General features: G+C 55.4%; 2 protein-coding genes and 1 non-coding gene across 6 annotated transcripts; 2 read left to right on the plus strand and 1 right to left on the minus strand.

The window, feature by feature from the left end:
• Positions 1–15,853: 15,853 nt before the first annotated feature.
• On the plus strand, positions 15,854–32,237 carry TAC4 (tachykinin precursor 4). The gene is made up of 4 exons (XM_075559638.1): positions 15,854–15,955; positions 19,043–19,136; positions 21,160–21,189; positions 32,158–32,237. The coding sequence occupies exons 1-4, from the start codon at positions 15,854–15,856 to the stop codon at positions 32,235–32,237; spliced, it is 306 nt and encodes a 101-aa protein (XP_075415753.1).
• A 100-nt stretch (positions 32,238–32,337) lies between these two features.
• On the minus strand, positions 32,338–58,470 carry KAT7 (lysine acetyltransferase 7). Of its 4 annotated transcripts, none has more exons than XM_075561646.1 (15): positions 58,285–58,469; positions 55,079–55,226; positions 53,596–53,772; positions 52,774–53,013; positions 50,123–50,205; positions 46,993–47,082; positions 45,583–45,681; positions 42,337–42,447; positions 40,591–40,782; positions 38,218–38,307; positions 37,822–37,962; positions 36,789–36,882; positions 34,925–35,071; positions 34,380–34,486; positions 32,338–33,851 (listed from the first exon to the last, which is right to left on the minus strand). In XM_075561646.1, exons 1-15 carry the CDS (start codon positions 58,297–58,299, stop codon positions 33,750–33,752), a joined length of 1,836 nt encoding a protein of 611 aa, XP_075417761.1. In that variant the 5' UTR covers positions 58,300–58,469; the 3' UTR covers positions 32,338–33,749. The 4 variants fall into 4 exon arrangements, with proteins under 4 accessions (XP_075417761.1, XP_075417760.1, XP_075417763.1 ...); XM_075561645.1 differs by having other exon boundaries at positions 55,079–55,286; positions 58,285–58,468; XM_075561648.1 differs by lacking the exon at positions 46,993–47,082 and having other exon boundaries at positions 58,285–58,470.
• A 1,216-nt stretch (positions 58,471–59,686) lies between these two features.
• On the plus strand, positions 59,687–59,794 carry LOC142460390 (U6 spliceosomal RNA). Its single transcript, XR_012786602.1, has one exon. It is a non-coding gene; the product is annotated as a U6 spliceosomal RNA (small nuclear RNA).
• Positions 59,795–60,948: the final 1,154 nt, after the last annotated feature.

Here is a 60,948-nt window from a genome sequence, read left to right on the forward strand (position 1 = left end):
CCCCAGGACAGCCCACTCGCTGGCCCTGTCCAGAGGCCTGAAATAGGAAGGAAGAGGGTCCTAAAAATAGCCCTAATTACAGAGGGGCCCAAGGGGGTTGGGGGCGGCGGCTCCTCTCTGGCTCCTGGGCATTGCCACAGGCCTGCTCAGGATGCTGCTCAGGCCTTGGGGAAAGGGACCCCACCCTGGCCCTCCTGGCCCCAGCCCACGGTGGTGGGACAGGCCCAGGAGAGGGTAGGATGAGGAGATAGTGGGGGTGCTTAGCCCTAGCTAGGGCTCCTGTGGTTCAGTCCTCTCCCCTGAACCCCCATCCTCTGCTGGCACCCACAGGCTCACTGAGTACCATCCTGCCTCCCCAGAGAACTGGAGTCCCCCTTTGCCTTGCTCAGACTCAAATTCAGAGGGCTTGACCTAGCCTCTTGTTCAGTTGGCTCTCTGGATGGGGTTGTGTTTTCCCAGCTGCTTGGGGGTGCTCAGAGGGCAAGGGCAGCCTCCCCCACATTTCCACCGCATTCAAAGAGTCAGAGCATGGGAATGCATTTACAAACAAACAAACAAACAAACAAAACCCTCAGTGCCATTAGGTCGACCCTATAGGACAAGGTAGAACTGCCTCTGGGTTTCCAAGACTTCTTAAGAGACTAGCAAGCTTCATCTTTGTCCCTCGGATGGGCTAGTGGTTTTGAACTGCTGACCTTGCAGTTAGCAGCCCAATGTGTAACCACTACACCTTGAGGGCTTCAAGGGAGACCCAGGAGGTCCAGGAAGTTTTGGACACCTCCTTAGGTAACGGACTTTTAAAATCAGGTTCAGATGAAACTAAGAGACAGCAGGCAGAGAACAGCAGAAAGCTTTCTTTTCTCCAGGAGAGTGTCCAAACAGCCCATCCTGGGCCCTAGCGAGCCCCGCACCATCTCCCTCCTGCCACGCTCAGAACTGGTGTTTGGATTGTCTGTCCTGGGCAGGGGATTTCACTTGGGGGGGGGGGGGGCACACTGTGGTGGTGGATCCCATGCTTAGAGCCAGGCCCTTGCTGATGAGAGTGGCAGGGGTGACGGGTTGCCCTTCTAAGCCAGGCTGGGGGTGCCTGGCCCTGCCCTGATCCTGCAGCTTCTGCTGCCATCCTGGCTGAAAGTCCCAGGAAGGCATGGGGTGATGAGCCATCCTCACCCCGGGTTGGGTCAGGGGAAGGGGAGCCGCCCAGGAGAGGCCACCCGGGACACATGGTGCGCTAGTGCCATCTTGTGGCTACCAGTAGCAGCGACAGTTATCTGAGCCAGCAGAAAGGGAAGACCCAGGGGGAGAGTGGGAGAGGAGGGGGCAGAGGGGAGGCAGAAGGAGTGGGGTGAATAGGGAAGGGGAGAACAAGGAGCCAGAGACAGGAGGAGTGAGGCTGCAGGGAAGGGCAGGGCAGAAGTCGTCCCCGGAGTGTTTTCCTGCATCTCAGCAGCTCCCAGAGGCATCAGGCGTAGGGCCTTTATGTCCCAGCCAGGAGGCCCGTGGACCTGGCAGCTGGCACCAAAGTTAAACCAGGGACCCTTATCCTCAGGCCTAGCTCCGTTCACCTCAGAGTGTTGGGCCCCGACACCAGATTGGGGTAACGTCCTGTGCTGCCCCCCCCCCAACCGCTGGCTTGGCCCCTGCATCAGGTTGGAGTGATGTCCACTGCCTGTACACACACACACAACCCCCCTTGTGACACGTGTGTGAAGCACAGGACTCTGCTGAGCGTGTCATCCCCAAAGTCCAGAGGCCAGCACCTCCCTCCAGCCCCCTCGCCCGCTGACAGGAGTGGAGAGAATTTGTGTTTTGTAGCTGCTTGTGTGCCCTCTGCCCTCAGCCCCCCTCAGAGGTAGGTGGGAGGTCTGGAGTGAGCGTGTTTCCCTCTTCTGCTCCGGGCAGTGGGGAGGAGCAGCCTGGCCCAGTGCCCTCCTCGGGCAAGGCCGGGTCTGAGTCATGGGGGTCAGATGACAGCGGAAGCTCAGTGGCTCCCACCCTGAAGCCTCTCCCCCGGGAGCTGCCCTTCCAAAACAATCAGGCAAACTGGGGGAGGGGAAGCCCCAGGGGTTCATGCCACCATGGGCTCCTCCTTGGGCGGATCCCCACTCCCCAAGCCCCTACCGTACACCACTCACCACCCGGGTGGGGAATCCGGGTCCAGACAGCACCCTCCGGCCGGGCCCCAAACACAGCTGGGGAGAGTGCAACTTGGAGGGCTTATGTAACAACACCCCCTGGCTCTAGGGGCACAGCCCAACTGACCTTTGACCTTGGCCGGCCATGAGGCTACAGCCAAGAGAGCAAGAGAAGGCCTGAGCCTGCACTGCTGATCAAGGTCAGCGCCCGAGTCAGGGCCTCATGTGTGCTTCTCTTTCAAAGCCTCTCCTATGGGTTTCCACAGAATATACACTCCTGCCTCCCCACTGTGTAGGCCTGTGGGGTCCCCCCTCCCCGCTACCCCCAGGCCCGGCTCCATGGCTGCCCAGCACATGCCCCCATGGTACGCCCCTGGCATTCCACGGCCGGTGGGGTCTGGGTCGGTGGGTCTCATTTCCCCCAAGGGACTGCTGACTTTCTGTAGTCAAGACCGGGGGTCCTTTGCTCTTGTGTCCTCTCACCTGGCGCTCCCCTCCCCAGCCCTCACCCACGGGTGCTGGCACAGACCTGGAGGTATGTGGGAGGTGTAGGCAGGCGGTCCTGTCTGGACTCATTGAGTGCCTTTGGAGGGACACCCCCAGGCAGTGGTGCCCGGTCTGAACCAAAGAGGATTAGACACAACGGCCCAGAAGACCTTTGGAGGAGCCCCGAAACTCCAGGTCATTACAACTCCCCAACAGCGGCTGCGGTGGGGGTCACCCCCTGAGAGATTGGCCCCAGGCCCCCTGCCCCAGGCTGGCATTGGCTCTACCCGCTGCTCCCAGTCAACACCCCCCACCCCCGCCCCCCCACCACTTCGCTGAGCCCACTCACTCCACCCCACTGCCACCCTGCCCCCGGCAGCCTCCACATCAAGCCCGACACTCCCCAGCCCTCCCCCCTCCGTTCCTCTGATCTCCAGCCCTGGCAGTACCCTGGCCCAGCTTGGCACTGCATCTTTCAGCCCCAAGTCAGCCAAGTCTGGGCATCCCCCGCTCACCCTGCCTGGGCACCGGGGTTGGCTTTTGCTTCCCCGGAGTTTCAAGCCTCAACACTGCCCTCGCCCACCCGCCCCTGGGTGCCAGAGACTCGCTGACGCCTGCCAAAGTCAGTGCGGACAGACCCCTGCCTCGGGGCCTAGCTCAGCCTCCAGGTGCAGCCTCTCAGGGTCACCCCTTCATGTCCTCCTGCAGGCCTCTCCCAGGCTGGTGGCCCCACTGACATATGCCGCACTCTGTCTTCGTCAGCAATATCAAAGTGGTGCCCAGAGTAGCAACGATACAAAGTCCATGCAGGGGCCAGCGCTGGCCCGTCAGTGCCCAGTGCTTAGGAAACAACACAGACCCGGTATCCAAGGGCCCAAGACACCGACAAGCGCACCTCCCTGCCCCGGGGAAGCCCAGCTCCTGCTTCCCGCACACCGGTCCACACTGCCAGCCTCCCAGCCTCCTCGGACAAGTGGCCCCTTCTCCCTCTTCCTCCTCCGTGGGTCCCTGTTCTCCTCCACGTGTTTCTTTCAGGGAGAAACCAGTGGGCCGCAAAAGGCAAGCAGCACACCGCGGTGGAATAAGCAGGACATCCAGGGCTCGAGAGCAAAGGCTCTTTGTGGCTACCTGGTGGTGGCGCAGGTGGTTAAGCGACAGAAGGAAGGTTGGTGACTTGAACCCACCCAGAGGTACCTTAGACCAGTGAGTGTTTCCCAGACCGGTGATGCCTCCAGAATGGTCCCGGGGGAGCTGCATTAGCAGACACGTACACATAGCCTGGACTGGGCTCCAGGACAAACATTTGTCATCGCCAGGTGGGTGCTGAGTAATTTTTTTTTTCTGAAAAGTGGGCATTAGCTCTATTCTACATGCTTGGGGGCACCGGAATTAACTCAAGGACAATAGAGGCAGGAGGGCGGGGATAGAGGTAGTCACTGCCTAGCAGGGACCACGTATCCATTCAGGATGAAGAAAACTTCTGGAAATGGAGAGTGGAGATGGTCTCATAGAAGGAAGAACGTAAGACGGTCCCTGAATTCCATGTGTCAAAATGTGAAAATAGCAACGAAAACAAACACACATAAAAGATTCGATAAAGTAACGATAACAACAGTCGAATCAACTAATACTAAGAAAAGCCGCGTGAATGATCTCAACCCACTGCCGTCAAATCGATTCTGACTCCTGGTGACCCTGCAGGACAGAGTAGAACTATCCCCTGGGGTTTCCGAGGCTCCAAGTCGTTACAGGAGCGGACAACCTCATTGTTTTCCCTCCGAACATCCGGTGGGTTCGAACTGCTGACCTTGTGGCTGAGTGCAACCATGCACCACCCAGGCTCCTTGTGCAAACAGTGCACCGCTGTGGCCTAACTGAAGAGGAGGTGGAGCCCCAGGTGGCCCTCCCGAGGCCCTGTCCCTTCTTCCTGTTCCCCTTCTCCTGGTGACTCCACCAGGAGTTCTCTGTGTCCCCAGCTGTGTGCGCCTCCGGACGCAGGACGCACCACGCATGGTGGTTTTCATGGGGCTCAAAGCCACAGAGATGGCATCACCGCACACCAGCCTGCCGCGACTTGCTTTTATGCTTCGTGTTTTATGCGTCTTAGTCACGTTGTCAGCTGCTGTCTGGTGACCTCATGCAGAGAAGAACTATGGCCTGGTCCTGCGCCTGGGGAGGCTGGATCCATTCCTGCAGTCGTCACGGCAACCCAGCTCATCAGGGGAGGGGCCTTCCCGCATTTTTGGTGGCGCTCCACTTGGCCAAACATGATGTCCTTCTCTAGTGACCCATTCCTCCTGATGACGTGTCTACAGCTAGAGCAGTTCTCAACCTGTGGGTCACGACCCCTTTGGGGATGACCGACCCTTTCACAGGGGTCGCCCAATTCATCACAGCAGCAGAACGACAGTGATGAAGGAACAACGAAAATCATGTTAGGGTTGGGGGGCCACCACCCCGTGAAAGGGTCTCGGCATGGGGAAAGTGGAGAACTGAGCTAGTGGGAGTCGTGCCTGGTATTCTGGGCCCTGTGGGGTTCTTGTGGGCTGCTTTCTGGAAATAGCTCCCAGGCCTTTCTTCCTGGTCTGTGTTAGGCTGCAAGCCCCAGCGAAACTTGTCCACCCCGAATGACCCTGCTGATACTTGAGTGACCGGTGGCACGGCTTCCGGCATCACAGCCACGCAGAGGCCACCACTCCAGCCTGGCCACCGAATAGACGGGCGAGTCCCCGTTAATCCAGGCAGCTAATCTCTTCACGGTCCCTTCTGTGTGATATTCCATAGTCCAAACGCCGTCTCCACGGGCGCTGATATTGTAATCTAGACAGGTTTCGTTTTAGTGGAAAATATTCAAATAACACAGACGTGTGAATGGTGACTGGCTGCTTCACTCACCGCTAATCTCGGAAGGAATCCCCGCGGAACCCCGTGTGCACCCTTCCAGTCTTTTATCTAGGGGCGGCATAAACATGACTATTTCTGTGGATAGAAGCATCCCTTGCTTTGGCCTCTGCCCCTCTCCCCGTGATGCTCTGCCCTCCTGGTTGCCCTTGCTCACTCTACCCCCTGCCCCTTCACTTGCCTTGTGTTCGTCTGGGTTGACTAGAGAAACAAATTCATAGACACCATATGTATGTAAGAGAGAACTTTATATCAAAGAGCAATTGTACATTAAGAAGACATCCCAGCCCAGTCCAGGTCAAGTCCATATATCTGATATTAGCCCCTATGTCCGTCACCAATCTATAAATTCTTCTTCAGACTCACCCAGCACATGGAATGACGCCGAAAGCAGGAAGAAAGATCACAGGCCAGTGGGTGGAAAGTCTTGTGGATCCAGTGGTGGTGGAAGCATCTCAGCGCTGGCGTGGGTCTCCACGTGGCTCCTCCAGCTCCAGGGCTCTGGTTCCATCAGGGGTTCCCATGCATCTTGTCGGCAGGAAGACAAGCAGAGTGTCTGTCTGTATCTGGCCTCCAGTGAACTATTTATCTCCTTCACGTCTCCAAATGTGGTCATCAAGCTGCTACCTGATTGACAAGCTAAACTTCACCCCTTCGCAAGTTGACAGGAGATTATGTAACTGCCACATGCCTCTTAATCCTGCTCTCCGGGTCTCTAGCGACAGCCCTCTCATTCCCTAGGAGTCTCCTGGACCCTCTTAGCACCCTGTCCGCTGGTCCCCTGAGCTCTGGGCACCTCCTCACACCTCATGTTGGACAGTCCACAGGCATCTTGAATTTGCTCCTGGCACTCTCCAGCCTCCCCCACTTCCAAGAGCCAGCACACCCTGTTCTTTACTATCCCAGTGCACCCCCTCCCCACACCCCCAGGTCTGCCGATACCCTCTGCAATACCCCCTACCCTCACCACTCTTCTCTCCAGCCCCCAGGGCTGCCCGAAAGGGCTCTGCCTCCAACCCTTCCCACTTCCCGACCCTCCACCTGTCAATGCTTGTAGGAGGGCTTGGGAGCCCAGGAAGAAAAACATCAGTTCCCAGACAATTCATTCCCTTAGGCTGTCATCTCCAAGGGCTGCTCAGCACCCTCACCTCCTGCCTCCCCACCCCAGGGCAGCCTGGCCAGGGTCTCCTGGACCCACCACCCATCGTTGCTCTCAGAGCAGTGCTCCTTCAAGCCTCTGAGCCTTCCCTGCTGCTGTTCTTGCTGCCCAGGACACCCCTCTCCACCCTCCCGACATCCACACAAGGCCTCTTGCTGAGGACCTCGGATGCTCCTCCACGGAGCAGCTCCGGGCGTGGAGCCAGGGCATGTTGGGCGGCTAACGCAAGGTCAGCAGTTCTAACCCACCAGCCTCTCCTCGGGAGAAAGACAAGGCGTTCTGCTCCGGTGAAGATTGACCTTCTCGGACACTCTGAGAGGCAGTTCTACTTGGTCCGATAGGGGGGCGCTATGAGTCAGAATCGACTTGATGGCGATGAGTTTGGTTGGATTCAGAGAAACGGACACCAAGGGCGGTGGTGGTGGTGCGCGGGTTAAGCACTTGGCTGCAAACTGAAAGGTCAACCATTTGAAGCCACCAGTCAGCTTCAGGGCAGAGCAGACTGGGCGATTTGCCCAGGAAGTCATCCACCGGGTGGCCTCCGCCATGCTCTGTACAAAACTGCACCGCCCAAGGGCCAGACAAACCCTGAGGGCCACTGCAGGAGCCCTCTGTGTCCTTGGCCTCTGCGTCCTGACCAGACATGACCAGGTCCCTGTGTCCAAAGCAACAGTGCCTTTGTGTTCCACCGCCTTCGCGTCCAGCAGACACCAGCTGTGCGGGGCTGGGTCTTACACTTCCGGGGTGACACGGCAGTTCAGTCAGGGCTGCTAGGGATGAGCCCCAACGTGTCTAGTCCCTCGCTCGCTTTGGGGTTCTGCTCTTCGGAGCCTCGGGGCAGGCTTTCAGGCCTCTGCTGAGCACCAACGTGGCCCTTTCTCAAGTGGCACCGCCCAGGCCCAAGGACTTGGATTTCAGCCTTTACCTCCGGCACGCTTGGGCAGCATTCACCCTGCACAGAGCATTCCTGCCCACGGATGGCTTCTACAAGCCTCAAACAGCGATCAGTCCGCTCCTCTTCCCCCGCCTCATCCTCACGGATGCCCCCCGCCCCCACTTAGGAACCCACCAGTCTGCCTCACGCCTCATGCAGACCCTGAGAATTGAGGATCTTTCCATTTGAGCAACCCACCTGCAGCCCTGGGAGAGCAGGCCTTGCCCAGGAGCACTCAGAGCTGCGGGAGACACAGGAAGGGGTGGAGGGGACTGAGGGAGGGAGGAGAAGAGAAAACTTGGGACCATGGAGGGGGATTCGGGAGACACGAAGCTTGCACAAGGCGCCCATGAGAGATGTAAGCACCTCCTCGGCCTAGCACAAGGAACCCTGGTGGCACAGTAGTTATGCACTGGGCTGCGACCCACAAGGTCCGCAGTTCAAAAGCACCGGCCGCTCGGGGGTGGGGGGGGGGGTGGGGATAAAAGGGAGACGAAGTCAAGGAGTCCAGGAAGGAAGAGAATGTTTGGAAACCGATTGTGGCAGCGATTGTACAATCCTGACTGACGTGAGTGAACCATGGATTTGTGTACGAACTCCCAATTAATAATAAATAAGTAAGAGTTATCATCTCAGAAACCCACCGGGCAGCTCTCCCCTGCCCTGTAGGATCACTGAGTCAGAATTGACTCAGTGGCAGTGAGTTGGGACACCTCACACAAGTGGGTCCCACACCTCGTTGGCTGTTCTCCCCCAGCAAAGCAGGCAGCGCCTAGGATGGAGGAGCCCAGTCTGAGCACCACCCTCATCTCATCCAAGCCTCCGTGTCTTTGCTTCTGCTGCTCCAGCTGCCTAGGACACCCTCCCCTCCCCCCGCGCCACTTGGCAAACTGACATGCACCGTTCAACTGCTCCTGCTGCTCCTCCAGCTCCCATGGGCTCCGAGGGTGTTTAGCTCGCCCTCCACAGCCATCTCTGTACCCTGCTTGCCAGGCAGGCTGCGCAGGCCAGCCATTAGCCAGAAGGGGCCTGGACCTCCTCCCCACCCCAGCCTGCCCCTCACTCCGTAGCTCCAGGGAGGGCACCGGAGAGCCTGGGCAGCCCCTCACCCTCCACAGCTTGCTGCTCCACCAGCTCAGGCACTCCAGGCGGTGCCCCGGAGAGCAGGACAGGGCTCTAGCCTCAAAGGGCAGATCCATGCACCCTGGTGCCTAGTGCCAGCCAAGTAAGCAACCCAATCCTGGGGCGCTGGCTCCCGTGGCTGGCTCCAGAGTGACCGCGACCAGAAACGAAGTGCTCAGCGGACAGCAGGGCCTGGACTTGGTAAGGGGAGGACAGTGCATTAGAATGAGGTTTTCCATTAGCTCCCCACTCTCCTCCCACACTCGCTAACCAAGATCCTGCAAGAAGAGGTCCATTTGGATCATGGGCTTCTCCCTCCTAATGGGGTCAGACGCTGGGAGCCTGGCTGCACGCAGGCTCCAGGAGACGCCACACTCAGGAGACAGGGTCCTTCAGCGCCACCATCTCCTCCAACAAGGCGCTTCACTCCCGCGGCCTTCGGTTATGAAGCTTCTAGACCTCACCTTTCAGATTTGGCATGCGGACCCCTGGCTATGGGGGGCTCCTAGCCTGATGAGAGGATCCTAGTGTCTGTCTTGAGGAGGCTTCGCTCTGAGGGAATTTTCAATCCCGAGGAAACTTTCCATTGGATGGTAAAATATCACAGAATTCCTCAAGTGACTTTCCTGAATCAGGTCTTCCCTAAGAAACATGGACAAAGGTTATTGTCTAATCACAGTAAACTTATTGCAAATAAGAATGCCCACAAAACCCACTGCCATCGAATCCATTCTGACTCCTCATAAGGTTTCTGAGATGGGAAATCCTTGCAGGAGCACACAGCCTCGTTTTTCTCCCGAGGAGCAGCTAGTGGGCTTGAACTGACAGCCTTGTGGTGAGTAGCTCAATGCCACACCCACAGCACCACCAGGGCTCCGGAGCAACAGCAACTGCCTTTATTAAGTGCCTCCACGGCATGATGTGCTTCTGTTAGGCAGATAGGCAGGGATGGAATGTCCATTGGCGCATGCCCAAGAGAGCCAAGCATGAGAACAAAGGGCGGCGCACTGCTCATGCTCAAAGACCTAGGTTTTCCCCTTGGTGGGCATGGGTGGGTGTTAAACCTGAATCGGCCCACCTGGGCCAGGAGAATTCAATCCAGCCAATGGGGTCGATCTGGGGTTGTCCACCATGCCTCCCCCTGGAATCCTTGAAAAGGCAGGAGCCAGTGGGAGAGAGGAGGAACTGGAGAGAGAACTTGAGAAAGAACTTGGAGCAAAGCTTTGGAGATCTTTGTGTGACGCCGAGCAGTCTCTGCCAGGCTGCATGGTCGGGAGGAGTCCTATGGGTGCCGCGTAAAACCTGGAACTTCTTCTAACTCTCATTAAACTCACTTGGATCACGAGCCAGGCTTCGGCGTGAATTCTTTCTCGTGCAGAGCCAAGGACCAAGGTGTAACTCTAGCCCGGAGAGAGATCTTACACTTCCACACATTATCTCTGATAAATACGTCAGCCAATTTTACCACCTCTGGCGGGTCATAATGCATGACCATCATCTTACAGAAAGGCTAAGCAACCTGCTGAGGTCACACAGCTAGGACGAGACGGGGCTGGATTTTGAATACAGAGCTGGATTCTTCAGCACCGTGCTGGACTTTGCTTCCATTATTCTTGATGTAAATGAATCTGTTGTGTGGACAAGTACCCACAGCTGTACAATGGACTTTCCTTTTAGACCCAAATCCACAATAGAAGCTGTAGTTGAATGAGGAGCCGATAGCAAGGGCTCAAGCTGAAAGCAAATGTTTTGAGAATGATGATGGCAACAAATGCACAAATGTGCTTGACATGATGGATGGATGGATGGATGGATGGATGGATGGATGGATGGATGGATGATGAGTTGTATGAGCCCCCAATAAAAAGATTTTAAAAAGACATAGGAACCTATGCATAGTTCCACCATTACATTCAGTTCCCCAAAGTACCAAGAAAGTTCTATCACTAAGAGATGTTGAAACAACGAGATATTCCAGGTTAATAAATGAATCTCAGCTCCTCCCACATACCATGCATGGACCAAATAAAATAATTAAAGATACATAAAACAAAACGAAGCTGTAGTTGGGCCTGGTGGGGCCAGGCGGTGGAGGAGGGAGATAGGTGAGACCGCTGGGACGGCGCTGGTCAGGAAGCTGCCTGACACTCAGGGAATTTCCAATCATTCTCTGGACTCTGGTCAGCTGGCCACGAGAATGTCTTTCTGAAGTTGGGCTGCACTTTCAGGTCTTTCCAGAGATAACGAGGGGACCAGAAGGAGGTCTGAGGCGATTCTTGGTGATGCCACAGCTAAGGAAGGTTGGCGGTGCACACCTACCCAGTGATTGCCGCAAAGGTGACAGCCTAGGAAAACTGTCCCATGGGTCACTCGCAGTCGGACTGGGGCAGAAGTGAGGGGCGGAGTCACACTGCCCTCCAGACTGGGCAGAGCTGTGCCTGCCGTGACCTTCTTGGGGACAAGGTTTGCTCTGCGTGTAGCAGGCCCACCACTCTCCCTTGTCTGAGTGGGTCTGCCTTACAGATGAGGCACAGGGAGCCCAGAGGCCCCCTTTCTCCCCAGATGCACCAGTGGGGCATTCCCCGGCTCTGTTACTCACCAGCCGCTTCCCGCTCTGGGCATCCCGAATGAATGAATGAGTGAATGAATGATGTGAACTCAAAGACGGGGCCGGGTGCCTTTCTCAAAAACCTCAAACCATCACAGCCGGGGTGGGGTTTCAAGGTACCTACTGCCATCCCCACCCTCCCTTAGCCCCAAGCCCTCGCGGGCAGACTGGAGGTGGGGTCCTGGCTGCCACAGGCGCTCGGGCTAACTGGGCGATCAGTGCCCGCACGGGGGCGCTGGGAGGACGCCCGAGGTTTGGAAGTGGGGTGGGGCGCTCCGTGGGGGAGGGCAGGACCCAGATCTCAGCCCAACCGCGGTCTCCCTGCCCCCCTGGGGTCCCCGAGACTCAGCCGCACTGGCTAGCCGCGCCCTCCCGCCCCCCGGGACGCCCACCTCACTGCGACTGCGACCCTGCCGCTCCCCTCCCGCTCCCCTCCCCGCCCCCGACGCGCCCGCGCCCCGCGCCCTCCCTCCAGCGCCCACCTGCGCTCTCCGGGCAAACCGCCGCCCGGAGCTGTCCTGAGCCCACCCGGCGCCCGCCCGCCCTGCCCGGGGGTCGCGCCCTCGTGCCTCCTTTAGGGGTCACCCTTGTCCCCACGCTGCGTCCCCCAACCGCGAGGTCCCGCGATGCCCACCCGGGGGCCGCCCGGCTCGCCTCCCCCCGGCAGCGGAGCCCGGACCCAGCGGCAGCCAGGGCCGTGCCCGGGTGGCCGAGGGCACCGGGCGGGGCGGCGGGCTCGGGCAGCCGGGGCAGCGACCGCAGCCCGAGGGCAACGCTGCAAATAGCCGCGGTCTGCACCGGGGCCCCGGCTCCCTCTGGACCGTCCGGACCGCGGGAACTCTCTGCCCCCTCTTCCCGCCACCCTCTCCCCCGCCGCAGGGCCCGCCTCGGCGCCCACCGCATCCGGCCCCACGCGGCAGGCGGCCGTCCGAGGTCGACGACAATTGAGCGCGGAGTCCTGCACCCCGGGGCGGCGCCGGGTGCAGCTGGGGACGTGCAGGCTCGGGGAGACCCCTCCCCGCGCTCCCTGAGGGCGCCAGCAGAGCAGGAAGCGAGTTCCCGGACCCGCAGCCCAGAGCGACGCCCCCTGCAGGCCTGCCTCCCCCTGCAGGTGCGGCGCCCCCTGCAGGCCCGGCGCCCATGCAGGCCCGACGCCCCCTGAAAGTGCGGCGCCCCCTGCAGGCCCGGCGCCCATGCAGGCCCGACGCCCCATGCAGGTGCGGCGCCCCCTGCAGCCCGGAGCGGCGCCCCCTGCAGGCCCGGGGCGCAGGTCGTGAGGCTCTGCAGGTCGGGCCCCTAGCCGCAGACCCCGCGTCTGTAGAACGGAGATGGGCACACCTTTGTTGGCTGTGAGGCGAACCCAGCGCAGAATGGGAGAGCGGAAGGGGCAGGCTCTCTCTTGGGAGGGAGTTCATTGGGTGGCTGAGTGCTCTCCCTCTCCCGGGCTGCTGGGATACTTAGCCTAAGGCCGCTGCATTTAGCCACGCAGGTGTGACCTTGACTCGTGGCTCCCTCCCTCCCGTGTGATTCAGAGTCGAACTGTGCTCCACAGGCTTTGATTGCCAATGGCTGGTTTTGGGGGTGGGGGGAACCTGCCTTCTTCCAAGGTGCCTCCAGGTGAATCCAAACCTCCAGCTTTTTGGTTAGCTGCTGGGACCATCCTGGTTTATTTAGGACCCACCAACTGCATTCTGGGAAAGGGGCTCCTCTCCTCTTGCTCCCCAGAGCACTCAGCTCCTAACTGAAAGGTCAGTGGCCGGTTCCTCCACAGGAGAGAGGGGTGGCAACCAGAACCTGATCCCTGATCCAGCAGTTCTACTTTATCCATAGGACTGCTATGAATTGGAATCAGCTGGGCAGCAGTGGACAGCTCGGTGTGAACATACACTGGTTTGCACTGGGCCACTAGCCTCGTGGTTGGTGGTTCGAACCCACCCATTGATACCGGGGAGTGAGTGGGTGCGGTGGGACAGGGGAGGGGGGAGGCCTGGTGATCTTCTTCCATGAAGATGGTGGCCAAGAAAACCCTGTGGGGCAGTCTCCTCTCACACAGGGGTCTCCCTCTGTGAGCAGGAGTCAAGTCAAAGGCAGCCAGATGTGAGGAGGCTCCCTCTGCCTGTGAGAGATCACGGCTATCAAGCACTAGGGAACAAGCCTGTCACCGGGAGTTGACAACACCCAGTGGTTGGTTTGGGTTGGTTTAGAATGTTCTGAGCATGGCATGAGAACTGACACGGAGTGCCCCTTGCCCAGGGTAACACAGCCGCATCGGGTTGTGTGTCTTGGGGGCAGAGCCAGGGCTGGATTTCACCTCCCCTTTCCCTCTGGGACCCACCCTCACCCAGCAGCCTCTACAGAGCCATGGACACATTGAGAAGACCCACAAGAGGCCAACTAACTCTTGTCAGAGACAGGAGTCAACCCCCCCCAAAAAAAAACCCTACTGCTATTGAATCTATTTCAACTCATAGCGACCCTAGAGCAAGCCTATAGAACAGAGTAGAATTGCCCCGCTTGGGTTTCTGAGGCTATACATCTTCATGTCTTTCTTCCTCAGAGCAGCTGGTGGGTTTGAACCAGTTAGCAGCTCAACTGGATGAGAATGCTAAGCTGGCCCTTTAAGGATCAACAGGTATCCCCCAGATGGCAGAAGAAGGAAATACGCAAAAGCAGAAGCCTCGCTGCATTCTGGGAGTGAGTGGAGCAGCAGGCTGAGGAAAGGGCTGCCGGAGACCCACGAAGGAAGCCTTCCTTCCTTCCTTCCTTCCTTCCTTCCTTCCTTCCTTCCTTCCTTCCTTCCTTCCTTCCTTCCTTCACCCCTTCAGCAGTCAGCTCCCACTTCTCTGCCTCCAGGGACCACACTGTACACAGGGTCCCTGCCAGCCAGACGTCTTTACATCTGGGCTGCAGATGCCGTAGGACAAACACTGTGTTAGTCATCTTTTTGAGGCCCCATGTCTTACCCAGTGTCAATAACAGTAATGATCAAATTAACAGTATTAAATATTTATCATCACACACTGCGCTGAGTGCTCCACATGCATTATCTCATTTCATAAGTGCCATTATTAAATCCCTGTACAGATGAGGCTAAGAGGGGTTAAGTCAGGTGCCTAGAGCCACACAGCTACTTCACAATGGAGGTAGGATTAGAACTCAGGTCTCCGACTGCAAAACCCTTCTTCTACATTGATGGATGAACAAATAAATGGTCAGGCAAGCAAGTGGATGGATGGGTGGTGGGTGAACAGATGGGTGGATGGGTGGGTGGACAGGTAGGTGGGTGAGTGGATAGATGAATGGGTGGGTGGGTGGATGGGTAGGTAGGTAGGTGGATAGACAGGGTAGAGGATGAGTGGATAGATGAAAGGGTTGGTGGATAGGTGGGCAGACAGGTGGGTGAGTGGATGTATGAATGGGTGGATAGACAGGTGGGTGAGTAGATATATGAATGGGTGGGTGGGTGAGTGGATGTATGAATGGGCAGATGGATTGGTGAATGGATGATGAATGGGTGGGTGGGTAGGTGGACAGACAGGTAGGTGGGTGGATGGATGGGTGGGTAGGTGGATAGACAGGTAGGTGGGTGAGTGCATGTATGGATGGGTGGGCAGGTGGATAGACAGGTGGGTGGGTAGATGGATGGGTGGGTGGGCAGGTGGATGGATGGGTGGATTGGTGGATGGATGGATGAATGGGTAGGTGTGGGCAGGTGGGTGGGCGGGTCAGTGGTTCAGCACTAGACAGAGAAGGCCTTGGTTGCCCGGCCCGAGTGCTGCCATTAGAAGGTTTGGGAGCAGGGAGAGGCAGATGGGATTAGGGCTCTGGAGCACTTCAACAGCATTGGGAAGACGGTTTAGAACTAGTCAAACTTGAGGCAGGAGGCCTTTGTCAAAGTCTGGTAAATCTCACTCCTTATGCGGGGCCTCGCTTTTTGAAACCACGGCGTTGCGCCTCTGGGGAGAGGACTTGCTCGTTACTGATGGAGGAGGAAGGGCACCGAGGACATTGTGAGGGACAGTCTAGAGACAACAGATGGGCCCTCAGAAACAGGGGTTGGACCCTAGGTCTGGGAACATGGTTCCGGAGGACAGAGGGAGACCAGCGGTGGACTGGGGGTTCTGTTCTGGGGGCTTCTAAGCACAGGCACAAGAGCGCCCTTCCGGGATGAGAAGACGGCTCGGGGCCTCCAGCCCCACACACTGCCCCTTTGTGCGCAGGGGAGGGAGCCCAGCCAACAGGTGAGGCAGGTGTTGCATCAGATGCTAAGCTCAGGGATCAAGTGTTGGGGGGCGGGGTGGGAGGGGTCTGGTCCCTCCTTTGGAGGCAGCACCCCAACATCATTGGCCTTTCCAGGCAGGAAATGGCCCCAGGGGGACAGATAAGCTGAAGGTAGGGAGCAGGGTAGCTGGAAGGACCAGCTTCCTGCACCTGCGGAGCCAAGGAGTGGCCGGCCTGCCAGGGGCCTGCTGGAGACACGTCTTCAGCCTGGGAGAGGCTGAGCCAGCATGCTGCTCTGTGTGGCCCCCATTCTCCTGATGGGGCTGTGTGCTGTGGCAGCGGGGGACGGCGGAGTGGAGGTGGCACTCGGCGCTGAAGCAGGACCCTGGGTAACTGTATCCCTGGAGTAGGGGGAGAGGGGTGACCCATGGGTGGGGGGAAGGGGGGCGATTTCTGCCCTGATCAGCAAAGAGGAGGATGCACAAGGTGAGGCAGCCTGTCTGCCTTCCCCGCCATGGGCTGGTTCAAGGCCAAGGTCCTAGGTGTGTGTGTGTGCATGTGTGTGTGTGTGTAACACTTATTTAAGACATGCTGTACTTCTGGCACCATTCTAAATTCTCTCCACAGAGATGCTCATTAGCTCCTCCTACCAGTCCCCTCAGGTTGGTACCATTACTACCCCCATTTTGCAGGTGAGACACGGAGCGGTTCAGTCGCTTGTCCAGGCTACACAGCTTCAAAAATTGCAACTCCACTCCTTGTCCAGGGTCTGGATCTGGGCCCTTCTCCCCAAACCTCCTTCCAAGGGGACCGGGCTGTGGCAGAATCATTTTGTTGTGCGTAGAAACTCTCCTTTCATTTCTGGACCACCAGCCGGTCTCTCCTCCTGAGCTGACGTGGGGGCCTGTGTCTGAGCAGCCTCAGAAAGAGGGAGGCGCCCTACCCTTGAGTCTGACTGGGGAGACCAAGCGCCTGGCCTCAGGGAGCTCCCAATCAGCCAGAAGAGAGGGGCCAAAGAAGTGGAGAAACCCAGGTGAAAGTGTTTGCTACGGATCAGGATAGAAGCGCGAGCAAGCATCTGCTTACCTCACCATGGGTAACCTGCACGGGGGAACAAGATCGGTACCAGCCAGAACACAGATGAGCGAGGCTGAGCCTGGCTCTCGGCCCGCATGCGATGCTGAGCCCTGCTTGCTGCCCAGGCCATGGCGGTGAGGGCCCTGGGGACTCTGGTTTCTCAGAGATGGAGCCACTGGACGGGCCATCGAGTGAGTTTCCTCCTTGGTGGGCCTGCACAGGAAGGGACGCGGGTGGGGAGACAGCGGGATGAGCTTGTCTTCAAGCCTCAGCTTCTCCAAGGGATTCCACGTGACCTTGGGAAAGTCGGTGTGGCTCTCTGGACGCCAGTTCCCCAATGTTTTCAATGAGTTTAGGGGGGTGGGGGGGGCGATCTCCAATAGTTTTTAAGCTTGCTGGAAGCCGTGGCAAACCTGGGGGTACCTGGCCCAGCGGGCTGTGTGACCAGGTACCACCTGCACGACCTCCTCCAGAGCTCCCCGTGCTGCTGCTCCTCCCACCCACCCACACCCCACCCTGCAGGCGGGTCTAGTGCTTACTCTGTAATCTCCCTCTCCCCAAATGGCCTGCTTCTGCCCAAGCCACAGGGTTTGTGCTACGGGAGCCAAGACTGAACTACAGAGCACAGGAAGGACTTAGAATCACTGCGGGCTGCTCAAGGCGACCGCAGGGGAGGTGGTGGAAGGGATGAAGGTCTGATCCCCTCCCTGGCTCCTGGGGCTCCCCAGCCTGCAGCCGCCAGTGAAGCCGGGATTTGGAGAGCTTAGGTGGGGGGCAAGAGTCCGGAATGAAAGGGAATAGCTGTCTCCTACTGACCCACCAGTGGGTGGGAGCAGGGTGAACCAGATTGAATTCCTAAATGGCCATTCTCTCAAGCCTGCACTGAATGCCGCCTCTTACCAGGGCAGAGTGGTTTTCCCGGGCTTTTCAGAAATGGATCTAAATCTCCAAAGAGTCTTTTCCGGTTCCTGGCCAGGCTGGGCGACTCCAGCTGGAGACAGCTGCCCCAGCCACTGGCGTCCCAGGGAAGAGAGAGGTCGGAAGAGACTGCTCTAGTCTAAGGCTTAGAACACCATCCCCTTCAGATCCTGAAGGCTGGAGCAAGGCACGTTGTGAGACACGAAAGGGAAGGGCTTCCATTGCCTCTGGTCCCTGGGGGATTAAAAAAGAACCCTCCCCCCAATGCAAGCCCTGCTCCTGGGAACTCAACTGGCCTGTCTCTCACTTTTCTGGAAGGAGAGCCCCTAACCCTGCCCTCTTTCCAGACTGTCAGAGGTGGGGCAGTCTGCACCCATACATGCTGAGCATCCTGCGTGCACCAGGCTGTGCCAGGTCCTGGGGGATCAGAACAAGGACAGGACGGTCAAATGACTGTCCCCACTGTCGTTCTCTCCCTGGTCCCTCTTCATGCTTCCAGTAGAGACCAGAGAGGGAAAGACTTGGACCAAGTCTCATAGGCTAACAGAGGAACTGGAACTTAAACCCGGAGCCCTTGGTCCCAGACTTTGTCTAGGGAGTAGCTTCCACCCTCAGAGCACATGCCCCATCCCGACGGGAGACACGTCGCCATCTAGAACAATGTGGGGGAGGGTGCCCAGGGAAGGAAGAAGCCACTCTTTCTTGTCCATGGGGCCCCCACCCTGAGTTTCTCGGCTACTCCCCCTTTTCTGTGCAAGAGATGCTCCCCAAGACAAAGCAGCACTCTGCCTATGGAGTAAGATTTCCTGAGTGGGAAGCCGGGCTTTACCACTTCCCGTGTGACCTGGGACAAGTCACTTAACCTCCTTGAGCCTCAGTTTCCTCATCTGTAACAGGAAGCTGAATCGTGCCTCTAAAGATTAAGTGGGTTTGTGGGTGTCGTGTCTGTGAGTCCAGCTCCTGAGTCTGGTTCCATTCCTCCCACCTCCCTGGGCGAGTGTGGGCAAATTAATGCCGCTAAGCCATGGCGCTTTCATCTGAAAAGGGGTGACGGTAGTCACGCTCACCCAAATTAAACGCATTAACACACACACGTGCTCGAGCGTGCCAGGAACATAGTGGGTGAAATGTCAGCCGTTGGTGATGATTGCAATGCACACGAGACTGGTGCAGCAGGTTCTATGTGGGTGGCCAACCACCAGATCAGCAGTTCGAAACCACCAGCTGCTCTGTGGAAGAAAGATGAGGCTTTCTACTCAGACAACGAGTTATAGTCTGAGGAAACGGCAGCCATTCTACGCAGTCCTAGAGGACCGCTGCCACGGCCGTGAGTGTTCTGTGGCCTCTGTCCACTGGCGGACACGAGATGGAAAGGAGCCAGGTGCGTGCTCTGCCTGTGAGGTGGTCATTGCCTGACACCCCTCCCTCGTCTCCCTGCAGCTTCCCACCCCCATTCTAATGCCAACTCTTTGCTTCCCCAGGAAGGCTCTGTGCCCGGCATTCAGCTCCAGCTTCGGGAGGAGAAGAGGGGCAAGTCGAGCCAGTTCTTTGGGCTGATGGGGAAGCGGGTGGGAGGTGAGTGAGAAAGGCGGCCAGAGCCCCGCCAGGGGTGCGTCTGAGGGGACCAGCAGGGGTGCACATGATGGGATGGGGATAGAGGCCCGCGACGGCAGGAGTGGGGCACGTGTTCTCTGCCAAGGGCTAGTTGGATGTTCATGCCATTGTAATGACCAACTTAAAAATTACCCTGCTATATTTAGTCCGGCATTTCATTCGCTCCCCCGACGTGATGGCTGGGACAGCTTCTCTGCCAGTGCGGATGACTGGACAGCCCCCAGGCCAGCTGTTCCCCACCTCCGCTTCAGAGTTCAAACTGGCGGCAGGGCTCAACGGCCTCTGTCCCTAGCATGGGACGGGGGGGGGGGGCGAGGGGGGCAGTAAGCAACCCTCAGCTCTGCACTTGACCTCCGTTGGGACCCTTGCATCTGATGTAGGGGTGGCTGTAGGGAAATGGAGCCAAAGCAAGGGACGGAGGCCTGCAGGGAAGCAAAGTTAGGGTCCCAGTTGCTGATTCAAATGGACCTGCATTCCGAGGGCACTCTCAGCCCCGGGGTCCCACCTTGGGCAGAGGGAGAAAGCCGTGCCTGCGGGGAGCCTGCTGTTCTCACTGTGGACATGATGGCTCTTTTTAAGTGGCACAGCATTGGACAGAACGGGAAGGACGTGGCCCTTCCGTGGCCTGCTGGGGAGCGACCTGGGGAGTGAGAGGTTGCCATCAAAGATGGGACCTTCTGCCCAGCAGTCTCATCCTGGGGATTTGAGCAAACAGAAATGGCTTTCGTGCACGAGCGCCATGACGACAGTAGTTGCCCCTGCCAACGTCTGTGCGAGGATTTGGGACGAACAGGAAGAAATATCAATGGGCGGGCGGTCCCGACGCACAGGGTACACCCACAATTTTCATGGCTATTTGACAAACAACACGTGAGGCAGATCTGTGAAGAGATGTGGGAAGAACCATAAGATATACAGTTAAGTGGGGGGGGGGGAAGCAAGAGATCAGATGGGAGGGGACAGGAACCTCTATGTTGTCAAACGCTGTATCTTTACACACAAAATGCACCAAGTGAGGGGAGGAGAGATCCCACTGTGGCTGATAAACCAGGGACATAGTAGACGAAATGTCAGCGCTTTAGGAAGACGGTGTGGACCTTATGGTGCCAGCGATACGAAGGAGCCCAGGTTGGGGCCAGACGGGGTGGGATGGGGGTGGGGGTGGGGGTGGGGGTGAGAGCAGCAGCAGAAGTGAGACGTGGTGCCCGAAGAGGAACCTTATTGACGGTACCAACCTCCAGAGCACTTGCATTTTTAAACTAGGGGGCACGTTTTCAAAGACGGCTTTTGCAATGAAAGTAGGGCTATGGAACTAGAGAAAACCTTCTTGCCACTAAACACGTTGGCCTTCCGGTCCTCCTCTGCAGAGGGGGCCTTGGGACCGGGCCATTTCAGAGCCAGCCACCAGCCGACAAGGAGCAGCCGGTGGAGGGGGAGGTGGGCTATTTCCTGAGGGCGTACCATGCTCACCCAGGATGGAATCCCCCTTTTATAGCCAGGGAGGATCCGTAGTTAAGCACGCAGCCGCAAACAGAAAGGCCGGCAGTTCAAAGCTCACCAGCCACTCCAGGGGAGGAAGGTGTGGCGGGCCACTGCTGCCAGGACTGACTGCCTCGAGACCCCTGTGGGGCAGCCCTAGTCTGTCTTGGTCGCTGTGCATTGCTACCAATCGGGGAAATGAGCCCCTCCCTGCTCCTTGCGTGTCTGTCACCTTGTCATTGGCTGTAATCAATGGGGGAAACCGAGGCTGAGAGGGGCATGGCCAGCTCAGCTGCCTCCGACTCCAACACGGTGCATTTTCCACTCCTCCACCTGCTTCCTCTGAGGAGCTGCCCAGTCACTCAGCCACAGGAGGCTAATGGGGGGGGGGGGCGGGGGTGTGACTGGCCTGAGGCCTACTGAAAACCCTTAAAGCCATGAGCCCCTCCTTCCTCACTGGGAGCCCCAGTGAGGCAGTGCTCTCCCCATCTCTTCTTTCCCCCAGGGATGTCATCCGTCCAGCTGGTGAGAGCAGGTAAGTGCTGCCCAGGAATGTGGGAATGTGGAGATGTCCCAGCCACTAACAGGGGAGGCTCTGGCCAGGGCTTGCCAGGCTGGCAGAACTCTGTGGGGTGTGGCCACACACCGGCTTCCTGGACAGATTCTTGAGGCTGTCTGTCCCCTGAGTGGGGTTGCCCACGCCTTGAGGGAGTGGGTGCAGGGATGAGGAGAAGGCAGGGAAGAATCTTGTTCCATCAGAGGTTCCATTCCCTGGATGGCCTGAAGCCTGGGAAAAGCAAACCAACCGCCCAGGGGCATGCTCAGTGCTCCGGTTCATTGCTCACCCGGCCTGGGAGGGATCAAGGAGAAGCAAACACTCAAAAACAAACAAAAGGCAACCTTAACCACAGCCCTCTCCGGCTCCCAGATCAAGTTCAGCCCCTACCATGACTCACCAGGTCCCCCAGCTCCATCTCCTGGGGCTCCTGTGCCCTGATTGCTGCCCAGCACTGTCCTGCTGGAGCACATGACCAGGGTCCCTAGGGTGGAAGCGCTCAGGGGCAGGGACTGGGTCTGACTGGCTCTGGACCCCCAGCCTCCAGCACAGCTTCTGCGAGGGGTGTATGTACACAGGACGGAAGACCAAGGAACCGATCCCGGGTTTATCAGCTCCCAGGGAGGCTGGGAAGTGACTTCTGATCTAAGGCCCGACCTCCCCCAGGCGGCTTCCCCAGCAGCATTCTCTCCTCTCCATCAGCAGGGTGTCAGCAAGGACACGGAGCCCCGGGGCTCCTGGACAGGACAGGACCAGACACAGAAGGTAGGTCGTTGGGGTCTCTGTGGGGTCCCAGGTGCATCATGGGAAAGTGGCTGGCCACTTCATTTGCCTCCCCCAAGATGGACACCAAGCAGCTGGACAGACAGAACAAGCTGCCCACAGGCCATCACAGGGGAGGCCCCACAGGACAGGGGTGTCGGGTGTGGGGAGGTGGCCTTCTGATGGCCCAGACCCATGAAACTGCCAGAGTCCTGCCGCTGCACCCTCCTCACCCGCTCTGCCCCCAGGGGGCCAGCTGAGCCCACAAAGGATGATGCACAGTCTGCCAGACTCTGGGAATCCCCGCGGGCCTCCTTGTCCCTCCGACCGAACCACTGGTCATTAGAGTTTGCACTTCCTCTGACAAGAGTCTCGCCTCCAAAGGTCTGCTGTAAATAAGTGCAAATCTGCAGCTGCAGCTGATGAGAGACATGGCTAACACCGTCTGTAATTAAGGGTCACCTGGGGAAAGAGAGCAATAGCTTACATGGCCGATGGCAGAAGACAGACAGTGTGTGCCCAGCCTGTCTGCGACCAAGCCTTCCCTGATGCTCACAGCCTCTGCCAGGGGAGCCGCAGCCATCGAGAGTGACCAAGGCCCTCTTGGGAGTAACAAAGGGAAAGTCCTCTGGAAACCCCCCCTCCCCCCACCAAATAGTCATTTTACTCAAAGGGTCTTGCAAGTCACACTCAAACAGTAGATAGAAACGAACCCCCATTGGGATCCAGCGTGGGCAGGAAGTCTTTTTGGGCAGATGGAAAGCAGTCTGCCCAAAGACGAGCAGTGAGCCAGGGCCAGAATCGGGACTGAAAGCCGTGCCTCCCTCGGCTGGTCCAGGGTGGCCTGGGCACTGCCAGATACCCTGAGGAGCCCTGGTGGCCCAGGGGCTAAGCGTTGGGCTGTGATCCACATGGTCAGCAGTTTGAAACCACCAGCAGCTCCTGGGAGAACGACTGGGCTTTTCTGCTCCCCTCAAGAGGAGCTGCATCTGGGAACCCCACGGGGTGGGGTGGTCACTGTGAGTCAGCACTGACTCGATGGCAGTGGGTGTGTGTTTCTTTGGTGAGGTGGGGGCCGAGGGTTGAGGGGGTGGCTTGTTCCATCTGTGTTCTGGGAGCCTTAGCAGTGGAATAGAGGACCATATGGCTGGAGAGCCTGCCCTGGGTATTTATAGACAGGAGAGGGGAGGGAGGGCCTTGAGCCGAGTGCCAGGGGAAGGCCTCCCAGGGTGGAGTGGACAGACACACTCCCTAACCACCTGTCCACGCTCAGAGCTCTTCCCAGACCAAGAGGAAGACCAAGGTCCAGAGTGAAGGCCACGCCACACGCTTCCCTGAGGACCAAGACCAGCCAGGCCCGCTCATTGCTTCGTGCGTCTCCTGTACCATCCCGGCATTTCCCACGGGGCCTGCACTGAACACTCTGGTCTCCTCTCCGCCTGGAGCAAGAGTTGTCTGTAAATGCACTGTCCCCCTGGCCAGCCGAGGGGCCTGCTTCCCTGAGCACTGAGCTCGCAGCTCACTGGCCTGGCCAGCAGGGAGGAGGCTCACCCCTTCCCATCTCCCTGGCCCAGCACACAGCAAGGGCCCAATAAACAAATGAACCCATGCTGGCTTCTTCTATGGCTCAGGAGTGACCTCCCTGCTGAGACATGGCCCCCTCTTGAGGGCGAGGAAACGGGGCGGAGGCAAACGTGATGACAGAGGGGACAGTGGAAGGCTGCCCTTGGAGTGGAGAGGGGATCTGAGGGCGAGGGGGTCTCTTCCTTTAGGATTGATTGAGACGACACCCTCCCCCTACCCAGTGTCATGAGCCCTGGGCTCTGAGCTGAGCTCCAGAAGTGGAACTGCCCACCCTAGGAGCCCCCGGGGCTGAGGAGGAGACCACTCTCTCTGGCCCTGAGCTGGTGAGCAGGCAGGGCCGGGGCTCCAGCTCCTGGGAGTCTGGGTCCCAAATGCATCAGCAGGAAAGGAGGGCTCCTGCCATCCCCTGGGGGCTTAGCATTGTACCCCTCCCGCCAGAAAGGAGCCCTGGTGGCCCGTTGGTTACGCGTTAGGCTGCTGACCGGAAGGTCAGCAGTTTGACATCACCAGCGCTCTGCAGGAGAGACAGGGCTTTCTACTCCGGCCCAGGCTTAGTCTCGGAAACCAACTGGGGCCCTTGACTCGACGGCAGTGAGTTTGGATTTTTGTTCCCCCAGAAACATAGGATTCAGTCCGAGGTTTGCCTCAGGCATGATTCTTCGAGGAGGGCAGAAGAGGGGGTACAACTTGCCTGGGCATGCTGAAATGGAGAGGAGGTGCATGCAGGGCAGATTGGGGGGATAGGAGTTTCATCCGGGGGTCAGGGACTCAGGCTTTCATGACACAGAGGGCAGAAGAGGCCACGGGCATAGCCAGGGACATTTCTTCTATTTGCTCTGTGTTGACATCGTCTCTGACCCATGAATGACTGTCCAGCATGGGCTCCAAGTTCCCTGCACACAGCCAGCCCTGCATGGGGTGGGGTCTCCACCTCACTCCAGGGCAGAAGGAGAGGGAGACTAGGGAAGCAGCCGCACGACACAATTTCCCCGAGCACATCTCTCTCTCCTACCTCCATCCCCCTTCCACCAGCTTCCCCGGTGCCTCCCCAGCCCAGCCAGTGCTGTGGGCCCAAGAGGGGTCATGACGGCAAACCCAGCTCCAAGGAGCAGCAAAGAGGGGTGGCTATTTTCTTCCTTCTGGTGTCCATTTGGAACAAGGCGAAGCAGCTACACCCACCAGCGCTGGACGTCGTCTCCTCTCGGGCCGGCATGGCACTAGGAACGCAGAAAGGACGAGGGATACACAAGAAGTGGGGGGCTGGAATCCGTCTTTGAAGACGTAGCCAGGACTCACACACTGTGCAAATCCGCCCGCCGCGGGCTCTCCAGTTCAGTCTCTCCAGTCCCGTCTTCGCTCTGGCCATGCCAGTGCTTCCCTTTCTGGTGGATTCTTACCGGCAGGCCAATTTCTCTGCAGCTTGCCCAACCGGGAACCACCTGCTAGTTCCCGAGGGTCGGTCTTGCATTTCAACATTACGGCCTTTAATCCACAGGACTGAATGGCCTATTGCTACCACCCCCCGCCACCCCACCCCCCCCATGATGCCCTTCAAGGATGGGCGGCATCTGAGCTCTCTCTCTACCACCCCCATCAGCGCCAGCCATACTGTTGGCATGGAAGAGGTTCTTGAGGGTGTTGTGGTGAAGGGCACACATTTCTTGCCCCCAGGGAGTTCCTGACACTGGGCAAAACTGCTGCACAAGATTCTGGAAGGGGTCCCACAGCAAAGATGCCACTCTGAGGGCTAAAGGAGTGCAGGCTCAGCCGTGGCCTTTCCCATCGCCTCCCGTGCACACGAGAGCTAGGCAATCAGTCGACACAAAAGCAGCATCCCTGCCTCCCAATTACGGTGCTGGCAAAGAACGCCGCCGCAGACACCGTGGCCCGCCAGGACAAGGTACAGATTTGTCTCGGAAGCGCAGTCCCAATGCCCCTCAGTAATGAGAGGGGTGGGTGTGGGAAACTGAGCAAGGCGAACGCGGACGAATTAATGATTCTCGCAGTTAAGAAGGCTGGGAGGCCAGGATGCTGGGCGGAGGCCTCCACATTTCTGAGTTGGAGAAGAGTCCGTCACACTCTCCTAAAAACCATCCCCACAATGTCCTCCCAGAATAGTGCTGTCTTAATGGGGCTTCTCACAAGCACATGGCTGTTAACTGGCCGGCAGCTTCATCCACAGGAGCAGACATGTTGCTATTCTCCCGGCTCAGCGGACAGTCACCCCCTTTAGCTGTCCCCAGCACTGATGTTGGGTTACCCCCCCCCCCCATGAACACAGGGATGTCTGGGGATAACACACTGCCCACTCTGTGACGTATGTGATTACCTGTAGCTAGGGCGCCTTACATGCCCAGAGACTATATAAGTTGGTGTAAGAATACTTTCTCGCTCTCTCACTCCCGTTTGGACTTGGTTCCTGGTGCCATGGAAGAGCTGAGCACCCCAAGACTTTTGTCTGCTAATTAAATTTCTCTCCTTCAATTACTCGATTATCCCTTCGGACCCATCCAGATGGGGGCTGGACCCCACAGGGGTGAGACTTTCTGATACTCTGAACCTGTTCTCCCTGGAGGGCATCCTGTTTGGTAGCGGGTCAAGGAAAAGAACCAATACCTTCAACGAGATGGAATGCCACAGGGTCACAACGGGCTCACCCAGAGCCAGGCTTGTGATGGGCATTCTTACGCCCAGTGGCACACAGGGCCACTACGAGTTGGATGTGAAGACATCCAGTTAGCAGCAGCAGGGAGCCACTGTGCCAGTCAGCACACCTGGTGAGTACGCCAACTGAATCCAACCATTGGCATAATAGCTACCATCTGCTCAACTCTTGATCTGCTGTCCTTTGCTACTCTTCCATCACCTGCTTCTTTACCCAGGGTGTGCCAGCTAAAAGCCTGGGAGTTACCCCCACTTCCTCACCCCTCCCATGGTTGACTCTGCTTCCCAACTGCCAAGCTCACCCACTCCCTACCACCTCCAGCGCACTGGTACGTCACCCTTAGCCCTCTCCCAGTGTATCACCAGGCACCCACCCCCTGCCACTTTCCCCTGGATCGGGTCTACTCCCTAACTAGCTCATCAACAGTTCCCTTGATTAAAAATAGTATCCCTCTCCTGACCTCCACGTTCTCTGGTGACTTCCCTGCCCCCATCAGTTCGCTCGCCTGTGAGGGCACTCAGACTCTCACCAAGTGCTCACCTCCCTCTTCTGGAACTTTCCCCGACTCCTCCTCTACCTGAATCCGTTTCATCTTTCAGGCCCCAGGGTTGAAGTCCTTCCTCAGGCAGAGCCTGATCCCCAAGTGCAACGGGTCCCCTCCTGTGAGTCTTTCACAGCCCCCGTTCCTTCACGGCACGGACCCCATCAGTGAGTACGCTCCGTTGCTGTGTCCTCCAGGAGACGGACGGCAGGTTCCAAGTCTCTGTGTGCTGTGGGATACCCAGCTACCAAGGCTAACTGGCACCGGTGACCATCTGTTCATTGAGTAAACGCACGAGTGGCGTCAGGTTTTCTGCAAGACATCTCACCTCCAGTGGTCACCCCTTTCCTGTTGTGGAGCATAAGCCGGCCACTTGACTCCATTTCTCCCCGTCTGCCCACCTCCTGGGCAGGCCCCGGGGGAGCTGCACTGAAGGCATGGGGGGAGAGGGATAGGAGTTGGGCCCATTTTTAACATTTCCAGGTCTGCTTACAACACTAGTCCTTAAAAACAAGCAACAGATCCCAGATGAAACCTTTTTGGAATTGTTACCTTGTGAGCCTCCCTCTCGGAAAGCCCGCAGGCAATGCCCTTAGTTGACTGGGGCTTCTGAGTTTCACAACCAAGAAACAGACAAGTACGGAAGATCCCTGACATAATCGAGTTAAAGTCATATTTAACTACCTTTTTTTTGGGGGGGGGGGTGATTTTAGCATTACTTTGAGGGAAAATAAGTCTTGCACAGGCTTATTCTAAACATGGTCCCGCTGTCTCTGTAAGGCAAGTTCTTCCTGTAATCTCCCGAGTCTCCTTCGGGGGTCTTCAAAGCAGGGAGTCAATTCAGGAGGTGATTGTGATTGGGTTCCATGGGAGGGCTCTGGAGACATTTTCTCGGTGGGCCGGGAGTCGTGGAGGCTCATTATGAAGGGGAGGGCACTGGGAGGAGAAAGGGGGCGTCATTTCCCACCACAATGCACCTGCCCGTCCCTCCTTCAAGGGGCGCAGCCTTGCCATCCACCCTCCACCCGAGGAGCACAAGCCGCTTGGGACACGGTTCCTAAAGCTCGTGACCGAGCCCCTCTAGGCCTCGTGGCTGCATGGAGGAGCGGGCAACACGCAGGCTAGTTGTTTCACGCCGTCGGAACTGACGCAAAGGCAGTGAGCGTGCCATTTTCTCTTCCTTTCTTCAGGGGGTGCCCCAACTGTTGGAGGGGTGTAACTGGAAAAGCACGGGATTCAGGGAGGAGTTGAAATACAAACACTGCTTCCAAGTTGGAAGGCGTGACGGGAAGCAATCCCTTCCCCTGCGGCTGTGTTTAGGAAAGCTTCCTGCTGCCTGCCCTCGTAGGTGGGCCCTACAAGGCCGCAGTGAGTCATGCGCTGACGTTCAATGCCATGACCCTCAACTGCTCACAACTCGAACATTGTTTTAAAATAGAAGCAACAAAAATGACATATTCAACTTGGGTCAGAACCAGCTTCCGATGGAGTTGTGGGAAGAGCGTCCTGTTAGAAGCTGGGTGGATGGGTGGGGTGACCAGCATGTAACCCCACCCACCCTCCCTCTGGGCGTTGCCTTGGTGTTGGGTGCCCACGACCAGGGCAGTGACTAGTGTCTGGCCACTAGAAGGTGGTGGTTTAGAGCTGCCCGGAGGCACTGTGGAAGAAAGGCCTGGTGACCCACTGCTGACGCCCAGTCCCTGAAAACTCTGAGCACGGCGGGATGGCTGTGTCAGAATCACTCAACGATTGGCCCCCACAGTGCACTCCTTGACCATCCTATTCTAAGGCACGTTGGGGACCAAGTAGAGATCGTTCTCAGTAAACACAGGACACCGGGTGACAGAGGACTACCAGGACACATGGAGGCTCTGCAGGAAAAGGGTGGATGAGACCCCAGCAGACCAGGACAGCTCGTGGGGAGCAATGCCCAGACTGATGTCGGGCGCCTGGCTGCCCACGGGATGTGCGGTGGCGGCGAGCTCGGAGGCCTGGCGTGGACTAGAACCTGGCATGCCCTGAGATGCACAGGAGTGCGTGGTGGCACCCCCACCTGGCCACCAACTGACACCAGTCAGTGAGACCTACAGGGCCAAGCTGAATTACTTCCAGACCCCCTCGTCTCACATATCCACGGTTGAGTGTGGGAAATCACCCCCAAATAGAATGGTTTCACAAGAGTAATTTCTCCCAAGACTCTGGTTTGGCTGGAGGGTTCCTGAGCTCATGGGGGGCGGGTGTTTGTGCGGTGGGGGTGCTCACGAGGCTACGCTGGGCTGGGCGTTTGGCTGGCACCCATGAGAGGGGCTCACAACTGCAGGTGTTGGCGTTCAGCCGTGTAGCTCGGCTGGCCTACACAGGGGCTGCTCATCCCTTCCCCGGCACCTGCTTCCAAAGGAGTGAGAGTCGCAGTGACTTCTGTCTAACCAAGCCACAGGGCCCGCCCACAGTCCAGGGGCACAAAAGACAGGCCTCCTATGGGAAGGGGCGGCACACCACTACGGGGAAGGGGGGATGGTTGGTGGCCGTCGCACCTGTCCACCACACAAGCCCCCTTCCAGTAAGTCAAGGTAAGCTGTTTCCAGGAACAAAGAGCCAGCACAGAGCAAAGACCGGCTTCCGGGAATGACCGCGGCTCATCACGACTACACCGGTGTGTCACTTGGGAAAACGGGGGTCAAAGTTCCGTAGCAGCATTGGTTCTCTGCTCCACTGCAGGTACCACCAACCAAGGCCAGACCCCACCATGGTGGCAGCCTGACTAAAGGCCTGCTGAGAACGCGGCACTACCAAGAGGGAGCGGCAAACCAGCTTCGGCATCAGGGACATTTCACCACTGGGTACTTTGTGCCCTTCTCAGTGACATTCATTGGTGATGACAACATCCTGGACAGCTGCAGGAGACAGCAGGCGCCGGGACAGGAGCAGTGGAGGTCCCAGTGACCAGGCCAGGCTTTCTAGAGTCCCCAGCACATACCCTCGACTATTTCGCAGTCACCGTCATATTTCCTCATAAAGCGATGCACGGCCTGCCTGTCGTGTGAGGGCCAGGGGAAACAAAGTTGAGAATCAACGAGCTGGCATTTCACGTCCCAGCGTGGGACGAGTTATTAGCTCAGACAGAAGCAGTGAATGCCCGCCATGGGGTAGGAGGGGGTGGGGCAGACCACCCGCTTCCTGGTCTTCCGAGGGTTTCTTCCCAAACTACTTTTCTTAACCCATGTTGGGGGAGGACTTCGAGGGCCGAACAAATGTGTGTGCATAAAGCAAGTGCCCAAGGCTTTGATCGCCGTACAACACCACCTGACCGACACAAGGATGACCCTGGAAGTCCCCGTGGTGGCTTCAACAACTCTGGAAAAACAGAACTAAAATATAATTCCCGAAACTTCCTCATAGCTGAAAAAACAACCAATCAAGCCCAAAACCTGCTTTTCATGTTCCAGAGGGAGAAGCGTGATCTACTCCACACGAAGCTGCAACCTTGATCTTGACCAACTGGCTCTTCCAGACCACCGACACCGAACCCCAGACGTTACACTGAGGCTGAGGACCAGTGAGAAGTACCTTGCCCCTCAAGAGCCTGTTAGTCCCACGCCACCCCCATCATCAGCTGCAGCGGCTCCCTTGCGGGCATTCCCATGGCTGATTCCCAGTGTTCCGGGACTCTCTTCCTGTTCCGTACAGCAGCTCTGCTCAAGCACGGCCACACACGAACCTCCAATGACAAGGCGTGGGGCTGGGCACGAGCTCGCCAGGCGGGCATCGGATTCTACTCCCCTCTACAGCAGTGGTTCCCTAAGGCCTTTCATACGTGTGGTGACCCTCCCAACCTAACATTGCTCTAGTTGCTACTTCATCACCGTCATTTTGCTAGTTATCAGGAGAGCCCTGTGAAAGGGTCATTTAACCCCCCCCAAAGGGGTCGCAACCCACAGGCTGAGAACCGCTGCTCTCTAAGGGTCTCTGAAGTCGGCAGGGCAAGGCTTTCTGAGGGTGCAAGCCTTCGCCGCAGTCTGCCTCATCGCCGAATGTGAGCCACTACCTTCCCTGGCAGCAGCCCGGCTCGGACCCACTGCACCAAGGGCTCCGCTGGTCCCTGACAGAGCACAGCATCTTTGTCCCACGGGTGGCAGCCCCTACTGCTGGGTGCTTGGCCGTCTGCAGAAGCAAACTGCCAGGCCTTCCCTTGTACGGTGGGCTTCAACGGCACAGCTCTTGGTCAGTACAGCCCAAGCGTGCAAAGGCATCGACCGACTAGACAAGGTCCTTAGCACGGCAGGACATGCGTCGGAGCGTGGCTTCCTGCTTCCGAAAAGCTCCGAGGCGGCTGCAGGCGGGGCATGGAGCCACGTGTGGTGCTGACTGGGCGAAACCACATGTGGGGACAGGACTGCTCGTTTCTACAGTGTATTTCGAATTAGGAAGCAGAGCCAGCTCCAGCCTCATCTTTGGCCCGCTGGCCCCCAAGGTACTGCTTCTAAGATCAACTAAAATCACTGCTTTGGTCTTTTACGTTTCCATTGGTTTCATTAGTGTCCCTGCCGCGGAAGCTGCTCGTGGTTAAGGAAAAAGGATGGAAAGTCACAAAAGTGGAGAAGCAAACGGTCGAAGGGAGTCTCACATTTACAAACCAGACTTGACTCTGGCTTCACCTTGGCTGGGGCCCTGCATGTTCTCCAGCAAACCCAAGGGAACGTCTATCCCACAAGCCAACGGGGGCCATGGCAAGGAGCAGCAGCGTGGCGGCCCCGGCTCTCCCTGCAGGGGAGTAGCTGTTTCCTTTCAGTGGGTCTCACGAGTTGGACCCAGGTACCGACTCCAGACGTTGCTCCTATTTGAAGCTCAGCTCCTTTTCTGCAGGTGAAAGGACCTAAGGGAGGGGGACAGCCGAGGCAGGGTGCACTGGTCCCACACGTGTCAGGGGTCCAGAGCAGGTGAGGAAAGGGAGCAAGAGCAGGGATGGCAAGGGCCTATCAGGGCCATGCCTCTCGTCTCAGCACCCCACCCCCATACCTTGGATCCGAGAAACTGGGAAGGGCTGGGTTTCCCTGGAAGAAATAAATACCTAGGGCAGTGGGGTACGCATGCACGACTGGACAAACAGATGTGCGAGAGGCCCTCCCTGTCACCTCAGGGTCCTCCCCGCCCTCAAGAACGGACACACCAGTCCGGCAGGTTGCCACGCGACTGGCCACTTCACACCAAAACCAAACCATCAGGGCAGGTTCCCACGGGGCTCCCTCGACCTTTCCTGGCCCAGGAAACGGCTACAGAAAAACACAGCTACCTTCACAACAGTGGTCACCTCAACCGGGAGGGGAGTCTTCTCAAGTGCTGCTCCCTTCCCTAAACCGGTGGACTACACCAACTAGCGGTGCTCCACATTCCCCAGGAGCCGAGTCCATGCAGCTGGGCAAAGTGAGCCGCGCTCCGCCCTCTAGGAGCCCACAAACCACAGCCGTCAACGGCTAGCGCCCTGCCGGGAAAATCAAGTCCAGAAGGCACTTCCTAGCAGCGGCAGAGCAGCCGCGGCCCTTCCACGGGGAAATCAAAGGCCCTGGGAGCAGAGCCGTGAGCAGAGAACATGCTTTATTGAGCAGTCGACATAGAACAGCACATTCTACCATGTGTGGGGGACAGAACTCCGCCCCTGTCACAGGCCTTTACCCCAGAAGAAATCCCCTCGAGTGCAGCTGCTTTTGGACAAATGTTGACGGTGAATCTGAATCTGGAGGGGAGCTGCCAGGAGCATGCTTAAGATTAGCGCCCCTCCCCAGACCCCAGGGTGACTAGCAAGTAGAGCAAGTAGTGTGCAGAGACGACGACCAGAGAAAGGCACCAATGACCGGGCTGTGGCGAGGCCGCCCGTGAGGACGGCAGTGTCGCCGGAGAGCAGGTTGGGGAGGGTGACGGCATACGTCAAAAGCTGCTGAGACAGCAGGTTACAGTGGGCCGGGCCGGGGAGCCGGGAGGAGCGGGTCTACCTACTTGAACATTGCCAGAACCGGAGGCCAGGGACTGGAGGAGAATGGGCGAGCGGGCGGGCGAGGCACTGTGGGAGGCGTGGACCTTGGCAGGGTGGCAGCTCTGCCTTGGGAGTCAGGGGCCGAGCTATGGACATGATTTTCTAGTTCTTGGAGGGTGTTGGGACACAAAAATCAATGCAATGGATTAAGAGGTACAGGCAAGAGCCCACCAGCTCACGTGAAACAGGAGCAGCCGGCAACGATGCCGGCATGTGCCAAAGGGAAAAAGGGGCAGGAGTAAAGGGGAGCGGCCAGGTCCAGCTGGTGCTTTCTGGTGAGGCGAACCGACACGGGGAGCCACCCCTGCACTGCCCCCCGGGCGGCCTCCAGTCTGCTCTCTCCTCCAGGGGCTGCCAGGCTGTCCGGGTCCAAGGAGAATCCCTGGGAAGCGCTTCAGAAAGCACTCGGAGCTTGGTCAGCCTGGCACCCATCCAAGCGGGTCTTCAGTAAACCCAGAGGGGTTTAAAGACACGAAAATAAACTAAAAACCAAACGAACCCCAAAGCGACTGAAGCTCCCTCCCAGGACACGTGCTGAGAAGTGTCCCCCCCTCCTTCCCCGACCCCCACACGAGAGGTGCCAGAGGTCACTGGACCGGCCCCGGTGGTGGCAACGCATCTGGAGGCAAGAAGCACAATGACAGACCGTTTAGAAGACACAACACAACCTCATGGGGCTGGAGGACGTGAGGAGAACCAGTGACTGGACAGGGACAGTACCATACAGAACTCCTGGGGTCAGTGCTATGAGGGCCAGAGCCCATCCAGGCAACCTCACTGAGGCCGATACAACAGTTCCTCAGAACCAGCGTCTGCAGTGGACACGAAGGTCGGAGCCAGGACAGTCCCGCGGGGTGGCCTCCCCAAGGATGCTGCACGTGCCCACCACCAGAGCAACTGCAGTGACAGACGGACGGACTCCTACTGCTGGGGCTCGCTGGCTCTGAGCGACAGACACTTTAAGTGCCCTTGGGAGGGGTCCATTTTAAACAGCTGGGGTCCATGGTCTTGTTGGAGTTGGACCTTTTGGCCTCTTTGGCTATCCACTCATCAATCAGGTCCTGGAGGGGAACAGGAGACAGGAGCACATGACACATATGGCCGGGACACACCTTCCCCACAGTGCCTGCCGGCTGGGAGGGGGCTTGTGATTTACAGAACACTTTCCCACCAAATCCATTTCTGCCGCCCTCCCCCATGAGAGGGGAGAATGTTCTGTATCCACCAGAATCAGCTCGGGCGTGCAAGAAGAGGGTGTGCGGCGGACAGTGCGGGAGGGGTGACGCTCCCTCCCTCCCTCCGTGGGAGAAGCCCTCCCAATCAGAGCGCAATGGTGGGAGCAGCTTCCAGCTGCTTACCTGGAGCTGCGTGACCTGGAGTCACCCACATCTGAGGCAGGAGCTTATCAAAAGCTTCTGATAAGACTAGGTAGAAGATAAGCTGAACAAAGGCAACACAGGCACCTCAGCCAAACCAAGCCACTAGCCTAAGGCCCTCACAGGAGGGCCTTCCCCTTGAAGAGGAAAGCTATCTGTGCGGTGGGGGCTGGGGGAACAAACAGGTCCTTAAGGCCCCGCAGCATCTCTCACCTGTCTCTTTAAAACCAGGTGCTTCCCTTTCCAGTACTTGAGCATCTGGAGGGCTTGTAGAGTGCTGACAATGTCCACAGGGTTCACCGCTGTCTCCTGGCTGATTTCTGAAACACACACACAGAGCTCCCGAGTCTGGCCCGGGGTCACACGTCCTTCCCCTTTGAGGACACCCCAACGGGCTTCCTGCGGCAGGGCTCCAGCAGGAGATCCTACTACAGGACACCCCGGCCGATACCTTCAAAATCAAGGTCAGAGAGAACCCACTTTGGAAATGTACAAGCCTGCTTACCCCAAACGAGTGACGGTTTGTGTTAAGACTTGTAAGAGCCACCCCACCCCCCAATAAATTAAAGAAAAAACCCCACACCCAACTTCGTCCCTTCCATCAGAACACTGGGTGGGTGTGGCTGGTCTTCTTAGAGAGTGGGTGTGTGGTCTGTTGAGTGGCCCATGTTGCGGGGGAGGAGGGGGGCTCAATGGGACGGGCCCTGTAACAGGTTACATAACAGGAGTGCAATGAACACTTTGTGTCCCAAACAAACCTTTGATAGAAATCTCTTTGCCTTGGAAATTATGCAGGTAACGGAGCAGCACTTCTTTCCAGTAACTGCGGTAGCTTATGAGCCCCAGATCTGAGAGGGGGCGTTCTGGGGAGCCAACTTTTTCTTCCACTTTGGAAAGCAAATAACCTGCCAGGAAAAACACACACAGGCTTTTTTTCTGGCCGGCATCTTCTACATCCGCAGAGCAAGACCAATGCACCACACCCTGGGGGTGGTTTCGAGCCAGCTACTCAACGGGGCGCCGTCTAACTGTTTAGTACCATGTGCTGCCTCCGCACCAACAAAGGCAGAAGAACACCGATTTGCGTCTCCTTTTCGTAGGCATCACACACCGGAAGGCTTCTCAAAAAGCTAGGTTGGCAGTGATATCACTGTGTGTGCTGGGACAGGGGGAGAAAGCCTCTTCTTTGTCATCAGGTAGCCTTTGCGCTCCAGTTTTCAAATTTCACGCTTTAACGCTTATTTTGGTATCACTTATGAAGCAGAAGGTGGGGTGGGGGTTGCCTGTGTGTAAACCCAACTCGCGTAATGCCTCCAAATGTAGCATCTCGACATGCAACATTCAATCTCATCAACCAGTTGGGAGACGAACTCAGCAAAACCCATACTCTGGGTGCACTGCAGGGCCCGTACCTCTATCTACGCCTCACCCATCAACTCCTTATATGCGATATTTTGCATTTGTAATAGTAAGATATCTACTATCGATGACATGGCAGAAGGAAACCCCACGACTCAAGGGCAGAGTACTGAGGGCGGGCTGGCATCACGTAACGAGCCTTCACTCTGCTCTGAGGTGGTCATCCTATCCTCCATTCCCATGCAATGCCAATTTGTGCACAATGATTGGGTCTTTGGAATTAAACCATGTTTATCAGTGGAAAGTAGGTAAGACTACATCCACTTTCTTCGATAAACAGCAAAGGAAAAAGAGAGTGGTGATTTTGAGATAAAAACTGAGTCACAACCAAACTAAATAGACCCAGCTTATCTGTGTCTGCTTTAAAAATCAATTGTAAAATGCATACAATGAAGAGGACACCTCCAGGGACGTATGAATACTGTATGGGATATGAAGGACTTCATTTTTCCCTGGGGGAGGCAGGAGTGGAGAGGAAGGACAGGGTGGGATGCGGAGCGCATCGGATTTCTTAGAGATGATGCCAAAATAATGATGGGTGGGAACACAGCTCAAACAAGACTGCAGAAGCAACAGGATGGTGACAATTCTGTACAGTCTTGAAAACTCCACAAAAGCAAGGTCTTTAGGGTATATTACCAGTGTAAAGGTATAACCCCCCCCACCCCATGTCATTGGACCTTGCCCTCTTGATCCAGCTCCTTGAAAATGGCTTAAAAATGAGGGCAGGCATAGACCAACTCGAGGAAGTCCACTGTCAAAATGCCATCTAATGGCAAACCTTTGGATCCTGTTTACTCCGCCTCAGCGCTTGCCTTCGGCGTCAGGATCGCCTCTACAAGAGCGAGATCCCGACTCTCCGGCAACGGGTCTGCAGCGGTGTGTGCGTGCATGTCCTCGCAGAAAGCAGCCCTGGGACCCACCAGCCACTAGAGGGAGTAAGACAAGGCACGGTTTCCTTGGAAACGCCACGTGGCGCGGTCCCTGTGTGCCACCAATTGGATGGCACTGGAACCAAAGTCTGGGTCTCACCTGATGTTCAATGGGCATCTGGCAGATGGGTGGCATGTATGTAGCCTTTCCCCACTTGTCAGGGAAGCAAATACCAGTGCACCCCACTGGAGGCCAGGGGTGGGGACCTCAGCACAAGAAGACAATAGTCACAGAGCCCTGCCCTGAGGGAGGACTGAGCAGTTCACTTACTGAAATCAATGAGCATCTTGCCATAGCCCTGTCTCATGTACTGAGGCATGGTAAGGATACAAGACACATTATAGTTGAGAAACGAATTCTTTTCCTAAAATCAAGAGCAAACAGATGAGCAGGTCAGAAGGTGTCGGCACTCCCACAGATACAAAAAACAAGCTAATTGCCAAAGATCTAGCTACCCAGTCCTGGAGAGTGGCTGCTGGCCGTCCGGCCTCGCTGATGGCCACAACCACGCATCCCAGAGCCCCCGACCCAATTTCACTGGAGGAGCAACCCTGGGTGGCCTTCAGTCACAGAGCAGGGCAAGCACATGAAGGCCGCCAAGCCGGTGGGCAGCAGCCCTCCTCGGAGGAAGCTACGTGCGGCGGGGGGAAGCAGGGAAACCAGCTCTCCCAGGCTTCGTCCCACACACACAGTCACAAAAGACCACATCGGACGATTTCACTGGCAGGAAACGTACAAAACAGGCCATTTCTAGACAGTTCGTGGTTAGCTAGGGGTGGGGCTTGAGGAGACGGGGCCCAATGGGCTTGCGGTCTCTTTCGGGCTCCTAAGCGTGTTGTGTAACTGTGTTTATCACTGTACGATTCTGTGACCAGGTGAGAACCCAGTGAATTGCCGCACTTAAACGAATACATTAAAGTTATTTCAAAGTCCAGCCTTCAGTCTTTAAAGGGCTAGGCTAGGAGAAGCCTGGGTAAAGCACTGGACCCAAAGAACAAATTCCTGTATTACTCCACCGTCAGCTAGGAGAGGTGGCTGGGCCCTCGCCATAAAGTAGCAGGCAGCGCCAGCCCTCAAGTTGAGAAACAAGAGCTGTTAATAAAGATCTGCAACCATTTTCATTAAACAAGTTTTGATACATGGGTTTCTTTTTCTTTCTTTCCACCCCCACCTGCCACCAATCTCTTCCTGACGTCATTGCCCAAGGTGCCACCTCTTCCTGCCAGCGACTGATCCACCCGTTTGCCAGTGCCAATCACCCAGCTCTGGCCATTCTCGTTCTTAATCTCTACATCCTGCTGACCTTGGAGAAATATCCAATCAGGTGACAGCCCGTGCTGTCAGCGTCTGTCATCACATAGAACAGGAAGGGCTCCACATCATAATATAATGTCTTGTGGTCCAGGAACAGCTTGGCCAAGAGGCACAGGTTTTGGCAGTAGATCTGGAAGCAGAGAATAGAGTTCATGTGTGGGTCAGTGATTTCTGAGCCTATCAGATAAAGGCCTAACACAGAGTGTCATACCACTGGTGTGAATGAAACAGAAGTGGTGTGTTTTGTCCAACAGAAGGGCTCTATTTGTCTGCTCAACAAGGTGCAACACAGACAAAACACACTGCGACAGTTGAAGGCACAGCGTCACGGCTTGCCTCCACAAGCCACGCCTCCGTCTCTCCTTCTGGACGCCTCTTTCTTTACCTTGTTTTTCTTGCCATCTACTTCAAACACGGAAATGGAGCCTTTGCGATAGATCTCATCACCGGGTGGGTGTTTCCAGACACACTTGGCCTGTAAGAGAAGGAAATCCTCCATCGTCAGGGGAGCAAATCCTCCCCTGAGCCTGCCGCTCAGCAGGCGAAGGGCTCCCAGGCGGAGAGGGGCAGCCTCGGAAGCACACAACTAAGGAGAGACCGGCCCTGAGTCATGGTGGTAGATAGATGGGGGTGGGGGGCGCTTCAGAAGTCCACGCAAAATTCCAGCTTCCACAACTTTTGGAAGCCCCCTCATCCCCAAGGCATTTTTTTTAACAGCTGTTTGGAGCAAATTTCCTGGATTATATTCTGGCGTTGTGTCAGCCCAGGAGATTAAAACCACCCACCACTGTAAAAGCCAGATAAGGAAAAAGGCCCTCACTTCTTATAAACTGCCTCCCGCCAACAGGAAGCCCCGAAGCCGCTTATCAGCAGCAGCTTCAGTCGCTAAGCGCTCGCCTTCTCACCTTTACCAGTAACTTCTCCTTCCAACCGCACCACTAAGGCCTCTTCAGATTAGAGAAGGGAGGGCTCCTGATAAAGAACGTTTCCTTCCCCTCCTCCCCGAGAAGCGCTGGCGGTTCCGTAAGGAGGAAACGTGAACAGCAGAGAGCTGAAGTGCACGTGGCCACCAGGCAGCCCCTCCCCAAGTCCAGACACCGCGGGGCGTGCTGACTGGTGTAGCAGGCAGCCCCGTGTGGCTGTAACTGGCTCAATTCTGCAAACACGTACACAAGCCCATTCCCATCGAGCCCTTAAAATGGGTCCGGATCTTGGCCAGTTCTTAACAAACACATTCTCTCACAGCTTTTGTCAGTTCAAGACCCATACATGCTCTGAGTTGTTAGGTGCAAATCCAAAATTCATGAAAACTAGAGCTGCTTCGAGAAAGGGCCCCTCCACCTCACTCAACAATCACAAAGGTGAGAAGCCAGAGAAACTCCCCGGAGGACCCACAGGAGGCAGGGCTCGGAAGGACGGTTCCACCAGCTCAACTGCCTGTCCTAACCGACACGACACACGGAGAGCCTCGTATATTCCAAATGCTGACGGAGTCTTTGCATCACTTAGAGCAGCGGGTCTCCACCTTCCTCAGCCCACGACCCTTTCGTGTAGTTCCTCATGTGGTGGGGACCCCCCAACCCTAACATTATTTCCATTACGACTTCGGAACTGTTGTTTTGCTACTGTGATGAATTGTCATGTAAATATCTGATAGGCAGGATGCATTTTCATTGTTACAAACTGAACATAACGAAAGCATAGTGATTCATCACAAAAACGAAACCTACTTATATATTGTGAAATATTTACTTCTAATAAGGCAAAATAAAATCAATGAAACTTTTGTCTTGAAGCATGGTGTAGCACAGACGGATAGAGGAGCCGTGTCTCGGTTCCTAAGACCATCGGAAATACGTTTTCCGGTGGTTTTAGGCGACCCCTGTGAAAGGGTCATTTGACCCCCAAAGGGGTCCAGACCCACAGGGTGAGAACCGCTGGATTAGACACTTTGGGCCATGTCACTGGCCGGAGTCAACGAATCCATAGACAAGGAGGAATCAAAGGACACGCATGGCAGGCTGTCCACCTCAACAGAAGCAGCGTCCCTCTCCCCAGCTCATTCTACGCCAGGAGCCGGTTCTCCCTGTGCCACTGTCCTCGTGTTGTGTCTCCAACAGCCCGCCCGCCCATCACCTCCCTACCACAGGTGTGTGTGCTGGGCCCGGGCCACAAGGCCACCACACTGGGTACTCAGGATGGAGAACATGGGTGGGGGGTGGGGGCCTAAAAAATGCAGTACCACCAGACCAGGAAGATGACCACGACAGCAACCAGGGAGGACGCCGGAGTCTCACTTCCTCCAGGGCAGAAAGAGAAGGTAAAGACAATGGCTCGAAACTGCAAACCCCCAGTAAACAGTCGTCCGTCCCGTCTAAGATTCCAGAAAGCACTAACTTGAGGGGAAGGAGAATCTGCAGCCCCAAAGGCCTGGTGCTGTCAACTGTAGAAACTTTCCAAGTGCACTTCCTTAACCACCAACGCAGCCAACAACACTCCCCGGCCCAGCGCGGCCCAGGCCAGCTGCCAGGGATCTACAAAGGCACCCCATGCATGCTGCCCGGGCCCTGTTCCCATCTGGGCTGGGACACACAAAAACCGCAGGTAGACACAACCACCTCCCACTCCCCTCCCCCCGCCAAGTATGGCCTCCACCCCATGCCAGCATGGTCCCTGAGGCAGCCCGGGCGGCAGCTGCTGGGCAAACCAGAGCCCCTGGAGCGGACACCCTCCCGCCCCCCAGAGACAGATTGCTTACCATGTGTCGGCGCAGGATGGTTTGGCTCTTCATGTATTTTAGACAGAACTCGCACATGTAGAGACGCCCCAGCCGAGCGTACTCTTCGGGGTAAGGAGAGTGGTACCAGGTGTCGAGCTCATAGTGGCCAAAAGCAATGGTTTTAATCATGTTGTTGCCCTCTGTGATCTGACCCTGGAGCCGCAACTTCTCCTATTGCCAGAAGTGAAAGGAGGGTTAGGATGCACGCGGGGTTCCAGGAGCCCTGGTGGCAGCTCAATGGGCTGCCTGCCACCCACAAGGCCAGTGGTCTCCAACCACCAGCTGATCCACAAGAGAAAGGCAAGGCTTTCCACTCCTGTCGAGAGTCACAATCTGGGAAACCCACAGGGCAGTCCTACCCTGAACTGACCCGATGGCAGGGAGTGTGGGTTCGTGCGCACGCGCGTCCAGGAGGCCGGGTGGCCCTCTAGAAACAGCACGGGACTGACCACCAGAAGTCCTGCTGGCACAGTGGTGGTACTTTGGGGTGCGAACCGCACCGTCAACAGTTTGAAACCACCAGTGGAGGGCCTTCTACTTTCTACTGCCTTAAGCAACTCAGTCACCAGCTGCTCTAGGGAAAAAGAAGAGGCGGTCTTGGACACCCTGCACAGCGCTGCTACCTGCTAGGAGGCAGGACTGACTGGGGGATGGCAGAGGCTTGGTTTGGTCCTGGCGTGGGACACTATGTGCGCCTAGTAAAACACCAGCTTGGGCACCGACCCATGAGAAACCTGCACTAGATGGATGGGCTTAGCCAATGCGCATTATTTACATAACATCAGAAGCCAGTCCTGGGTAAAACCTCATTGTTGTCAGCCTCGCCAGACTGAATTGTCGATGTATCCACCATCAATACCAACTCCCCACCACCCTTATAAAGATTTTGCAGAATGAGACATTTTGGGGGCAACCCACAGCGTTCCCGAAAGCTGCGTGCATGCGTGTGGCATTTACCACAGTGGCCACACTCCCACCAGGACCTATCGACAAACGCTCTTGGAAGGTGGGCTTCAATTCAGGGCTCTCCACGCTAGGGGTGGAGGAAAGCATTTCGGGCACTCCGTCTCCACCCTCACTAGCTAGGAGCCGCCTAGAGAAATCGTTTCCACAGCCCCAGGAATGCTGTTCCTGGCACGGGCAGGGAAAACCAGCAGCCACCGCTGGCGCCGCCTACAGCTGTCTGGGCCGCCAGCTCAGCCCTCCTGCAAGTGAAGAATCCAACACAGTCGGAGGAAATGAGCAAAGGGGACAAGGTGAGTGGCACCTTCCTGACAAGTTTTCTCTGCAAACATCGAGCCTGTGGCATGAGCACTGAATGCAGCTCCCGGGAATCTCTGACTCCCTGACTTTCCCACTCTCTCGGAACTCTTCCTTCCTCCTTTTAGAACCTAGGCCAGGCTGGGAGCTGGGCGCAAACACAGGAAAGGCGGAGTTCCGGGCGAGGTGGGTATCTTCCCAGTCAGAATTGCAAACCCCCCACCAGGGGCAAAGGGGCACCTATTGTTACATCTAGCAAACAGGTGCTTCAGGAGTTCCGGTGGAGGAGAGAGAAGGGAGGAGGGGTGACTAGTTTTAAATAAGAAAGGGCAGGGCAGCCTGCCCAAGGACCGCTGGGGGGAGGGGACATGCAGGCAGCAAGGTTCCACTCCGGCCCCTCCAAGGGGCTCCTGAGCATTTCTCTTGGCCGGTCAGGTCAAAGTGCTGGAAAGTTTCCATACTCACCAAATCCTCCGAAGCCCGGGCTTGCGCTCTTCGGAAGAGATCCAAGTCATACTCGCTAGTCAGGTTTTCCAAGAGTGGCTCCCGAGTGTTCCCGTAGGTCTGCCTGTGTTCCTAGGAAAAGAACCGGAGCATGGGACTGACTCCCTGCTGCTAAGAGACTGCATTTTGAAGCGCATCAACCAGAAGGCTGGGTGCAGTGATCAACTAGTTAGGGCCTGGGACCCGCCAGGCTGCCCAACTCTGTACCACACACACTATGGGGTGGGGTGAGGGGCCAGAGAGACCCACCCTCAGTCTGCTGCCCCCGCAGTGGAAATCCTCCCACCCCTCTTTCAAAGGGGTTCTTCTCTAAATGGGCACCCCAAGGACCAGCGTGCCAAACCACATTTTTTATCTGGAAATACATGTGACAGTACAAATAAGCTAAGTGCAACACACCCAGCGGCATTCCACGTCTTAGGAATCCCGAGCTCCGGGAGGAACCTCAGGGGCATACTTGAAGTTGGAGAAGTGCAGCCGATCTCAGCCTCAAGAGTGTAAGGTTTTCAAAGCGAGGAGAGTCTCCCGGCTGGCCTAAGCGGTCCCGAGGGAAGTCACCACGACCCAGCCCGCAGGAGGTGGGTAGATGCCCCCTGCCAGCTGGTGGGAGCGCATGGGGATCAGGCTAGCCACCTTTACACAGCTTCACCAAGCATGAAGTCAGAGCAGGGAAAAATGTAGAACTGGAAATCGCTCCGTGTTAACCTTCATGCAATTCACAACGAAAACCAAAAGCAGAAACACAGTCAAAGGCAGACAGCAAGAAAGCGACAGGTACACATAATTCTGAAAGCTTACCATGGCAGCCAAGTCTCCTTTCCCAAACAGACTGTCCACCGGGGAAAGGCCCCCTTTTAAACCTTGGATTCTAGCCCTTCCCACTGTTGGGAACTCCACCTCCCATGCAAAGAAAGGAAGGGAATGGTAGTCAGGGTCAGCGGAGGGAGGGAAGCTCATCCCAGGAAGCACACATCAGCATATGAAGAAACCATTCACCAGTCAATCGCCCTCTTACCACCTCTGGTGGCTGATCGGGGCCCCAAGTGGTGCATGCTTTTGCATTAGTTAATCCTTGCAGCTTCATAAGGGTTAAAAAAGAAGAGCATTTTAGAAAAGCTAAGGCAATCATTTTCCTTGTTTTTTTTTAACCAGCAAAGGTGAGTTCCGACCACCGAACCCACAGGACTGGAAAGGAGATGTTTATTAGATTAAAGTATCAGGGGCTTCCACTTCAGATCTGCTTCCATCTACAAACAGATGAAATACCACCACCGGGCAGAATCGTTCATCCTGACAAAGGGTGGCAAGCCTCTACACAACAAGACCACAGTGCTGGGCACAACAGAGTCCAACCAGTGCTGCCAGGACATCAGGATTCCATTCTACCTAACCTGCGGATTCAAAACACCAGCCAGAACAGGGGCGATCGCCCAGCGGGGGACCCTACAGCCCAGTACTCTCACCCAGTGCAAGACCACCGTCGTCGTCAGAAGCACCAGCACCTGATGTAGGTGTGTCCGCTACAGACCCTCACCTTGCTCGATGCCTACCTTTACCTTTTGTAAGACAATGCAGTTGGGCCTGTTTGCTCTGTCCTAGGTCTGCACAGCCACACAGCTCATCACCTAGTCTGCTGACGACGTACATGGGAAGGACAGGTTTCCACGCCCTGGAACAGTCAGACTCGGAAGCTCACAGGGCCAGTTCCACCAGGTGCCACGCCGACAGGGTTGCTATGAGGTGGCGGGAGCGTGGGTTCTGTCTGAGCGACTACTCCGGTTCTATGGGCCGGGTCGGAAAGGGTCGGGAAGAGACTGGGAAAACAGCGCTCAAGAAGCCAACGACCGCTTACATCTGGTGGGCAATTTGGCAAGTTTCAGTAGTAAGCATACATTAGGATGTTTAAAACACAATGAATCGCTAGCTAGGAAATGAAATTAAATGCAGAAAGTTTTGAAAGGGTTTAGGAAAAAACCAGAAACGAGAGCTATACAAAACAAACCAGAAAAAACCCGAGACCCATACAAAAGGATTTCAAAGTTTGCATTACGAGCCCAATGATGGAAACCAGGTTGGAGATGTGCACATAAAAACCGAGAAGACGATGCCAAAATACAAACTGCCCGAGTTTTCTTCTGGGTAATTTTAAAAACTACTCTGTATTTTTCATTACAAAGCAGACACTACTTTTATGAAATATTAAAAATACGACAAAAGTATTATTCTTGAACATTATTAATAAATATCCTTGATTAATATCAATTAATGGAATTCTATTTCCCACTAAAACAAGTGCACTACTGCGTGCAGAGACGGCCTAGTAGCTGTTCCAAGGGGCAAATGCAACTCTGTGACATTATAGTGAGGTTTACAAACAACTAAAGCAGCCTTTCAAGAATGAGGGGCACCACCCCCGGGGGGGCGGGGGGGCTGCAGAAGCAAACAGCTACTCCCTAACCTGGATCATGAGCGCAATTACCAAAGTTTTCACTGTCTGGGGCACAGAGTAATTTTTTTCCCCCTGACAAGGGGCGGTGGGCTGAGTAAGTCTGGGAACCTATGACCTAAGGATCAAGTATGTTATGAAGGGCATTTTGTTTTTTCAAGGACTTCCGGTCTCTACTCTCAGCACCCGTGTGGGGAGCACTGTGTCAATGATGAAGCTGAAAGGGCGGAGGCTTAGAGACCCCCGTGGTCAAATGAGAGGGCGTCCACCAGACACAGCAGTCCAGGGACGTGCATTACCCGAAGCTGCTGCACAAGACCTGTTCAGAGCATGGAAAGCAAGGAGGCACTGGGAGGACTCAGGCGCACCTGACCCGAGCCATGGTACCATCAATGGCCTCGGGCAGGGGAGAGCCGGACACCGAGCCCAAGCAGACCGGTGCATGTGAATGACTGCCACGACGGCCAAAAGCACACACACATCCATCTTGGAAGAAGGACAGCCAGAATGCTCGTGAGAGGCCAGGATGGCCGACCATTTCTCACGTGCTTTGGACAGGTTGTCAGGAGAGACCAGCCCCTGGAGAAGGACCACACGCTTGGTCAAGTAGAGGGCGGTGAAAGAGAAGCCCCTCCGGGAGATGGACTGCCACAGCGATTCCAGCAATCGGGTCACGTGCGAGGACAGCTGTGAGCAAGGCGCAGGACGGGGGCGGGGGCGTCCTGCTGTACACGGGGTTGGCCACAGCAGCTGTGACTCACCAGACATTTCTCCTTCTGCTCTTTGCTCAGACCAGAATTCCGTTTCTTCCTGAGTTCCGCCACCTTCTCCTTGTATCGCAGCTGCCTCTCTGTCGGGGCCTGAAAAGAAAAGGCTAGAAAACTGAATATAAGATTAAGCTTCATAATGAAGTGTGTGCACGCATGTCCCCACGCTAAGGGGGGGTGGGGGGATGGAGAGAAACAGAAGCACACACTCCAGTGAACACTGGACGTCTCAGAGTCCCACTGTGAACCTCATGGCAAGCTGCCCATTCCTACATGGGCACTGTCCTCCCTGCCAGTCAATAAGGGTTGTTAGGCCAACTTAAGTGTTTTAACCCAAACAGAATATAAATTAAGGATGGAAATTTCCAGCAGAGCAACAAGTATTAAAGATCAGTTAAATTCAACAATCACTGACTGATGGATGCCCAAGTAGTGACGTGTGTGTCAGCAGCAATACAAAATGAATTAGAACCCAATACAATGGGGAATTAGCTACTCCTGAGGGAGTGCTTATCTGTGCCACGCACTGGGGTAGGGGCTTTAGTCAGTCGGCTTAGCTTTACCCCCTTAACCACACCCATCCAGGTGAGTCTAATGAACCCCATCTTATGAAAAAGGAAATACGATGAGAGACATTAGCGGAAGTGCCCGAAACCACGAAGCCAGAGAAGAGAGGAAGACTGATGGTCCCAAAGCCCACGCTCTCTTACAGCCATGCTTCCTCTGCCGCACGGCGCCCTCCTCACCCACTACCACCGCCCCCCCAGCCCCCCCAGACTCCCGCCGAACCAGCTCTGCGCAGCGTGATGCGCCGAGGTTTCAGAACGGGGAAACTATTAATGAGGGGAAGAGATTTGGGAAGAATCCCCAAGCCCCTGAGGGGGCACAATGCCCTGATGTACAATGCCTCTCTTTTGGGGGCAGAGAAGAGCATTCTCAGCAGAAACACAAGAGTACAGATGAAAGGCGTTGAGAGAGAAACAAGGAGTGAGGTGCGCATGCTTGGCGCTGACCAGGGAGGATGAGGACAAAGCAGCGTCCTGGAATCAAGGGAATATTGAGGCAGAAGAGAGCCGCACAGACAACAGGTGGCGAGGGCTACGGAGTCACTGCTAAGTCTGGAGACATGAGGCTGTGAGGACATGGAGCAGCAAGGACAAGCAGCTTTCACTTACTATGATCAGGAAGCAGGATCCCTTCATTTATAAGGTAGACAGGTTTTTATTTGGTAAACACGTTCTACTTGAAAAGCAAACACAAGTCCGAGTCTCTGATTTCGAGATCAGTTACTCTGACAGAGCGCAGCAAACTATCGGCATGGGCAGGCCTAGCGAGTTCGGGGGCAGGGGAGAGCCGACACTTGGGTCTCTAACGGAACGGCCAGAGCTTTAGCAAGGCCCGTACCTGGTGCCTGGTGGCATGCCTGTTGTTGTCATCTTGCCTGTGGGACAGCATCCTTTCTTCTATCTGCTTATCCCGGCTCTGCGCTCTCACCTGCAACCATCAACAACGTCAATAAATCCGCCTGCCACTAGGACGACATTTATTTAAAGCATCAGGACACAGCAATCCCTCGGGTTTACATTGCACGTTGTATTTCACAGGGCTGGTACATTTATTATTGTAATCGCTACATGGAAAGGCTGGCAGGTTGTGCGTTCTCTTCTTTCTCAACCACTTTCTGCGAATCAGAGACGTGACATGATCACAGCCAAACGGTGCTACAGCCAAGGGCTAACTCTGAGCCTGGACTCTTTCCACTGGACACAGGATTAAGGACAGTGAGGAAGTACAGGAACACAGTGAGGAAGTGCAAAGAAGCGGTTAGAAAACCCGGGCTCACCTCTACACAACTCTTAGCTCTGTAGCTCGTAGACAAGCCACACTAGATCTGAAAACATCTCAATTCCATCACCTGGGAAGTAACGGCTCCTATGTCCAATTTCTCCACTGAAACTGTGGCATCGAAACAGAACTCACATCCCCCACAAACCTTCCTCCGATCCACAAATAGGGCCACTAGCTACACAGTAAATCGGGCCCAACACACTTGACTGCCACTCCTGATTCCCCACATCAAATCCATCAGTGAGTCAAAAGGCACCCTCTCTCCAGCCAATTCTTTCATCTCCACCGAGACGGCCCTGCGCCCTGGCCAGCACCTGTGCCAGGACTTCTGAACAACCTCCTGCCAGCCCTTTCCCACACACACACAAGCAATGGCCTTTTAAAACACGATCTTAAGAAATAGTATCGCACCCCTGATGAGGTCAGTCTGCTGTCCACCGCCACAGAAAAGACCAGCGCAAAATCTGCACGGTCCTTCACGGTCCCGCAGAGCCTGGGCACCTTATACTGTAACTCATCCCCTAGAGCAGCGGTTCTCAACCTGGGGGCCGCGACCCCTTTGGGGCTCAAACGACCCTTTCACAGGGGTCCCCCGATTCATAACAGTCGCAACATCACTTAATTCTGTAGTTAGTGGAGGTGGGCCACCACCACATGAGGAACTGTCTGAAGGGGTCGCAGCGTGAGGAAGGTTGAGGACAGGACCGCTGCCTGAGATCTTCCCTTGCCTTTCCCCCAGATCCAATGCCATCCCCAGGCAGGTCTCCTCGACGACCTAGCAGAAACAGCTCCACCCCTCCAGGCGCTCTCTGGACGACTCCTCTCGTTGCTCCTCACAGCAGTCACCGTTGGGACAAATCCCGATCTGTGTCTCTCTCTATTGTAAGTTTAATGTCAGGCCCTCGCAGGCTGTCTTTTCACCTTGTTCACTGAGCCCCGGGGATAGCTGTTACACACGCAGCCACAGAAGTACATGCCAGACTAAAAACGGTCTAGCTCCCATCTCAAACCTTCAACTGGAAAACTCAAGGGAAATCAAGTCTTTGTAGGTACTTTCAAAGTTCTACAAAACTTCATAACTATGAGCAATGTATAGTAAAGATACATTTAGTAAAGATAAATCACCTTTCATAAATTCTCCTTTTCCTCCAAGTACATTAAAGATGGACTACATTGAGCCTAGTAAAAAATAAGGGGGAGGGGAGGCGGCAATGGCAAATTAGATACAGATGCTTTCTTTCATTTTTTTAGAATTTTCCATCAAAATGGAACGTTTTCCTTCATTTTTTACACAAATAAATAGCTCAAGGTAACTACACACTTTCTGAAAGGTACAGAGGGTCCGTGAGAAGCCATCCACAGTATCAGCTCTATCACTCAGGACAACTCGCAAACCGGGACCAGTCATTTGGGAGGAAATGGCAGCGAGCGCCTCAGGAGCCGCTGGCACACAGGTGGCAGCTGTTTCTGTAGTCAGCTGCGCTCCAGATGGACAGGCGCCGGGAGACAACCGCTTAATCTTATGCAAAGTAGAAGACGGTGCCTTGTTTAGTCAAAAGATTCGGACTGAGGAAGAGTCAGATGAATGTTTTCGACCGTGAGATCCACGTAGGCACTGAAAGTCTGCGGCACCCTGTTGTAAACCTAAACACACACTAAAGCCGCTTCCTCACTGCGGTCTACTTACAAACAAGACAACGCATCTCTGAATCCGGGCAACGAATGCGAGTCATTGCTGTGCTGTGCCACGTGGCCAGGACCACTCTTGGGGGCATCACGCTCCCCGTTCTAGACTGCACCCGGTCTCTTCTCCCAAGGAGCGGGAGAACCCCCAGCGGGGTTTAGAAGTCTTCTGTTGAGGAGCCACCTGCTGACCGCTGGGCCACAACGGGTCCCTTGACACGAGCTCAGCAACCTCGTTTTCCTCACAATGGAACTCACTCGGATAGAAGCCCTTTTGGCTATGATCCCAAGGCCAAGAACGGTGGCAAAAATAACAAATAACATTGATCTGACCATTTTGGGTAACTTGCCCCAGACATCACCAGAGCCATCTAATGAATTCACTTCCCACACCTGCTTGTCCCTCCGTGTTCCCTGGCTCCACCCTCGAGCCTGGCAGTGACAAGACAGGGGCAGAGAAGGGCTTAGGCGCCACTCCGAAAGGATCCGTCCCCTCAAAATAAACAAACAATCAGTAATTTATCGCCCAAGCCCAAAGGCAACATAGGAGCCAGTGTTCGGGAGTTTCGAGGAATTAGCCAAGAGCAGGTGTGACTGACCGAGAGTGCGGGAACATGGCTGACTCAGCAGAAACGGGCAAAGAAAGAGAAGAACTGGGCGGAGACAGGAGCAGAACGAAGGAAAATGTGAGCGCAGTGGAAGGGCTTCGCCGATTTCAAAGCCTAGAACTCGGGGCGTCGGGACTGGACCGCACCTTGAGGCCAATTATCCCTGAGCGGACGAAGCCCCTCACCATCTCTTGGAAGACAATATTCAATGGACAGAATCAGGGCCCGGGAGGCTGACGTTCAACATCTCCAGATAATCTCCTCGCCAATCCCTCTCCAAAGGAATTCTACAATTGTGTTTGCTTGGCTCTTCCCGGCCCACTGCTTGCCAGGGTCTCTGCAGCGCCAGCGGCTCTCAGGAAGGGCGAGCGGAGTGGAGGGAGGGCGACCGTTACCTTGCACTCGTCAGCGGAGAGGTTGTGGTAGAGCGGGCATCCTGAGATGGAGAAGTGTCGCTCGTGCTTTCCTGTCAGGTGTCCTGTCGCCGGAGAGGAAAAGAAATCAACATCACAACAGAAGGGAAAGCATCCAGAGTGGGGGTTGCACTGCCAACTTTGTCCTCATGCTCTCAACTATGTCTCTGACCTCAGACTGAGTACCCCCAAGCCAAATGCTTGTCAGGGTGGTGCCCTACCCACGGGACCGAGGCTTCCGGCCACAGGCTGGGTCAGGAAGGACAATGATGTTCCTTCTGTACGGACATAGCCCTCCCGTCTCGAAATGCTAGAAAGCTGCATGCACATTATAACGAAGGGGCGGATTACAAGCAGGAACATTTCCTTGTGTTGGAACCACACCGTGCTGTTATTAATCAAATCATATACACACAACCAGGTGCACTGGTCTTTCTACTGGGCCCTGCCGGCCAAGTGGGATTGAACTGCTTCCAAAGACCGAAAGAAAGCTTCCGCAAGCAGGACACAGGCTCCATCAAAGTGAAGACAGTTTGATCATCCTGAACTAGATGAAATACACTCTTTCCAGAAGGAAAACGCCTTCTCCTTAAAAGCCGAGGCTTCTATTGCCTCAGGGGTGGGCTTTCCTTCCGGTGGGAAAACACCAGGACGACATGCCTGCCTCCCCGTGGCTTCTGCTGCTGGCAGGCGGGCTGTGGCGCCTGAGGTGACCAAGGCTACGCCGGGTGCATCACCCTCTAGGGCAGGCTACATGTGCCAGCCTCCCACTAGCTGTCCAGCACTGGGCCCATCTGCCCTGGGCAGCGACTCGCCACAACACTGCAGCAGCTCCGTTCTCTGACCGAGCAGCTCTGCCTCTCTCCCTTCTCATGGGGTTTTCCAAAAGCACCGACAAAAGGAACAGAACTAGCTTTTTATTAGTCTTTTCAACCAAGAGGTTTATAAACAGCTAAGACTTGAGAGGGCCAGGGAGACCGTGCTGATGAGATTTTTTTTTTTTAATGGCTAAGCTGAATCGCAAATATTTCATTCACCTTTTTTTGCACGGAAAGAAGACATTCATCCACTTTTGGTTAAAGGAGACACTGGGCTATTTAAAGCGTATTCCGGCAGCTTTGTATTGGAGGAAAAACGGGCAAGCAGGCTGCCATTGGCTTCCCGGCTGTATGTTAACAATGTAATGGTAGCGATCCGCACAACTTGATAGGCACGCCAGTGTCTGTGCTTTAGCGAGCTTTCCTAAGAGACTAAGTAAGCATTCTAACTTTTGAGCAAATGATTCTAAGTCAATTTTTTTCATAAACACTTAGTACTTTTATATCCATCCCCCCCCCCCCCCCATTCAAATGAATGACACTCTGTTTGGCCAAGGGTCAGGAGGCAGGATCAAAAACAGATCTGGGAGTTCACACTTCCCAAACTGACAGCCGCTGCTGGGTCGGAGTAAACTTTCCTCTGAGGTGCGGCACTGCCCTAACAACAAAACCAGCAGCTCCCCCACCCCCACCCTTGGATCTAATCTCCTTTTCTGTTTCCCAAACTTGTTCATCATTTTCCTGCCCCAGGCCCTTAGCACTTACCTGGCCTCGTACCCCACAATGCCTCCCCCGCCGCTAGACACCTAAGTGATTCACTCGCACTTTTCAGGGCTTGCTCCTCACAGGTCACAGAAGAGGGCCCTTCTCTGAAAGCACAGGCACTTATCTCCAGCGGATGGGCACGTGGAGTTACCCGTCTCTCCTTCCCCGGCTGGAACAGAAATCCCAGGAGTGCAGGAAATCTGCTATGTTTGTAACTGCATCTCAAAATGTAGGACAGAGCTGGACGCATAGCAACCATGGACTCAACCGTATGCAAACGAAAAGCAGCCACACGGGATGCTAAGTACAGCTTCTGACCACCTTAAGAGTATGGGATCTTCTGTTCTTAGCTCTGCATTACTTTGCCCCAGGCCAATTAATCTAGACCTAAAACAGTTCTCTTCTTTTCAGCGATGACTGCTGGGAGTTCCAGGAGCGTTTGCTCTGTGAGCACTGTAGATAGGCTGACCTCTGAGCAACCACTGCTGAAGCCCCAAATAAACAAAGCAAGCCTGCAGCCACCAACTCTTGCTTTGTCTGCTCCTGGACTCGAAGGCCACTCGCGAAGGCTGGATTTGAAAAGCAGCCCCATGGGTTAGGGTTAGGGTTAGAAAAAAAAGAAATAAAAAAAAAAAGAAAAGCAGCCCCAGCAGGGAGAGGCCTCACCTCCCAACAACAGACACAAGTGTGAAGCCCAGTGATTGCCACCTGAGCCCACCTCAGCAGCAGAGGTGGTTCAAAGCATGGCAGGAATTCCTACACAGTTTGCTCTCACTTGTCAGAGAAGAAATATTTTTCTCTTGTTTACACAACTGTGAGTACCTGAGACGGAACTTCAGTTAGAAAAGGCCAACGTCTCACAGCCTTTTAAAACAGATGTATTTTGAGAATACACGAAGAATCTACATCCACCAATCCCACCATGTCTACAGGTGAAATTCCGTGGCACAGGCGTTCCACCGCCTCTTGGTAGAAACACGCGGCCTTTCCGGGTCGGCCCGGTTCGACGAGCCCCAGACCATAAGGAGCTGTGCCGCGGGGCGCACCCACCTAGAGAGTTGCAGCCGGGGGTGGGACACTTCATGTTGAAGTTGTAGCTTTCGTGAAAGCGCCGGCGCTTGGGGCGGTGAGAGAGGTCACTGCTTGAGCCCTTCAGCGACATGTCCCGGGAAGCGCTCTCATCGTGGGACACGTTGGGGCTGGAGATGTCGATGTCGGACTCCGAAGAAGGTGCATTTCCAGTCGGAGTGCGAGGTGGGGACTCGTCATGATCCGCCGTGGCTTTCGTTTCTAAAGCAAAAGCACTTTGTAAACCTGGTGGAGGGCGTCCATGTACTTAAAAGACTCCGTGGGCTTCCCAGAGCCGGTGTCTAGCGTTTGATCAGTAACTTTCACCCGCTTGTCTACTCTCCAGAGCAGGATAAAATTAGTGAGAAGCAGAGCTCCACAGGTCTGCGATCTGGGCCGGTGAATTAGGGCCTCAATAGCTTACAGCGCCCACTACTTTCGGTCACTGTGGCTCAGAAAGGCCGACAGCAACGCGCGGCTAAGCATGGTGGCAGAAACCCCGGTTCCAGGTTTTTTCACCTGTGCCTGTGAGGGCCCCAGTCCCTCCTGCCCGTTTCAGATCCCAGCCACTCTGGACCTCCAGAATACTCAGTGTAATAAAGGGAGGCCAGCAACATCAAAGAACTACTCTGGGACCAAACTGTCTGAGCAAGCTGTGAGCCCGGCATCAGGCAGACAGCAACCCCTGGCTGAATTCACACCCTGGCCGGTGGTCCTCAGTGTTACCCGTTCACCCCATGGTCTCCTTACAGGCTACCAACCAGATCTTCGGTAGCGTGCCTGCACCGGGCCATACCCACTCACCTCGATCGGAAAAATCAACCACTTGCTCGGTTTCTGAGCCAGATGACCGAGTCTGCCGAAGAGGGTATTTTTTCGGAGTCACTGGGGTGGGCTGCTGCTGACTGCGGGTCACTCTCCTGGTAGAGTAAGTAGGTTCCTCCGTGCCAAATGACTGCAAATTTCGAACAGGGCTGGAATCTGAGTCCAATTTTAAAAGACAACAATAACATAGTTAAAAAGGAGGAAATCTGTGTTTCTACAGACTGGTGTGTAAACTATGTGAGAACGTAGGTGGTACTCCTCATCTTTCACAAAATTCAACAAACTCTTACAATCCCTGTTTTGTTAGCTAAAACACAGGCAAGAGTGCCGAGCCCAAGCCTAGAGATGCTACCCAGCGTGGTGGTGGGAATTTACAAGCGGGGATCAAGACTGATCACCATGCACGCTATCTGCAGCCTCGTGGTCAAGTTCATCAGCTCCCTGATCTGTAGAATCGGGAAAACTGAAGTCATTATGAAGAGTAAGCACGATCCTGTCCTATGGCAAAGTGTCCGAGCCCCAGAACACAGAGTTCTCTCCCTCTTAGCTCATCCTTTCTCTCGACCCTTCACCCACCATAAAACCATGGCTCGGTTACGAACGGCACACCAGTACACAAACATGTCCTTACTTTGGGACTTATTTTCTTCTTGATTACCCTCTCTGGCAGGTTTAGGCAAAATAATAGCCATATACATGCATGGATTAGGCAAAAGTAGAGCCATTCAAATTCTTTTGGAGGGCAAAGTCTAATCTGACCCACACAGCAGTCTAGATGGTTTTAAAAGGGTGGGGGAGAAAAAAGAAATTCGAAGCTGAAATGAAAGCGAGTTTTGTACACAAGAATAAATTCTATCAGGTTCATTGGTTGTCTTACAGGTGCTGGACGCTCAGCTTTATGGAGAAACAAGTTAGCACACGGCAAGGCGATCCGTGTGCCCGCTTCCAGGGCAGTCACACCGATGGCATGGGGTGTCCGCTCCCAATGCAGTCTAAGGTTCACTTTCAAGAGGGTCATCTTGCACAGGCTACACTGGTAAGTGGAGCTTCCTCTGTAACTAGTAACTAGACACACTAACGAATACACACACACACACACACACACACACCCGCTGTCATTATTGTGGTGACGACCCGACAAGACGCAGGACAGCGCCAAGTGTGTCCGAGGCTGTGTTCTTGAGGCAGCAGACAGTCCCATCCCTCCCCCATGGAGCATCTGCAGCACTAACGCAGCCTAATGCGGCACCCACGGCCCACACACTTCCTAGCTCCTGCTCAGGTCCAGGGCCTGGCCAAGGGCACTTTCTAAGAAAGAGCACGCTGCTCCATCCTTTGCATGGACCTGAAACTTCTGGGATGCTTCACCCTGCCTATCACCAGATTCTGTCATCTGCACCCAGCCAAGAGGTCAGCTAACAGAACACGAGCGGCACTTGGTCGGGAAGACAGCCCCGTTTACCTTGCGAACTCTGGCTGAGCCTGGCGGAGGAGCGGGTGACTCTAGCAGACCGGCGGGAAGTGCCATCGCTCTCTGAACTGTCTGTGTGCTCGAGATCTGTAGAGAAATCGGAATCTTCGGTTCCATCTGAACTACTGCCTGCATTCCTCTGTAACACCACAGATCCGGACATTAGCACAGAAGCATTGACTCTGGGTTTGTATCAATACTGGAAATAAAAAGCACCATGAGGTTGAAAATCCCCAGTGTGAACCTAAGCAAGGCTTCCACACCCAGCCCACCTCCCAGCCCAGAGCCAGTTCCCCTTAAGCGAGGACATGGCATGTGATACAAGTTCCAGGCACACAGCAGGTGCAAGTACAAGGAAAGTCAGTGGAGACTATCACAAATTCTGAACCACATCACGAACCGGAAATCAACACACCCAACAGGAAATGGTCTGGCTGGCATCAGGCGGGCCTGTGGAAGGCCATGACGTGGGGAACAATGTAGGGAGGGGCAAGCTCCCTGTACCTTGGGGGAAGCTTTTGTTCAATGTCCCCATTAACATCTATCCCATTCACAACGAAAACTCCAACACTATTTCAAAATAGCAACAGTGGACAGCCAGCTCTGAACTTGAGAGAACGTAGGTGTTAAGAAAAACGTCCAAATTTTCCATCATCTATCCTGAGGCCTCTCCTTGTGAGTAATTCAAAGTGTGAAAAGGGCAGGTTGCAAATGAAGGCGTTCAAACAAGCGAGGTCTTTCCAATCAACGCTAGGGGGTCTATGATTAGCCTCAAGGACTTTAGCCCCACCCGAGGCCATCCAGTCAATTCCAACTCATGGGACCGTGCACGAGATTCCTGAGGCTGAGTCTTTGCTGGAGTACATGGCCTCTACCGGCCTCCTCGTCCTCCTGAAGAGCAGCTGGGGAGTCTGATCTTAGAGCTGAGCCCCATCAGGCCTCCAGAGCTACAAGCATCACTTGGAAAATGAGGTCACTTGTATTTGGAATTCACAATTTTTAAAAATTGTTAGACAGGAAGTCTTCGTTCTGCAGGCTTTTGAAAAGGAAAACCTTTTTGCACCGATCCTAAAAATAGTCCCCTCAAGCAAGACCTTAAAATTTCCACAGCAAAATATATACACAATGACACTAAACAGATGTATAAACTACAGTCTCCAGACAGTTAAGGATAGGTCTTGTCACCAGGGAACACAAACTTGTGTCTTTGTACTGGGTACTCGGTAATACCCCTGCATGTGGTGCACCTTATCACAAATACCTCACGGCGACTCTAGGACTGGGCAGAACTGCCCCTGTGGGTTTCCAAGACTGTAGCCCTTGACAGGAGTAGAAAGCCTCATGGTTCTCCCCCTGAACAGCTGGTGGTTTCAAACTGCTGACCTGCAGTTAGTCCAACGCTAACCACTATGCCACTGGAAAGGACTCAATGGCAGTGAGTTTGGTTTGGAACAGGAATAGCCAGTGCCAACTTGAGTCATTTTAGAAGACAATATAAAAGTAGAAATATCTATTTGAAAGCCTCTAAGAAAGCAGTTCTCAACCTGGAGGGCAAACGCCCCTTTCACAGGGGTCGCCTAAGACCATCAGAAAACACCTATTTCTGGTGGTCTTAGGACCCGAGACACCGCTCCTCTATCCTTCTCCAGCCAGGTCCATCCACATGCAGACACGCCCACCTATGAGCACCCGGGGTGTGAAGACTGTTACCCAGGCTCCACCCTGCTTCCAGACAAAATTTCTTACTTGTAATTAAAAATAAAGCCAAAGGGCCATGGCATTAGGAAGGCTGCGAACCCCTGCGCCAAGAGGTGGATTAAGTGTTGGGCTTGCTAACCAAAGGGTGGCAGGCCGGCAGCCACCAGCCACTGAGAAGGGCGTGGCAGTCAGGGACCACAAGGATTCACAGCCTCCGGAACTCCGTGGGGGCACTGTTCTTCACTGACCTGAGGGGAGCCAGGGGTCAGAATCGACTCAATGGGAGTGTACGGAAAGCAGAGCAAAATTCCTGTGGACCCAACAAGAGTACTACCCAGCTTTTCAAAGAGTTCAAGGGTAATCCATCCAGAAAGGAACTGCGACCATGGGCAAGAGTTCACAGAAATCCAAGGGGCTGATGGTGGAGTCTTAATCATCAAGGAATTTGAGTCCCTGGTCATCTCTGACCACTCCTTCCTGGCTTGACCCCCTTCTCTCTCTCCATTCCCCATCTACCTCTAACAGACTGCGTTCTCACCTGCTTCCCCCGACAGTTACTATATATAACTCGCCAAGTTCAAACCACTACCGTACAGTGATTTCTTTAAGCCAAGGGTCATGTCCGATTAGTTTCTGAATCCCGAGCAAGCAGCAGTCAATAAGCATTTGATGAATTGGGTCGGTTGTGCATTTCTGATTCTGCGTGGCAAAGGCAGTTTGGGGACACCACTAGGCTTCCGTTGGCTCGGACGTACAGGCGCAGGGCTGTTTCCAGATGCTATGTTAAGTCCCTTTTAATGCGAGAAAGTTTCTTTATTTCACAAAGTGCGTTCTAGGGGCGCTACCAAGCAAAGCAAATAAGGAAAAGGTACAGCTTCGTGGCAACAAGCCTGCGCCGGATCCTAAGGACGCAGCCCCGGTTCCTGCCGTCTCAACCCCCACCTTTGTTGTGCCCACCTTGGGGGGGGGGTGGCAGAGAAACGGAGGCCTCCCCGACCCCGCCTCTACACCTAGCAGCATCACCACCCGGAAGGGCGGGGACTCACGCCGCCCAATGGGAGCCCGGCTCCACCGCGCCCCCCGGGACAGATGGCCGAGGCCAGCCAATGGCGAGAGGGGGGCTCTTTCCCTACAGCAGGACGCGGCGCGCGAGGCCCCGGCCCCGGCCCCGCCCCCGCACGCGGGGAGGTGACCGTTGAGCCCAAACGGGCTGTGTCACCAGCCAATCGATGCACGCCGGGGCGTTTCGGGAGCCAATTAACGGTAAGAACGCCTCCGATCCAGCCTAGCCGAGGGCGGGAACAGTCGCAAGCTTAGGCCGCGGCCAGGGTCGGGCCCGCAGTTTTCGGTTAGGTGTGCGCGAGCGAGCGGGCAGCGGAGCCAAGTTCGGGGGAGCAGGAAGCTGGAGTCCCGCCGCTGCCAGGCGTGGCCAGCTAGGTCCCGCTGCTCGATCGAGTGGCCTCAGACACCCGCCATCCTCCCGCGCCCGGCCCTCTCACCTTCCTTCGTGGCATTGCCGGCGGCTGCGGCCCGATGATCCCGATCCGGGCAGCGGCAGCAGCAATAGGAACGGTGGCTCCTGCGGGCTCCGTGGCGGCCTCTGTAGCAGTCCCTAATCTGCGGACGATCCCGAGTGCCTCCTGCCTCCCAGCGTCCAGAGCCCTCTGCGCAGGCGCCGCGGGCTGAGGCGCTTTTTCCTTCACTTCCGGCTAGTGTCGGGTCACGTGACGCTGTGGGCCCGAGAGCATGATGGGAGGTGGGCGTGGCGTCCGCGCCCTGGGGGAAGCTGCGGGCCGCCATTTTGGAGCCGGGCAGCCGTGCCCTCGGCGGTAGGAACTAGCGCCGGCAGTTTGGTTTTGTCAGGCTCATGGCGTCCTTTATGGGGCGTGGGTCGCCCTTCGTGTTTGGGCAGGAGCCTAACCGTCAACGTGAACGGTGTTCGCCTTTACCTTGGGCCGTTTACCTTCCCCGTCGTTTACTTTAGTGGGGACGGAAGAGGAAGCCCCCAGAATTCATCCGGTTGCTGAAATTTAACCCCTCCGTGGCTTAATTGGCCAAAGGACGTTTCCGTTGTATCTTAGAAAGCCGAAAGTTGGGAAGGGATAGTTTGCACAGGGACCTTTGTGTTTTAAGAACCATCCTGTGTCAAAGGGGATGGGGGGGAGGGGGCTTGTAAAAGGAACGAAGGGGGGTCGCCTCCGTCGTCGGGAGACGTTCTGTCTGGTAGAGGAGACCTTGCCCTTGCCCTTGGCGAACAGCGAAGTAAGTGGTTCACGTCGTGGGAGGAGACGAATGCATTCTCCAGAAACCGTACCTCCAAAGAGTTCCCAATTTAGCTCTGCGGGGAGCGCCCACCTCCTCCTTATGTAACGCGCGGAGAACACTGGGTGGCCAGGGGTGAAAAACTGTGACGTAAATGTGGGGCCTCCTTAACCGAGCTCGGGAAGCATTGAACCCCATTTAGCCCAAGCGACCTCTGGAAATTCAGATGCCTGCGCGGGGAGATGGGGGAGGGTGAGAAAGGAAAGGTGGACTGGGGGAGAAGTTGGAACTCAGAAAGGCAGGGGTATTTAAGGATGAGTAATAAGAAAAGCAGAAGGGCCTAGGAAGAAGTTTAGTCATGGGTCTATGGCGGGAAGGCAAACTGGAAAAGTGGAGAGCAGGCATTCTAGATGTGCTCTCTGGAGGAGAAGCTTTGAACGATTCAAGAATTGCCTGAGAGCAACTGGGTAGGGTCCACAGCCCCTTCACTTCCTAAGTTAGAACGCTGGCCCCCACTTTCAACCAGAGGTCCAGAGCCCTTGACATGTCCGCCTAGAAGCAGCGCTGAAGAACAAAGCAGCAGGCCTGACCATTGGTGTGATGTGCTAAGCGTAAGGCTCTAAAGATTGAAGGTTCCATGTGCTCGCTTCGGCAGCACATATACTAAAAATTGGAACGATACAGAGAAGATTAGCATGGCCCCTGCGCAAGGATGACACGCAAATTCGTGAAGCGTTCCATATAAAAAAAAAAATTTAAGGTTCCAGCTCCATTGGCCTTAGCTCCTGCCTCTCTGGGAATACTGTGGGTCGGTGCTGACACTGGCAGCTTTTAGTAACTAGAATTTTCGTGTTTAGTAGAAATACTTTTGAGTCACCTACTTAGGTTGAACTGAACATGAGACTGTGTTTGAAAATAGCTCACATTGCTTCCTCCTTGTAGCCCTCAGGCACTGAAGCATCCCGTTTCACACTGTGACTCTGTTAGTTTACTCTTAATGGCATGTTTCTGAGATCCCTTTTTGGATGTCTGGTCTCAGAGACCTCTTGTCATAAGAACAAACCTTGGTACATCTGTATCAGCTACTCTAATAGTGCCTAGATTGCGCTGCCCACAGCTAATGCTTGCTAGTCAGTCCAAGCCTAGTAATTTTACCGTCTCCGAATGAAACACTTAGAGGTGGAAGTTCGTGTTGCAGAATAAGATCTCCTCCCACCTTAACCATGTATGGTACAAGCCCCAGCATTAGAGATGCTGAGCACTAATTTGTGCACTGAATTTTCTGACCACTGCAGTAGACACTGACACAGGTAACAGCCTCATCTGGACCTGGTGCTGGTCCTTCACAATGGCACACTCCAGCCAAAAGATGGAACAACTGCACCAGGAGTATAGAAATAGATTCCTAAAGCACGGGGGAAAAAACAGAAAATGTGTACTTACGATGCATGCGAGCAGGCCAGCTAGGGCTGTCAATGGGGAAAGGGTGAGGATATGCTAGAAACACATTTGTTTCTTTACTCGGCCAAATACAGTGCTTGCTTTGAGGCTCATTTTTCGTCGTGGTACACTTGGTACGCAAAGCGGGATTGATGTCGGTGTCAAGCCTTTGACCAGCCGCCCCTCAAACGTATCTTCGTCCACCAGACTTCCCGTAGGCACTCTCCTCTGTTCTGCCTGCCTTTATAGCTTCACAGAGGCAGTCCTTTGTCCTGCTAGGACACATCTCCCGCTTTAAAGTGTACTTTCATGAAAAAGCCCATCCTGATTTAGCCTTTCTGAGGTAGTAGGGAATCGTGGTCAAGCGTTTCAAACTCAGAATTGGTACATTTATACCGTTTGGCAAGTCTTGCACGTTGCTGCATGGATCGTGGGAACAGAACTGTCTATTGCATTCGTCG

Source organism: Tenrec ecaudatus, chromosome 10, assembly GCF_050624435.1.
Source record: "Tenrec ecaudatus isolate mTenEca1 chromosome 10, mTenEca1.hap1, whole genome shotgun sequence".
NCBI classification, from domain to species: Eukaryota; Metazoa; Chordata; class Mammalia; order Afrosoricida; family Tenrecidae; genus Tenrec; species Tenrec ecaudatus.

Coding starts and splice junctions, on each gene's coding strand:
- KAT7 (XM_075561645.1), bottom strand. CDS start 55,250: ATGTCCGGATCTGTGGTGTTACAGAGGAATGCAGGCAGTAGTTCAGAT. Junction 42,448..45,582: donor AGCAGAAGGAGAAATGTCTG/GTGAGTCACAGC, acceptor TTCTTTTCCTAG/GAACACAGGCAGACCTACGG. Junction 33,852..34,379: donor ACCTGGTTTTAAAGAGACAG/GTGAGAGATGCT, acceptor GTTCCCCTCCAG/GACCTGATTGATGAGTGGAT.
- TAC4 (XM_075559638.1), top strand. CDS start 15,854: ATGCTGCTCTGTGTGGCCCCCATTCTCCTGATGGGGCTGTGTGCTGTG. Junction 19,137..21,159: donor GATGGGGAAGCGGGTGGGAG/GTGAGTGAGAAA, acceptor TCTTTCCCCCAG/GGATGTCATCCGTCCAGCTG. Junction 21,190..32,157: donor CGTCCAGCTGGTGAGAGCAG/GTAAGTGCTGCC, acceptor CACATTCCCCAG/GAGCCGAGTCCATGCAGCTG.